Source organism: Eubalaena glacialis, chromosome 9 (assembly GCF_028564815.1).
Source record: "Eubalaena glacialis isolate mEubGla1 chromosome 9, mEubGla1.1.hap2.+ XY, whole genome shotgun sequence".
Classification (NCBI taxonomy): Eukaryota; Metazoa; Chordata; class Mammalia; order Artiodactyla; family Balaenidae; genus Eubalaena; species Eubalaena glacialis.
Genome location: NC_083724.1, coordinates 111,027,080 through 111,099,168, shown reverse-complemented (window position 1 = coordinate 111,099,168; position 72,089 = coordinate 111,027,080). Strand labels below are relative to the sequence as shown.

Sequence of the window (72,089 nt, the reverse complement as noted above, 5' to 3'; positions counted from 1 at the left end):
CTTTAGTCTGTTAATATGATGAGTTATATTAAGTTTTAATGTTAAATCAAACTTTTCTTTCTGGAATAAACCCAACTTTATTGTGATGTATTATCCTTTTTATATACGGATTAATTTTTTTTGAATCTATTTTGCTTTTGAATTTTGCAACTCCGTGATTGATCTTTTTTTTAATGTCCTTTTCAAGTTTTGGCATCAGGGCTATTCTCCTCTCATAAAATAAACTGGGGAAAAGTTTTCATTTTGCTATTCAGTGGAAGAATTTTGGTATTCACTGGAAGAATTTGTATAGAATTAACACAATTAATTACCAAATATTTGATAGAACTCATTGGTATAGCTTCTAGACCTGAGGTTTGCTTTGTGGGAAGATTTGTTTGTTTTTTTTTAACTATAGTTTTAATATTTTAAGATACATAAGATTATCCAGATTTTCTATTTCTTCTTGTGTTGGACCATATCTCCTTAATCTTTAGTTCTTCCTCCATTTTCCAGTACCTGGCATAATGCAGTTGCTCAAATAATATTTATTGAATGAGTAAAGGACTTAAAAGTGGATTTGGCATATGAATTCATGAGAAAATAGTGACCCAGACTGCATATGTGTATACATACTTATATGTGTAAACATACACACACATAGACACATATATATGTATACATGTGTTTATATCTAATTCTAATGTTTAATGAAGCATGGCTACAAGAGGCTCTGCCGTGGGGCATGATAAATCACCTATAGCTGCTCAGTGAGGAGTAGAGTAAGTAGACACACACTGGGCCAAAACTAAGAGACCCAAATGTAGTACTAATCTCTGCGAGCATACATAAACCTGGATGAGTTTATCTACAAGCAACATTAATTATCTTTTGATCTGGGTTGTCATTTAAACACAAGAGAATCTGATCTGATGGATGGTGCAAAATAAGGAGAACTTCTAAATAGTGGGGATACACCTGGTCAAGTGAAATCGACATTATGACTGCAGGTGGTCCATTTGCCTTAGAACAAAATAGAAACCAACAAAGGAAGTAGAGAAAGCAAATCTAATCCCCAAAGTAAATGCCAGTGAGGCTTCAGTTGTGTGTCAGAGTCCTACATACTTCAGTTAGGCTCCAGCTTCAATTTCCAATGCCATCAGGAACTGGAGTGAAAATCAGGAAACAGAGACAGAAGCCCAGGCCCGTAGTCTGCAAACTGATAGTAGAGGTTAATGCAAGACTGCAGCACAATTTACAAGCAGCTGCTTGTGAATAACTAAAGAAAAAACAGACCCTGGGCTTGATGAAGTAAGACCAGTACTTGAGCCCCAAAGTGGCAGCCAGTTTCCTTGTAGATCTCTCTGGTTTCATCTAACTTGGCCCAGAGTCTTCACATGATAGGCCCACGAGCTATAGTTAGGACTGCATGACTAGGGCAGAAGGGGCTCAGGATCATGATCTTGTAAAGGGTTTCAACCCTGTTCATTCAAGGAGGTCTCATTGTAAATAGATTACTTATGTGTTTTGAAGGCAAAATTAGAAATTTTATTGCCTTATTCCTTTGGAAATAATTCAGTGGAATGTGTAAACCTCTAAGTCATGCATAAGATGTAGAATCTGAAACAGTGCTTCCCCAGTGGGACTGTTATGAGTATATATATATGTGGAGGAAGAGCCAGCAAATTAATGGCCTCAAAGACAAAGTTTATGATAAACATCTTATGCCCAGAGAAAGAATGCAAACAATAATACTGAATTCAAACAAGGGAATTAGATAGCAAACCTGCCCTCTAGTCCTCTTTCCCAGTTGTAAGAAGATGCCTTTCATTTTCACATTCCTGAGTTAATGAGTAATGCATTGTATTTTATGAAAGCGCGTTGTTAAAATGCTTTGATTTGTTTGTACTCTAGGACATGACAGCAACCTGGGGAATCTGGGATGTATAAGATGTTTATTCTTGCTCTTTGATTATTCATCGTTGCCTTCACTTTCCCTTGCTCTTCACTGGGCATTTTGGTATTCATAAATACCTTTCATAGAAATTATAAATAGAATAAAGGACTCATAGAGCTAATGAAGCTATTTTTTACACAGTAATATTGCTGACATGTACTAACACTTTCTATGTGCAGGATATGTCCTAATTTCTTTACATGTATTAGCTCCTTTCCTCATGAGATGGGTACTGTTATATTTTACACTTGAGGAAAATCAGACCCAGAAAGATTTCCGAACTCGACCAGGTTTACATGTGTTAAGCAGTGTAGTTAAGATTCAAACACAGGGTTTATGAGTCCCATCTGTATACACTTAACCACCAAACTATGCTGTGTCTTAATGATGTCGCATGCTATAGGCAATCAGAAGACCAAATCCTAAGTTATTCAATAAACCTAACTTTAGTGTCATCTATGAATTAAATGCTGCTGTGCTCTACATGAATAATACATGCCAGTAGGTCAAAAAGATATATGCCCCAAACTACAGATGTGGAAATAGGTACCCAAATTCAGATTTTGTGTCTAATATTACTCCAAAACAATCAGTGCAGAACGAGGAGGAAGTTCAGATTTTTCTAGCACCTGCCTTAGACTTGAGTTGCAGCCCCGTAGATTTTTTAGAAAATTTATTTATTTATTTTTTGGCTCCATTGGGTCTTCGTTGCTGCACACTCTGTAGTTGCGGTGAGCGGGGCCAGTCTTCGTTGCGGTGCATGGGCTTCTCCGTGCGGTTCACGGGCTTCTCATTGCAGTGGCTTCTCTTGCTGCGCAGCACAGGCTCTAGAGCGCAGGCTCAGTAGTTGTGGCGCACCGGCCTCGTTGCTCCGCGGTATGTGGGATCCTCCCGGACCAGGGCTCGAACCCGCATCCCCTGCATTGGCAGGCGGATTCTCAACCATTGCACCACCAGGGAAGTGCCAGCCCCATAGATTTTAGCCACAGTGTTTCACAGAAGAATTTGTTGCTGCACCTTTTTCATGCCTGCTGGTAAGGTCCCTGTATCAGTACTCCATTTCTTGTTTTTCTTTCCGCTTATGATCTAAATCATCTTGCGTAGTCTATTTCTGTAGCTGGAGGTAGGTGGGAAGACTAACTCCCACATCTTAGTTCAACCTTGCAGCACCTCGATTTTACTTAAATATACTATTCTCAAGTTTTCAGTTCTGGGAACCATGAGGCTAGAGTTTCTGGAGAATTGATGTTTCTAAGTAGAGGTCACTGCAGTATAAACCAGACTACTATCTCTGCTGTGTTTATGTAAATTCATGCAGCCTAATCAATAGTGCCAAAGGAAATGGGTGGGAAAGCAGTCACTGTATCGGCCACTGCATAGAAGTGTTGTGACACAGTGACACTGTCTCCTGCTCACCCACCCCAGTGGATTTGTAATGTTAGGTGATTTAAGGCTTATGATGGCTCATTAGATTACATGGAGTCATTGATATATCAGTGGTGGTAACAAAACTTCCACAAATCACAACCATGAGTTCTCTGTGACTCCCATATCTATCTTTGTAATGTTTTTCATTTTGCTTTTTAATAGAGAGACCTGGTATTTTAGTCCTCAGTGGCCCTGGCAATCAATCCTATACCAATTCCGGTCTTGAAACTGATGGGCTTATCAATCTAGGACATTAACAAAACCCAGGGAACTTTAAAAGTTGTAATCCTTCCTTGGGTCTGACGGCATAGAATGCCGGAACCATCACTACTCAGGGCCCTTACTCCTTGCTTTTTTTTTTTAACCACCATGACTTGCAAAAATCACTTATAAACATTTTCCCCATAGAGCAAGCAATACAAAAGGATGCCAAACCTTTGGGAAATACAAAATGCTTTATAAATTCCAGTGCAGTTCTGTTCATTGTAAACCTTGCATGGAAGCAAATATTACTTTTACTTAATTTAGGGGCAGAATGGATGCATTCAGTGAGGAAACTGGTGCAGTGAAAAGAGCATGGATTTGGGTTTGGAGAGACCAGAGTTTACTTCCAGGTTTGCCACTCACTAGGTATGGCACCTGGACAGATTAATCTCTCAGAGCTTCAGTTTTGTAACCTACATAATAAAGGTAATCACTCACACCCATGCACACACACACATACGTACACACAGCCCCTCAGAGGTATGTGAGAACTGAATGAGATAACAGGCAAAGTGCCTAGCAGAATGTCTATCTTACAAGTTTTCCTAATGTTTTCAATGCTAAATCACTAGAGCAAACAGCGTTCAGTAGAAGACAGGCTAGCAAGTGGTGCATTCAATAAAGTTGCCACAAAAGAAGAGGGAACCCTGATGGAGTCTCATTCTTTCTCATCCTAGCTGTCCTGCTTGGAATAAAAATCCATGTGGACCCAGAATGACATTGAATGAGTAGGTGGAACTCTTCCTGAAACTGCTCCATAATGGGTCATTGCAAGTTCATTAATGATGGTGGAATTACATTGGAGAAGGTATCAAAGAAACATGGTACAGTGGAAGCAATCCTGGACACGTGCTAGGTGTGGAGGGATCTAGTTCCACCTGGTTGCTAGCTAGCCAGTCCCCCAGGCTCCGTGGGTGTCACTTTCCTCACCTGAAAAAAAATGAGGAAAATGGCCCAATGACCTTTGATAGCCTTGAACTGCTCTTTTAATCTGTGAAATGAAATTCCTTCATGAAAGAGAGATTGTTCTATAGCTCAACAAATAGGCCAGCTGCTAAAGAAGAGCTATAAACTTTTAGAGCAGGAAAGAAAACTACCTCTATCATTTCCAGGATGGGAATTTAGTTTCAGCCGTCTCTGGAGCACCGGCTGTTGGCAAAGCCATGGGCTCAATCACTGAAGAGTAAAGCACAAACGACCTTATTCCAAATGGGAAATGTCACCTGTAGATGCAGCAACATTTTTCTAACCCGTATCATTTATAAAGTTATTCCAGACCTTGAGGATTTTACAACAAAGTGAAAAAGAAAAGAAAAGAAAAGAAAAACCTCTCTTGGCTTGAACATCTTCTTTGACAAATGAGAGAGTGGAACGGAGTAATTTTAAAAGCATCTTCCATTTCTAAATTCTATATTTTTATTCTACATACATCATGGATTCTTGATAATGTCACAGTTGTATTTGGAAATGACACAGTTTTAAGGGATACTAAAATGACTTTTCTCCTCAAAAATATAAAATGACTCTTCAGTGCCTAAATTTCAAGTTCCTGAAACCTGGCATTCAGATCCTTCACAACATACAATTTATCAATTCAACATGATATGTTTTCCAGGGTCACTTTCAACATACATTACTCAATATACATGTACAATTTTAGAGGATCAATAATATTTCTTGCCACAATTGTCCATTCCTTAAGTCTTTGTAAAAACTCCTTGAATAAGGATTGAAGTTTTATTTTTCTTTTAGTTCTTGTGAATGTTTTGCATATAGCTGGTGCTAAAATATATGAAAATATAAATGAATAAATGACATCAAATCTTTTTTTTTCAAACACAAAATGAAGGAGCAAAAAAAAATAAGGAAACCCAATGAAAGTGTCAGGAAAGGAATAGAGAGTGGATCTTCTTTAACTAGAGGCTTAACTCAGATCAGAGAGATATAGGGGTGATTGCAAGCAGGCAGGGTCTTAGCTCTGCAGCACACCTGTTGAAAATACTTGGAAGAAAAAAATCAGATCTATTGGGTTGAGCATATATAGATTCAAACAAACTACTTCTGCTCAGTTATACCAGGTGAGAAGCACATGGAAGTCATTGATTGTTGAAGATGGTGCATCCTAATTTACAACCTGGTGCTGTATGATCCTGCAAAAACTACTTAACACCCCTGGGCTTAATAAAACTGATAGTAAATGAGGAAATGCAAAGAACATAGCACAGAGCTCGACCCTTCTTAAATGTTCAGAAACATGTTAGTTTTATTCCCCTCCACTAATTTTGTATTTCTCATTCTCTATGAGATTATAAAGAAAAAGTCATGTGCAGCCATTTAGATGATCAAAAAGCATAGACCATTTTATGACCTGTAATCTTACTGGAGTCCATCCATGATAAATTGACTTTGCTTGCAGCCAATTCTGGTCATTTTCATCTCTTTGCCCATTTCTACACTATTGCTTCTTTTAGACTGCAAATCAAACAATGTGTCATAATAGATGTAGCATAAACCTAAAGAATTATTGACTCATTTTTTTAAGAAAAGGAAATTAGGGAAACTTTGCTGTGTGGCAATCACTTTTGGGTGAGTTTCTGGACACTTTGACAGCTTTGCAGTTTCCAAACTCGGAATTGTGTACTAGACCTATTTATCTGTCACCTCTCCTCCTTGCAGAGATTTAGCAAAGCGCCATAACTCTCTTAACTAAAGATTTCAGGATTTCCAAATGGGCCATTATAGAAGAATTGGCTTGGCTCTATTGGTTCCCATATCTTCCTGAAAGTCTAACGTGGTGGTTCGGAGGAGAGCACCTTCACAACTCCAAAATCCTATTAAATTAACCCAAATTGCTGAAACAATTCCTCCCAGTGATCTGGTCATGTTTAGCTTACACCTTTAATGTTTTCCTATTGCTGACTACATCTAATTTAAATATTTCTTATTTTAAAAAAATTTTTATTGGAGTCTAGTTGATTTACAGTGCTGTGGTAGTTTCCTGTGTATACAAAGTGAATCAGTTATACCTATACATATATCCACTCTTTTTTAGATTCCTTTCCCTTATAGGCAATTACAGAGTATTGCGTAGAGTGCCCTGTGCTATACAGTAGGTCCTTTTTAGTTATCTATTTTATATCTCATAGTGTGTATGTGTCAATCCCAGTCTCCCAATTCATCCCTCCCCCCCTTACCCACTGATAGCCATAAGTTTGTTTTCTACATCTGTGACTCTATTTCTGTTTTGTAGATAAGTTCCTTTGTACCCTTTTTGTGGAGTCTTAATTTAAATATTTCTAACTAGCTTTCAAGCTCTTCTATTGAGTGGCTTTGTTGACCCGTTCAACCCCATCTCCCCTTACTCCCCAGCACCTGCTGCCCACAGTCTTTTAATGTTCTACCTTGTTATCTTTACATAAATGTTACCCACCCCTGAAATGCACTCCAAGCTCTCTAGTCCCAAGTCCTTCATCTCTATCAAGGTCAAGTTGGTTTTATCTTCTCCATAAAAGCTTTCCTGATAAGTCCAACCTTTGTAATTATGAATTTCGTACCTCTGCCGCTAACACCCTCCCCTACCCCCTCAGCGTGCATGCTTCTATATTGGAACTCAGAATGACTTGCTTAGATAAATTATTCCCTCTAGGCCAAGCCTTCCTTCCTCATGCCCCTATCAGCCATGTCTCTTCGTATCCATATTTTATGCCTGAAAGGGGTGCTGTGAATAGGAGCAGGGCCTAATGAGAAGGATGGAGAGAATTATTAAATTTTTTTCTTTTTGCCTGTTTCCTAAGATCGTAGGAAACTGAGTTTCATGAGATTTTCATGACTTAACTATATAGAAACTGACCTGTTTTAGGGCTCATGTAATTGCATGTGGCACCAAACCAGGAAAAAGGGTGAATATTCTCCCCACCTCTGCATGAAACTAAGCAGAATTTTGATATTGTAGCCAACAGGGTCTAGGCAGATCACAGATGCTGCACTCAAATGTGGGTAATTGATGAATGTCAATGAAAAGAGTAGCAAGAAGAGAATTTGCCATTTTGGAAAAATGTGTGATTAGGGTTTCAGGAGAGTCAAAAAAAGATGGTAGGAGATATGGGGATATATGTATATGTATAGCTGATTCACTTTGTTATAAAGCAGAAACTAAAACACCATTGCAAAGCAATTATACTCCAAAAAATATGTTAAAAAAAAAAGATGGTAAAACATCTAAAGTATACGTAGTATCCTCCCAAGTTTTTTTAAAACTAGGATTTCTCTCTCATATTAAATATTCAGTATAGAAGCCACATTGAAGTAAAGAATGACCAAACATCTTCATTCTAACTGCTTCTCCCCCAGTAGCACACAGGGTAGATGGGGAACTCTGAGTGGCTTTTTACTTAGGAGAGGGGTGGGCAGTGGGGCTGAAAATGCACTTAACAATCCACCTTCTGTGGTAGCAGAGGCCGAGGATGCGATGCCCTTATTACAGAAGATTATTTGTTCTGGTTCTGACTCTGTTTAGGACATCGACAAGCCATTTTCTATGCTGAGAATGGAGATGGGAAATCAGGCATGACTCATTTATCTATCTTAAAAAACACATTATTTCTTTTTAAATTACAAAAAGTAATCTCCTTTGCTTTTAACTAGTAAATTATGCAAACGTATAAAGAGAAATTTAATCATCGCCTTGCCTCCTTTACTTTCTCTTCCCTGCAATGGCCAAAGTTTGGAGCCTGAAAGACAGTCTTTCGCAAGGTCTTTGGGGTTCAAACCTATAACACGTTCACACGTGAGGTAGTTCACACTGTGTTCCTCTTCTATCTGAGGTGAGTGCTTGACACTTAACACGGGATTTTTTTCTTGACAAATTAGCCTTTATTCCCAAGCTGATATAAGTGACTTGATAACAAGGATGATTTAAATTATCTTTTGTTTCCTATCAGATACATCCTTACCTCCCAAACCAACCCAAACCCACACAGCAGCAAGGTGTACTGCAGACCATGTCCTGAGCTTCCTACCCTACTGTGGTTGCCATTAGAAGTACCAAAATTTCCTTGGTTATCGTTGGCTTTATAAAAAACTAACTAAAACAAAATTTGCAGTTCTTCTATTTCTAATATCTTGCCCAAATGCAACTGTCTTAAGGAGCAACTTTGTACCTCCTGTAATTAAGAGAAAAATTATATACTGAACAATATGCATAGATGAAAAATTTGGTATGAAAAAGAGAAGGATTTTAACCACAAGAATGCAAGTATTAGCATCATTAGCTTAGTGGATTTTTAATATTTTTCTTGTGACATAGCTATTCCTCTTTTAAAAACCATCTCTACTTATACGTGCGTGCATCCTCTGAATCTGCTAATAAAAATTATTCTCAGTAATAAGAAGAAAACTGCACTGTTATCTTCTAAATACTGTAGTGTAATGCAAGATAGTTTAATCACCACCACATCTAATTAAAATAGTAAATCACTTAAAAAAATCCTTGTGTATTATTGAAGACTTGATTATAACAGGCCTATGTTAGCAGTGCCCCTTAAAGCAAAGAGGTAAGTAAACCCATTACCCAGAAGAAACAAGCCCTCAATGCTAGACTTCTTAGTCAAAAGCAGGATGCTTTGTCAAGTCAATCAGATTTCTAGTGACACTGTCATCCAGTGATGCTGTTTCAGTATTGCAGCAAAGCAGGGCTCTGTCTTGATCACCTGAAGACTGGTAATCTCATCTATTTCATTAATTTAGGGTGGTTTACAGACGTCATGCATCGAATTTCACAATAAGAGAACAATTTACCCTTTTGTGTATTTGTTCAATTTTTGAGTCTTCCTTTCATGAGATAGTCTGACATTCTTTTCTGCTCCATCCTCTTTACTGGGTGAACTCACAGATGCTGATGTATATGGAGAATTTACAAAACCTTAGTGGCGGTCATCGGCTCCCACCTCTCTAGTTATTCCAGGACACCTCCTAGTCTTCTCATTCCAGCCAATTCTCTCCAAATTGCCAAGCTCTCCAATTCCAGTTGATTTTCAATATGTGGGCTCTTGATGCTTCCTGTATTGCAGTTTAAGGACCCACTCTGCACATGTCTCTTTGGATCAGGCTCAATTATGTCTCTTAATCACAATTTTACATTGTCCCTCTGGCAGGATGTTGATGGAACCGTCTTGGTGCTTGCTGAATCAACCCCTCCATACACTCCCTTTAGTCTGCCCAGCCTGAATTCTCCACTAGGGGAAATCAACTTCAAATATAAAGGAAAATTTATTGTGAAGATCAGAAAAATTGCATCTTTTGGTGTCTCAATCAGAAAATTAAAATATTACATTTTCATCGAAATTGTCTAAGTTATTTACTCATTTACATGAACCAGAAGTCTAATTTCTGAATTAGATTACTGGGTCTCAGGATGAACAGAGACCTTATGTCCATTAAAGGTAATTTTTTTCATGAAACATACATATAGTTTAAAATATCAAATAATATTCAAGATTTATGATGAAAGACAGGAGCTTCTGCCCCATACTTTCCCATTCACTCTACACCAAACAACCAGTACTGTAAGTTATTTCCACTACCAGATACCTCCATATTTCTAAATAAGTCACTTATGTTTCCATTGGTACATTTGTCAATTTTAGGAATTTTCTACCATCTTCCATCTAAGAACAATAAAGACTCACCACTCTTTTACCTCCTTCTTCTTACCACTTGTTTCCTAATCTTTCCAAAATAGGTATAGCACAGTTGTTTTAAATATCGCTCATAGTTGAACAGCACAGTATATGTGATTACATTTCTTTCCTTGTACTTTTTTTCCTTGGATTTCAAATAGCCCCATTAAAATTTTTTTGTATTAAATTCTCCAGGACAGGGTTTTTTTTTTACCTTGGATCTATTGATAATTTGGTCTGATAATTCTTGGATGGGATGGTAAAGGGCAGGAGGCTGTCTTGTGCATTGTAGGATATTTAGATGCATCACTGGTCTCATTCTACTAGATGCCAGTAACACCTCCATCTAGTTGGAACAACCAAAAATGTCTCCAGACATTGTCATATGTCTCCGGAAGGACAAAATCACCCTCACTGAGAACCACTGCTCCAGAAGAACTGGAAACCACATCTCAGGATGGTAAAGACACTTTGTTCTCAGCCAGGTCCACTATTGTGTTTTTGTTTATCTCCTCTTGGGGACATCTCTTCTGGAGCTTTCTATCCTTTCTGCAATCTGACCAGCGACTTTCTGGGTCTCCCTAGGACAGCAGTCATCCTGGGACCTCCCTCCACCCACATCTGGGAAATTTCCTTTGCTTTTCTACTATGTTGAATCATCTGTTCCTCAAATCTTTTGTCTTCTTTATTCTTTTATTCTCTTACATTTTGGAGCACCTCCTCTACCAACTTCCAGTAGGTGAATAATAGCTAAAATTTTGAAAGCTTGCATGGTGAAAATGTTTATTCTACCTTCATACTTGATTATGAAGTTTAGCTGAGTTTAGACTTCCGGTTTGAAAAACATTTTTCCTCAGTATTTGAAGGCATTGATCTATTTTCTCCTAACCTCCTATACAGTATTGAGAAATATAATGATATCCCTGATTTTGATTCCCCTCTTTATAACCTATAACTTGCCTCTGAGGGTTTGAGTTCTTCTCTTTAAAACTGGTGATTTGACATTTCACTACACTATAACTTTTTTTAAAATTAATTCATTAATTTATTTTTGGCTGCATTGGGTCTTCGTTGCTGCACGCGGCCTTCTCATTGCTGTGGCTTCTCTTGTTGCGGAGCACGGGCTCTAAGCACGCGGGCTTCAATCATCATGGCTCGTGGGCTCTAGAGCGCAGGCTCAGTAGTTGTGGTGCACGGGCTTCGTTGGTCTGTGGCATGTGGGATCTTCCTAGATCAGGGCTCGAACCCGCGTCCCCTGCATTGGCAGGTGGATTCTTAACCACTGCATCAACAGGGAAGTCCTTTTTAACATCTTTATTGGAGTATAATTGCTTTACAATGTTGTGTTAATTTCTGCTGTATAACAAAGTGAATCAGCTATATTACACTGTAACTTTTAAGGTGGGTACGTTCTATCTGGAAACTCACATGCATTTTTGAAGGCTTCTCCACTCTGCCAAATAGTACACACCTCCTCTTCCTTCCCCTGGGCAACCCCATCTACTGCCTTCCTCCTTTGTGCCTTTCATCACACTATTTTATGACCATCCATTTAGAGGCCTGTTTTGCTTTCCCGTGAGAGTTGGGTTTCTTAGGGCAGAGCTTTATCCACCTGTATATCTTCATGTCCCTAGAACAATACCTCCAACACAGCAAGTGTGCAATGAATCCTTGTTGAATAATGAAGTAAATGGATAATGAAACAAGAAGAACCTAAATGCTATCAATCCATATTTGTGATTCATTTTGTTACTTTTATGCCATTTTTTCCCCCTCTGAAATTTACAAGGATTATTAGTCTCTGTTTCTAGTTTTTGCTTGTTTGCTTTTAGAAGTGTCACTGAGTGGGGGAGTTCCTAGTGAAGAAGGTCATATTTTGGCTGTTCTGTGATCCTGAAATTGTGTTCATTGTATCACTCGTCTTTCCTTTTTTTAAAATTAATTTGTATTGGAGTATAGTTGCTTTACAATGTTTTGTTAATTTCTGCTGTACAACAAAGTGAGTCAGTTATACATGTATATATATCCACTCTTTTTTAGATTTCTCACTCTTCTTTCTGAGTGTTCTCTCAGTTGAAGATCCAAGTGAACCCAGGCAGGAGTATGACATTACATTGGCCTTGTGTCTGATAATTCAGTTCTGAAGGTGGGATGTTGAGTGGCAGAGGGTTCAGCTGGTGAGATTTTCAGCATAGAAACCTGTTAAACCACCTAAGCATCATTAATGAGATGGGATGAATTGATTTCTATTCTGAAATGCTTGGCAGTGCCTCAGTACTGAGACATCAAATGTGCTCAGTGTGCTACGTGGAAGACCATTTCTTTTTTTTTTTTTTTTAATTTTTAAATTTTATTTTATTGATCTTTTTATACAGCAGGTTCTTATTAGTTATCCATTTTATACATATTAGTGGATACATGTCAATCCCAATCTCCCAATTCACCCCACCACCACCACCCCTGCCACTTTCCCCCCTTTGTATCCATACATTTGTTCTCTACATCTGTGTCTCAATTTCTGCCCTGCAAACCGGTTCATCTGTACCATTTTTTTAGGTTCCACATATATGCGTTAATATACGATATTTGTTTTACCCTTTCTGACTTACTTCACTCTGTATGACAGTCCCTAGATCCATCCACGTCTCTACAAATGACCCAATTTCGTTCCTTTTTTTGACTGAGTAATATTCCATTGTATATATGTACCACATCTTCTTTATGCATTCATCTGTCGATGGGCACTTAGGTTGCTTCCATGTCCTGGCTATTGTAAATAGTACTGCAGTGAACATTGGGGTACATGACTCTTTTTGAGTTATGGTTTTCTCAGGGTATATGCCCAATAGTGGGATTGCTGGGCCATATGGTAGTTCTATTTTTAGCTTTCTAAGGAACCTCCATACTGTTCTCCATAGTGGCTGCATCAATTTACATTCCCACCAACAGTGCAAGAGGGTACCCTTTTCTCCACACCCTCTCCAGCATTTGTTGTTTGTAGATTTTCTGATGATGCCCATTCAAACTGGTGTGAGGTGATATCTCATTGTAGTTTTGATTTGCATTTCTCTAAGAATGAGTGATGTTGAGCAGCTTTTCATGTGCTTCTTGGCCATCTGTATGTCTTCTTTGGAGAAATGTCTATTTAGGTCTTCTGCCCATTTTTGGATTGGGTTGTTTGTTTTTTTAAAATTGAGCTGCATGAGCTGTTTATATATTTTGGATATTAATCCTTTGTCCGTTGATTCATTTGCAAATATTTTCTCCCAGTCTGAGGGTTGCCTTTTCATCTTGTTTGTAGTTTCCTTTGCTGTGCAAAAGCTTTTAAGTTTCATTAGGTCCCATCTGTTTATTTTTGTTTTTGTTTCCATTACTCTAGGAGGTGGATCGAAAAAAATCTTGCTGTGATTTATGTCAAAGAGTGCTCTTCCTATGTTTTCCTCTGAGTTTTATAGTGTCCCGTCTTACATTTAGGTCTCTAATCCATTTTGAATTTATTTTGTGTATGGTGTTAGGGAGTGTCCTAATTTCATTCTTTTACATGTAGCTGTCCAGTTTTCCCAGCACCACTTATTGAAGAGACTGTCTTTTCTCCATTGTATATCTTTGCCTCCTTTGTCATAGATTAGTTGACCATAGGTACGTGGGTTTATCTCTGGGCTTTCTATCCTGTTCCATTGATCTATATTTCTGTTTTTGTGCCAGTACCATTTGTCTTGATTACTGTAGCTTTATAGTATAGTCTGAAGTCAGGGAGTCTGATTCCTCCAGCTCTGTTTTTTTCCCTCAAGACAGCTTTGACTATTCGGGATCTATTGTGTCTCCATACAAATTTTAAGATTTTTTGTTCTAGTTCTCTAAAAAATGCCATTGGTAATTTGATAGGGATTGCATTGAATCTGTAGATTGCTTTGGGTAGTATAGTCATTTTCACAATATTGATTCTTCCAATCCAAGAACATGGTATATCTCTCCATCTGTTTGTATCATCTTTAATTTCTTTCACCAGTGTCATAGTTTTCTGCATACAGGTCTTTTGTCTCCCTAGGTAGGTTTATTCCTAGGTATTTTATTCTTTTTGTTGCAGTGGTAAATGGGACTGTTTCCTTAACTTCTCTTTCAGATTTTTCATAACTAGTGTATAGGAAAGCAAGAGATTTCTGTGCATTAATTTTGTATCCTGCAACATTACCAAATTCATTGATTAGTTCTAGTAGTTTTCTGGTGGCATCTTTAGGATTCTCTATGTATAGTGCCATGTCATCTGCAAACAGTGACAGTTTTACTTCTTCTTTTCCAATTTGTATTCCTTTTATTTCTTTTTCTTCTCTGATTGCTATGGCTAGGACTTCCAAAACCATGTTGAATAATAGTGTGAGAGGGGACATCCTTGTCTTGTTCCTGATCTTAGAGGAAATGCTTTCAGTTTTTCACCATTGAGAATGATGTTTGCTGTGGGTTTGTTGTATATGGCCTTTATTATGTTGAGGTAGGTTCCATCTATGCCCAGTTTCTGGAAAGTTTTTATCATAAATGGGTGTTGAACTTTGTCAAAAGCTTTTTCTGCACCTATTGAGATGATCATATGGTTTTTATTCTTCAATTTGTTAATATGGTGTATCACATTGATTGATTTCCGTATATTGAAGAATCCTTGCATCCCTGGGATAAATCCCACTTGATCATGGAGTATGATCCTTTTAATGTGTTGTTGCATTCTCTTTGTTAGTATTTTGTTGAGGATTTTTGCATCTATATTCATCAGTGATATTGGTCTGTAATTTTCTTTTTTTATAGTATCTTTGCCTGGTTTTGGTATCAGGGTGATGGTGGCCGCATAGAATGAGTTTGGGAGTGTTCCTTCCTCTACAATTTTTTGGAAGAGTTTGAGAAGGATGGGTGTTAGCTCTTCTCTAAATGTTTGATAGAATTCACCCGTGAAGCCATCTGGTCCTGGACTTTTGTTTGTTGGAAGATTTTAAATCACAGTTTCAATTTCATTACTTGTGATTGGTCTGTTCATATTTTCTATTTCTTCCTGGTTCAGTCTTAGAAGGCTATAGCTTTCTAAGAATTTGTCCATTTCTTCCAGGTTGTCCATTTTATTGGCATAGAGTTGCTTGTAGTAGTCTTTTAGGATGCTTTGTATTTCTGCAGTGTCTGTTGTAACTTCTTTTTCATTTCTAATTTTGTTGATTTGAGTCCTCTGCTTCTTGTTCTTGATGAGTCTGGCTAACGGTTTATCAATTTTATCTTCTCAAAGAACCAGCTTTTAGTTTTATTGATCTTTGCTATTGTTTTCTTTATTTCTATTTCATTTATTTCTGCTCTGATCAGTATGATTTCTTTCCTTCTGCTAACTCTGGGTTTTGTTTGTTCTTCTTTCTCTAGTTCCTTTAGGTGTAAGGTTAGATTGTTTGTTTGAGATTTTTCTTGTTTCTTGAGGTAGGCTTGTATTGCTATAAACTTCCCTCTTAGAACTGCTTTTGCTGCATCCCATAGATTTTGGATTGTTGTGTTTCATTGTCATTTGTCTCTAGGTATTTTTGATTTCCTCTTCGATTTCTTCAGTGATCTCTTGGTTATTTAGTAACGTATTGTTTAGCCTCCATGTGTTTGTGTTTTTTACGTTTTTCCCCCTGTAATTCATTTCTAATCACATAGCGTTGTGGTCAGAAAAGGTGCTTGATATGATTTCAATTTTCTTAAATTTACTGAGGCTAGATTTGTGATCCAAGATGTGATCTATCTTGGAGAATGTTTCGTGCACACTTGAGAAGAAAGTATAATCTGCTGTTTTTGGATGGAATGTCCTATAAATATCAATTAAATCTACGTGGTCTATTGTGTCATTTAAAGCTTGTGTTTCCTTAGTAATTTTCTGTTGGATGAGCTGTCCATTGGTGTAAGTGAGGTGTTAATGTCCCCCACTATTATTGTGTTACTGTCGATTTCCTCTTTTATAGCTGTTAGCAGTTGCCTTATGTATTGAGGTGCTCCTATGTTGGGTGCATATATATTTATAATTGCTCTATCTTCTTCTTGGATTGATCCCTTGATCATTATGTAGTGTCTGTCCTTCCTTGTCTCTTGTAACATTCTTTATTTTAAAGTCTATTTTATCTGATATGAGTATAGCTACTCCAGCTTTCTTTTGATTTCCATTTGCATGGAATATCTTTTTCCATCCCCTCACTTTCAGTCTGTATGTGTCCCTAGGTCTGAAGTGGGTCTCTTGTAGACAGCATATATATGGGTTTTGTTTTTGTATCCATTTATCTAGCCTGTGTCTTTTGTTGGAGCATTTAATCCTTTCACCTTTAAGGTAATTATCGATATGTATGTTCCATTTTCTTAATTGTTTTGGGTTTGTTTTCGTAGGTACTTTTCTTCTCTTGTGTTTCCCACTTAGAGAAGTTCCTTTAGCATTTGTTGTAGAGCTGGTTTGGTGGTGCTGAATTCTCTTAGCTTTTGCTTGTCTGTAAAGCTTTTGATTTCTCCATCAAATCTGAATGAGATCCTTGCCGGGTAGAGTAATCTTGGTTGTAGGTTCTTCCCTTTCATCACTTTAAGTATATCATGCCACTCCCTTCTGGCTTGTAGAGTTTCTGCTGAGAAATCAGCTGTTAACCTTATGGGAGTTCCCTTGTATGTTATTTGTCATTTTTCCCTTGCTGCTTTCAGTAATTTTTCTTTGTCTTTAATTTTTGCCAATTTGATTACTATGTGTCTCGGTGTGTTTCTCCTTGGGTTTATCCTGTATTGGACTCTCTGTGCTTCCTGGACTTGTGTGGCTATCTCCTTTACCATGTTAGGGAATTTTTTGACTATAATCTCTTCAGATATTTTCTTGGGTCCTTTCTCTTTCTCTTCTTCTTCTGGGACCCCTATAATGCAAATTTTGTTGCATTTAATGTTGTCCCAGAAGTCTTTTAGGCTGTCTTCATTTCTTTTCATTCTTTTTTCTTTATTCTGTTCCACAGCATTGAACTCCGCCATTCTGTCTTCCAGGTCACTTATCCGTTCTTCTGCCTCAGTTATTCTGCTATTGATTCCCTCTAGTGTATTTTTCATTTGTTACTGTATTGTTCCTCTCTGTTTGTTTGTTCTTTAATTCTTCTAGGTCTTTGTTAAACATTTCTTGCATCTTCTCGATCTTTGCCTCCATTCCTTTTCTGAGGTCCTGGATCATCTTGACTATCATTATTCTGAATTCTTTTTCTGGAAGGTTGCCTATCTCTACTTCATTTAGTTGTTTTTCTGGGGTTTTATCTTGTTCCTTCATCTGGTACATAGCCCTCTGCCCTTTCATCTTGTCTATCTTTCTGTGAATGTGGTTTTTGTTCCACAGGCTGCAGGATTATAGTTCTTCTTGCTTTTGCTGTCTGCCCTCTGGTGGATGAGGCTATCTAAGAGGCTTGTGCAAGTTTCCTGATGGGAGGGACTGGTGGTGGGTAGAGCTGGGTTTTGCTCTGGTGGGCAGAGCTCAGTAAAACTGTAATCCACTTGTCTGCTGATGGGTGGGGCTGGGTTCCCTCCCTGTTGGTTGTTTGGCCTGAGGTGACCCAACACTGGAGCCTCCGCAGGATCTTTGGTGGGGCTAATGGTAGACTCTGGGAGGGCTCATGCCAAGGAGTACTTCCCAGAACTTCTGCTGCCAGTGTCCTTGTCCCCATGCTGAGACACAGCCACCCCCTGCCTCTGCAGGAAACCCTCCAACTCTAGCAGGTAGGTTTAGGTCAGTGTCCTATGGGGTCACTGCTCCTTCCCCTGGACCCGATGCACACACTACTTTGTGTGTGCCCTCCAAGAGTGGAGTCTCTGTTTCCCTCAGTCCTGTCAAAGTCCTGCAATCAAATCCTACTAGCCTTCAAAGTCTAATTCTCTAGGAATTCCTCCTCCAGTTGCTGGACCCCCAGGCTGGGAAGCCTGACGTGGGGCTCAGAACCTTCACTCCAGTGGGTGGACTTCTACAGTATAAGTGTTCTCCAGTTTGTGAGTCACCCACCCTGTGGTTATGGGCTTTGATTTTATTGTGATTGCGCCCCTCCTACTGTCTCATTGTGGCTTCTCCTTTGTCTTTGGATGTGGGGTATCTTTTCTGGTGAGTTCCACTGTCTTCCTGTCGATGACTGTTCAGCAGTTAGCTGTGATTCCAGTGCTCTCGCAAGAGGAAGTGAGAGCACGTCCTTCTTCTCCACCATCTTGAACCAATCTCAGAAGATCATTTCTTTTCCTTTCCTCGGCAGCCTAAAGACTGCAGTAGATAATGATATCTTAATCTAAGTCCCTCTTCAGAGAGAGCATCACACACATTTCCGAGATCAAACTAATCTCCAGCTACGTTGCCGGGTGGACCTGAAGAAGCATGTTCCAGAATCAGGACCTCAGATTTCTTCTTTTTTTTAAAACAATGTCACCTTTCCTGGGTCATCATCATAAACTTTTATATCAAGAGGCTGATCCTGATAAAGTGAGGGAATGGAAAAGTTTAAATATGGGATGAGAATGATTTTTAAATGCTGGAGGATTTGCCTAAAATCATTCATGTTTTTCTATCCAGTGAGTCCTTTTATTGAGTCCTGTTGGAATGACGACAGACATTTGAATATTTTCTTCCCTCTGATCATTACTTCGAAGAACCTGGAGAAGATATGAAAAATGAAATTGATATCTGTTGCTTTATGGCCAAAACCCAGGCCCACCCACTTCACTTTATCGGGCAACCCCTTTCTAGATCAAAGTCGCCCCAGGAATAAACTCTTAGGTCATTCACCGGCGACCTGTTATGTTGTTGTCACATTGGTGCCTGACTGTTACCCACTCCAGCCTCAAAACTGGAATGGGTAACAGTTCAGATCATGGTTTTAGTCTGAGGCCCATTACAGCTGTATGTCTGGGGACCACTTATCGTTAGTTTCCTTGTCTATAAAATAATAGTTGTCACAGAACTTTGCAGTGGACAACCCAGGAGAAGTGTGTAAAGGTCTAGCAGGTGCCTGGAGTCTGAAAGGGTGCAGTACAGATACCCTCTCTTTCCTTACCTGTGAAAGGTGACCATCTGGGGCATTTTTTTTTTTTATTAAATCAAGGAAGAAGGCTTCATCAGAGGGTTCTGCCTCTTTATTGATGCCTGCCACCCCCTGGCCCATCAGCTGCTAAGTGTCAATAATTCTGCTGGTTTTCCTTCCCTGAACACAGATGGTGGAGGCAGCATCAGACAGTTTCCCAGGCATGCTAAACTGAACTAAAACATCACCCAGGGAGAGTCCCGTTCTGTTGAGAAAGCATCGTCCGGAACCTGAAGTAGTTGTAAAACACAGAAAAGATTCCAGGATCACAAGCACCCCCTAGGGAGTGGCCAGGAGAACGGTAAAAGGTATTAAAGCCTCAGCTGTATCCCCAAACACAGCTCCCTGTGGACAACAGCTTCTCAACTAGGGTAAATCGGCTAAATCGGGAGGTCACTGCTGCCTGGCTTCCCTTTTCTTTCCTTGCTGTGTTAACCCATGAATCACTGATCCTGTGGCTGCAAAGGTTGGGAAGTTTGGTGGATGGAAAATGAGAATGGGTGTGAGATATATTAATTTCCTTTCCAGGAGTCTGAATTTGGAGGAGGCCTCTGCTTTTTCCCTATCAAAATTATATTTACAGCAGCAGCGTGGGAGTGATTGAAAGCATACTCTTTGGAGTTAGAGTTCCTGGGTTGATGCCCTGACTATGTAATTTAATCAGCTATATCTCTCTTTCGGTGGATTATTTGACTTTTGACCTTGATTTTCTCAAACTGTAAAATGAGAATAATAATATTAGTTCGCTCAGAACTGTTTTAATTTTAAAATGAAATTATACACATGAAGTGCTTAGAATAATGCTTAACAAATAGTGTGCACTCAGTAAATGCTGTATTTGCTCTCCTTGTAGCAAATTGCTGGTATCCATGGCAAGAACACTGGCTTTTACATTCAGTTATCTAAGATTCTCTAAGACAGCTCTGGCATAATTTCTTCTGAGCTAGCACTCGGGTGACGCTGAAGACATCTTTTTCTATGTCTTTCATTCCTGGAGACCGCTGAGGTTTAAAGTTATATGTATCTTCTTTCCTTAGCAATCAATATCCATTACGTATAGCTCACGGTTACCGCTTTTCCTGGAGAAAGATGTTAATGGATTCTGTCAAGGCCACGAGGCAGCCACTTCCTTACAGAATGGCTTTTGAGTTTCTTAAAAGCCTGACCTTCAGTTAGAAAGTGATCAGGAAGCTTCCAATAAGCTCAGGAGTCTAATCAATATTTCTCAGTCTTTGGGGATGATCAGTTGTCATCAAGGGCCCACCAAAAAGTCATGTAAGTCACACAGGCTGTGGTTTTCCTGACATTTTCTATCCATTAGGTGTCCCTGGAAAAGGGGGAGCTCTTCAAGTTTCCACGGCAGAAGTGGCTAATCTGCTGGCCTTCTAAAAAATAAGTACACAGATAATACAAAATTTAAAAACAAAAGCAAAATCTCATAGGAGTCTTCAGGAGACTGGGTTATTTGGGACTATTGACAGGTCAGCTTCAAGAAGACTGGATTGCAGAACTGAGAGTAAATAGTACTTGTCTTTCCAATTTAAAATCTCCAATCATGGCTTTCAGGCTGCCAGCTCAGCTCCTCTTTCGTTCAGTGATATGATCCCTATTTTTCTACCTCAACCCACGACCCTGGCAGACAGGAAGTTGTGTCTGGCTAAATTCACAGAGTTACCTCCTTAATAATCAAGAACAAGACTTTAACACATTTCTTAGTAAATGTATTTAAAGTCATGATTTTGACGGCCTGGTGTTGTCTGACAAAGGGATGAAATCGTCCAGCAAGCTGCCCACTCACAGGAGATTTAGTTTCCTATGTCGCCACCTAGTGACCATTCTAGGAACTTCATTGATTGGTTGTCGGGTACAGACAGACCTGCCACATATGTGCACGTTTATAAGGTTATTAGCTTTCTTTAGAATATATTTCCCAGTTTTAGCACATGTGTGTGCTAAAAAGTGTGTTTTTTTTTAAATTCCACAATCTCGTGTCAGTACAGATGCTATGAGAAAAAGGCAAATTGGGTATATGGAGCTGGTTGATATTTGAGAATACAGTCATCCCTCTGTAATCATGAGTTCTGCATGCAGGGATTCAACCAACTGAGGATGAAAAAATAGTTGTTAAAAAATTCAGAACGTTCCAAAAAGCAAAACTTGAACTTGCCACATCCCAGCCACTATTTACATAGCATTTACATTTTATTTACAACTGTTTACAAAGCTACTATTTTCATTGTATAGGTATTATAAGTAATCTAGAAATGACTTAAAGTATACTGGGAGGATATGCTTAGGTTATATGCAAATACTTTGCCGTTTTATGTAAGAGACTTGAGCTTGGGAGGAGTTTTGTTTGGGGGGTCCTGGAGCCAATCTTCCACAGATACCGAGGCAGGACTGTAATGGATGCTATTGGGAATGCTGGTTTTGTTTTGTTTTCGTTTGGGTCACCATCACTGCATTCCTGGTAGAAATGATGTAAAAATATACTTGAGATTCCTTGGCACTGTAGCATTTAGACAATATATAACAAATACGGATTCTGATTTATTTTTTTGGAGAATTTTTTAAAGTGATTTGTGGGAAGTTAAACTGCAGAATCTATCCCTCACCTGCCCTCCACCCCCTGCAATGTACAGCCACTAATGTCTCTGCTCAGTTTGACTTCTTTTTATATTTTACTGATTTCTATGGGTTTCCCTGGTTCTGTATCACTCACTGGTCAGAGGTTTGGCAGCAGTTTTGCTCAAATTATGGGAGCCGATATACCTTTGGCCCTCTGCCCTTGATCTGTGCCTGGGCTGGGGAGCATAGTCAAAGTTCAGCTGGGTTTCACTTATGCCTTGGATTTTCCTCTGTGGCGGTCTCTCGGGTACTCACCCCCCAGCTCGGGGTGGGATGGTGTGGGGGGCTTGTCAAACCTGCCATGCTTCTCTCATGCCCATACCCGCCTCTTCCCATTTCAGGTCGGTCCACTCTCGCCCTCCCTATGACTAAACCTCAGCCTAACTAAGATGCGTCTTTGTCCTATTTATTTTCTATCGGCACTTTTGCTGATCAATCGTTTGAGTTCCTGCTCCCCAACCCAAACCAGCCCACTGAATGTCCTTAAAAAATGTAAATGCAAAGTTAGATAAAAGGTCTTGGAAGAGGCAGTGCATGTGATGGGCCCTGAAGCCCCAGCTTCATGAGCTTGCCAATAAATCTGCCTCTGTCCAGGGCAGAGGGCACGTGACCCGGCTGTAAGCATAGCCCAGCATCCCAAGACACAACATCCCAGACCCGTAGCAAGCTCTGTCTAAGTTGAGGCAAGTACTAGCATCAGGAAGGGTTATTTATTTGTGGCAGGGCAGCAAGGCACTCACGGGGCTGAGGTGGGAGGCAGAGGTGCTCGGACAGTAGGTCTAGCAGTTGTGTCCATTCCCACCAGGAACGGGCCTAGCAGGTATGTCCATTCCCACCAGGAGTAGGTCTAGAAGGTGCGTCCATTCCCACCAGGAGTTCTGTCAGTGCTTGTGGGTTCAAGGGAAAGGATTCAAACCCTGGGAGGTGACAAGAGCTAGAAATATCAAGGCTATGAAATCATAACTGGCTCCATAAGCAGGGACAGAACTGGGCCTACAAGGGGCCCACTAGTAGGGGATGGCTGTGAAAATGCTTCCTAATCTGTAGACAATATTGGAAGAAGAAGATCCCTAAGAAATAGAGCAGAGAGAGGCAGCATTTGAAAGGACTGTAGGTAAAGTCTCTAAGGCCCAGGTTGAGTAGTATGGGCAAGCATGATGAATACCAACTGAAATTAAAAAGAGGCTTGATTGTCAGAAGGCCCCTGGGGTTATTTGAAAAACAGGGAAGCAGATTAGAAGACTAGAGTGATTATCTAGGCAGGAAGCAATGAAGCAGGAGGATTTAGGGAATTCCAGGCATATTTATAATTGGAGAGAAGAAATTTGAAAAAAAAAAAAATCACTAGAAATTGGTAGTTAGCTGAATGTGGAGCCCAAGACAGAGGACATGAGTGGCGTCCTCGGAAAGGACACCATGAGGGGAGTTTTCTGAAAGAGATATGGGAACAATAAAAAAAAAAACAACAAATCAAGAAAATGATTCTTTTAAAGGGGGAATATCACCAAATGTATACTGTTCATCAACACGTATTGTTCAGACAAATATGGATATGTGGACATCCCTTCATTTTGTCTTTTTAAAAAAATCGTTTATAGTTGATTTTCAGTGTTTTGTTAGTTTCAGGTGTACAGCAAAGTGAATCAGTTATACATATACATATATCCACTCTTCTTTAGATTCTTTTCCCATATAGGTCATTACAGAGTATTGAGTAGAGTTCCCTGTGCTATACAATAGGTACTTATTAGTTATCTATTTTATATATAGTCGTGTGTATATCTCAATCCCAGTCTCCCAATTTAACCCTCCCCCTGCCCCCTGCTTCCCCCCCCCCGCTTCCCCTCCCAACCATAAGTTTGTTTTCTACATCTGTGACTATTTGTTTTGTAAATAAGTTCATTTATACCATTTTTTTTTTTAGATTCCACATATAAGCAATATCATATGATATTTGTCTTGGACATGAGGATTATTGTTTGCTTTAATGAGGCTAGTGTATATGATATGGAATTTCTCTTCTCTCAAAAATTTACATAAAATATTTCAATTAGTATATTTTGCATTAAGCATGCCTTTATTGGTATTGTTTCTTTCTTTTTTTTTTTTTTTTTTTTTACAGATAAAGATTTATTTTAATCAGGTAAGTATTCATCATCTCTTTTAAGTGTCCAACTTATCCTGTGGAGGATACACAGGAGACAGGCACTTCTGTGGAGGCCAGAGCACAGAGGCAGACTCTGTATCTCCTACTAAGACCAGGCTCATGTCACTCTGAAAAATGGAACAAATTAAATCTATAACACCTATCGATATATACTGTGAAACCTTATTTCATTACCACAGGCTGGTAAATGCCCTTGGTGCATGAATGCATTGCCCATCCAAGGTGCCAGTTTTGTTTGTTAAAGGAATAGCTTTGATTAGAAAAACAGATGCTTATTGAAAGCACACTGGGTACAAAGTGCTGAGTCACTGCTGTCCTTTGCTGATTTCACTCACTCTTCCCATCTACCAGTCAGCAGAGCCACAGAAATTCACCAAGAACCACCAACTTTCTTCTTTGATTTGCAGCCTTTATTTCATTGAATCAGAAAATTTGCAGTTAGCCCTTGAAAACTTTATTTCAGTAAGTGAAAGAATAATTGCAGATAGCTTTAGCAGTTAACAAAAAAGAAAGTAGAGAACACATGACAACACTTTGAGGAGCCCCCGTATAAGAAGGAGCTGAAATCATTCCCAGGACAATCCCGCGCATCACCATCAACCGACGGAAGGGAAGGAAACAGTGCAGAAATTGCACAGGAAGTGCTCAAACTGTATATTGTAAGGATCTCAAAAGCCCTTTGTGGGAATTGTCTTTCTTCTCTGGTGGAGTCAATTTTCTGAAATTTTTGTAATGCTCTGACATTTCTGTCAAGTTCTTAAGGAATTCTAGAAAATAAGGAATTTTGAATTAACTTCTAGGCATTTAGAATTACCAGGAGCATTTCATGTCCTCTTTGGCTGCCACCACAAGTTTAAGAAGGATTTTTGTAGTTAAAGTGACTATTCTTTTCCCTCTTTCACTGTTAGGACTGAGTGGGACAACTGTCTACCTTTTAATTAACTAGTGGAATCTGATGTTTTCTGCACCGATTTCCTTGGCATCTCTGCAGGAGAGAAGTTTATTTAAACCATAATTAGTGGTAATTATGTCAGGTTCAAATTAAGATAAGTACTTTTATGTTCCCAAAGAAATAACCTGTTATAAGAGATGTTTTACTTCTTAGACTCAGCATTGTAATTTACTATCCTCTAAGTTTTGACTCTCTTTTTTTTAAGTAATTAGATTAATATTTTGTAAGAAAATACTAGAGCAAGAAGACTATTTTTGTATTAAGCTAAGGAGCATTTGAAAAATGGTAGATTTTTTTGGTAGCATATGTCTATGCCATTCTACAGGTAAATATTACAGAAGATGTTGTTTCTCTTCACCGTTTTCTGTCTGGATAAAAAGCATTTGAAAAACTACCAGAAATATGTGTAGCAAACATCTAGGGAAGGTTAAGAAGATCTCACATCCAGAATCCTCAGCCTAGCCTTGCACAGCCATTTTGGATATCCAATTTCAAGCTCTAAATAAAAAGAGATGGTGAAAAGTAAATTGTTTTCTGCAAAATCTATAAGCATGTTATATTTCATTTATAGCTACTAATTACAGTAACCTTTCTGGATTCTGTTGTACTTCATTTATTCACATTTTCCCAGATCGCCTTAGCCATGGCTAATTAAGCAGTTATTATAAAATCGATAAGCCTATCACAAAAGAAAGAAAATCACTTTATTTTTCAATACAAGAAGCCAGTTTGCTTGCACTAAGGAGCATCTCTTTCTACTCCCCAGTATGAGACAGGTTCATCCTTGTGGAGTAGAAGGGCCATTAGAAAAGTCTTTCCTTCTCCATCCCAACAGGGAAAGTATATTGGGCAGTATTTCTAGTAAGAATGCTTTCTGGGGGAAAGCTTCACATTAACCCAGTACATTGTAGGGACTCAACAAAAGTCACTGAACAGATGAATGAAGGAATGAAAACAAAAACTCTGAAATGTAGCCGAACAATGCTCATTTTGTCTCCCTTTGGCAAAAATCACAATTTTTTGATAAATTTTCTGACATTAGACATAATCATTCAAAAGTGAAATCATCCCTCGGGCATAGTCAGTTATTGATTTGTAAGTGAAAACTTTGGCAAAGTAATCATGAACAAAACTGTTCCATTAGAAAGGATACCTTTTCTATGATTACCAGTACTGTTGTGTCCTTTAAAATACCTCATGAGAACCCATGGGTATGTATACTCTAGCCAAGAAAAGTTTGAGAAAGAAATTTTGTATTTGTTGTTATTTCCAAAATGTATTCAGACTCTGACACTGTTGAATTCTAGCTTGCTCCTTGAGTCAGGTTGAAAACTCTTGGACTAAAACATGCACTGCGGAATTATCAGTTAGAAATTTAAGCATATCAAGGGAAACAATTTCAACCCTCCTAATCTTTTGATAAGAACAGAGGATCTCTCCAATCAATGAGTAGACAAAGAACAGAAAAGGAGGCTAGCATTTGAAAAATTTAAAAAGGAGGGAACCATCTGTCACAGGAACCTACCACTTTGGCACTTGGATTGGGATCTGTGATTCCTCTTGGCTCTTTATTTGCAGGTTTCTATAATAAACACATTTTGTTGTGTCAGGAACCAAACCAGATTTCACACACAGGCACACATACACATGAGCACATATACACACAGACCACCTCTTTTTGATCCATGGAAAATCTAAGACTGTAAATCGCTAGGGAATGGAGGAGATGGGGCTGGGGTGAGGCAATGATAGTTCAGGATAAGTGAAGTTTTATCAGAAACCATGTTTCCTTGTTATCCTGGTTGTAACTCTCTCCAACAATATATTTGGTAAGAAGATTGCCAAACATTTTTCAAGTACTAGAGCTTTCATTCAAAAAAAATCTCAGTTGAAATCCCAGTAAAACTAATTTATAAAAAGGGACTGCGCTGGTGCAGCAGGGCATGGGGAGATATGCTCATTCCGTGCCACCCTGACTGTACAGCACGTTCTGAGACCCTTTTGTGTGACCGGCAGATTCTGTGGAGCCACGGACTGAACACTACCTTAATCACATCCTTCTAGCCATTAAACAATGCGTAATGAGAATTGCTGAGTTTACAAAGATGTAGTTGAGAATCTTGGTGATTTCGGCGCCCAGTTCTGAATAAGAAGTGTTCTGTGTGACCTTGAGGATACAGGTGTAGATAAAGATTCCAGTGGTTCAGGTGCTCTTAGAAACCTGGTAATATCTCTTTTTTGGCTCCGTGTCTCTCGTGCACGTGTGGGCTGATTTAGCTAATTTGTTTCTTTCTCATCAATATTTATTCAGGGAAGACATCTCCTCAGTTAGTGGAAAGCCCTCTGCTGATCAAGGCCTCTCTGGAAGTTGTCATTGGGTTTGACCCCTGAGAACCAGGGCTGGGACCAGGGCGAAGTGAGCAAGGCATTTGTCCCAGGAGCAACATTTAAGGGGTACAAACAAACTCTGTGATCACAATAAATAATACGTTAATGTGTTGTTTAAAAAAAAAAATCAGAACTAATTCCCAAGAATTCATGATGAGCACAGTCAGTATTTTAAATAATGACGGTATCTGACTGTGTACTTACAAGGGTCACTGTGCTCTTTATCACCCTAATCCCAGCCCTGCTGAGAAGTAGGAAGTCCCTGTTTCTGCCTCAAGTCAGAGAGCCATGTTATATTGTTGGAAATTTTCAAGGAACCAATGAGTGGTTAAGTGGCACCAAGATTATCAGTGAAAAGGACACAGACTAGCACAAGCAACAGAAAAGAGCCAGGGGACCAACCATACCAGCGTGATGCAGTGCGGACTCAAGAAACTGGCTGGAAGTCTCTCCAAGGACTCTGCCGTTCTTGGCTGATGAAGAGAGATACTCTTAACCTGCAGTTAGTGCTCAAACAAATATGACTATTTTCCAAGCCTACAAAATACATTTGCTAGTCGTCTCTAGAATACAGTCCTAGTAAATGTACAAATATTGAAACACACAGAGACACTATTCTTGACTAGGTTGTTTTCTTGTGATGGATGAGTCTAATAACTTATCTGTAAATCAAGCATACATACAAGAGTGGGAGTTTCTTTACATGTTATGATATGAGTAGTTCAAGGTCAGTCTATTAACTTCCAAATCTTAGAGTCTCTAATGGTCTGCATGCCTGAAATTCCACAACCAGGCACATCCCTTTGGACCTTGGAGGTCTTTGAGGATTTCCAGAACTTACTATTGTAATGCAGATGTGCCTGGCCAAAGTTACCCTTTTTTTTTTTTTTTCTTAACATCTTTATTGGAGTATAATTGCTTTACAGTGGTGTGTTAGTTTCTGCTTTATAACAAAGTGAATCAGCTATACATATACATATATCCCCATATCTCCTCCCTCTTGCGTCTCCCTCCCACCCTCCCTATCCCACCCCTCTAGGTGGTCACAAAGCACCAAGCTGATCTCCCTGTGCTATGCGGCTGCTTCCCACTAGCTATCTATTTTACGTTTGATAGTGTATATATGTCCATGCCACTCTCACTTCGTACCAGCTTACCCTTCCCCCTCCCCATATCCTCAAGTCCATTCTCTAGTAAGTCTGTGTCTTTATTCCCGTCTTACCCCTAGGTTCTTCATGAGCTTTTTTTTTTTTTTAGATTCCGTATATATGTGTTACCCTTTTTGAAGTGCTTTCTTTTAACCCCCAGTGGACATTAATACAACCAGGCAGCATGGTTCAGTGGAAACAGGACCTAGGAGACGCACTGGGTACCAGACAGAAAAGCTAACCAAATATCATTAATGTAACTGGGAAAGGACACCAAACACAGACCTTTTACAAACCACAATTTTGCTGAGAACTGGCCTTTGATGGGTAACTAATGTATCAAACAGGAGTCAGCTAAATCATTATTATTCATATAATTTTATGACAAATAATACAAAAAACCTAAACAAGAGATTCAAGGACCCAAACTGTCCTATACAATCTACATTTATAATATATTATGCTATATGGTTAATTAAATTCATTCATATATTTAACAAATATTTATTAAGCTCTTCTTCTAAGTTCCCCCATTTAACTAAAAATCCAAAAAGCCCTTAACGATTTTGTATTCAATACAAATATGCCCCAGGCTCTATTTGAACCTCTGGTGACTATCTATCATTGATCACATGCTCAGGCTAACTTCACCTGAATCCTTTCTCTGGGAGGGCAACTGTTTTGCACATTAATTTAAAGAAAATGTAATTAGGAAAGTCACTGAGACAGTGCATGAGGCATAGTAGATATTTAACACATATTAAGTGCTAAATATATACCAAACATGGTGCCAAGTGCATTTACATTCAGTTTCTTATTTAAACATGATATTAGCATCCTGTGTTTTCATATCAGAAAATCTCAGTGTAAGCTTAAAAAATTATTACACGATATTTTCCTGTCATTTGTGTGGACAATGAAGACTTGTTTATTTGGGTCACCACTGGCATAATAAAATGTATGAATGGATAAAAATGATAAACCATCATATTACCAGAGAAAGGGTAACTATGCAGACATAAGTAAGAGAAGTTCAGTAAAAGCCTTTCTACTATAATGTCATATATGTGTTCCTGGGGGTAGGGTGGAAGCTTGTTCTGTAATATTGTACAGTAAAAAGCACAGGGCTTACAGGACATGGAGAGTTGGGGCAAAGCATTCAAAATCTCTGGAGCCGTGGAGCAAGATTACCACTAACCAAAAAAAAAAAAAAAAAAATCCAGATTTAAAAATACTAACACCATTATATTTTCATTGGCATTTGCATCTAACAATGATCAGTTCGTACTTCCTTCAAGACTTAGGTCCTAGTGGGCAGTTTTATCGGTATAATCTTATCGCAAATTCTTTCTTCACTGGTTAACTTTTTTAAAAGGAATGCTTTTGTAGCTTCCTAACCAGCACTCATATTTTTTTTTTTTTCCCCTACTGAGTCAAATGCATTGGAAATCATAGCTGTTGTTAAAGGTGCTGAACAAGCCACTGCTTGCAGGGACTTTTACAGGATTGTCAGCTTTTTTATTAGGTTTTCATATATTGCTATGGGTGTTATTTTAATAAACTTTTCTTTTACTGTAAAAGATACACAAAGAAATGTACAAACAAAGTATGAGGTGGGTGAATTTTTAAAAATGAGCACCTATGGGTAACCGAACCCCACCCCGATCAAAACATAAAACTTTACCGTTCCCTCTGAAAATCTTCCCTGTGGTATGACTACCCTGACTTCTAATACCATAGAGTAGTTTTGTCAGTTTGAATTTATATAAGTTGAATCATACAGTTTGCTTTTGGGTTTGGTGTGTTTTCTAAGAGTATGTGATAGTAAGATATCACATACAATAGTATGTTGTAAATGTCAGTAGTTTGTTCATTTTTCCTTCTCTGTAGTGTTATTGGACATTCGTATTATTTTCACTTCTTGCAAATAATGCTGTTGGAACAGTATTGTTGATGTTTTCCGATATACACATGTACACATTTCTGTTTGGTGTGTTCATAATGACAGGAATTGCTGGATTACAGGGAATGTGTATGATCAGGTTTAGGGTATAGTATGAATTTTACCTATTGGTTGTACCATTTAAAGTTTCATTAGCTTTTATGAGAGTTTTTACTCTCTATATCCCCACTAATAATTGGCATTGTTGCCCTTATTCATTTTTAGTCATTTCTTGGGAAAATACAATACAGATAAAAAACACACACAAAACAGATTCATGGCTTAATGAACCATTTAAGGTAAATATCCTTGCAATCACTGCACTGATTAAGGAATAAAACTTTGCCATTTCAAGTTTCCTATCATTACTGTCACCCACTTCCTCCTCCCAAATTAGCCACTTTCCCAACTTAAAATAATGACCTCCTCCTTGCATGTGATTATACTTTTACCCCCGAATATTTATCTCTTAACACTATCATTTAGTCTTGTACATTTTAAGGTTTTTACGAGAAAAAGATTTTTCCCAGTATTTTTCTGATACTGATTTCTAATAGAATTTTATTTTGAGAACATATTTTGTAGGACCCCAATTCTTTTAAATTTATTAAGACTTGTTTTATACCCTAGAATATGGTTTATGCTTGTACATTTTTCCAGTCATGCACAAATTAGTATTTTATTTAACCAGTATATTCTGCTCTGAAATAGTGTCTTGGTATGTTTGAGTCCTGCCATCCTCTCCTTCCCCACCTGTCAACTGAAGGTTATTGGTGTGGAATCATGTTAGACTATTCTGCATTTCCCACCTCACTTAGCTTAGGGATAGTTCCACGTCAGACATACATACAACTACTTTTTAAATTGATTAACTAGTGCAAATGGTATTTTCTTACATGTAGGGGGTGAATATCAGGTAAGGTGGGCTCCGTCCTTGTCTGCTGTTCATCACCAAAGTATCCTTTATTCTCCACTCCTAGGGTTTCTCTCGGTGGGCTGCCAAGAAGGGAATTGAATGTTGATACCAGCTAACATATGAGGTAAGCCTGTGGTTAATATTAAATCATCTAGGAGATTTTTTAAAGACTGATACTCATGTTACACTCTATAACAATTAAATCTGATGGAGGAATCAAATTTAGTATTTTTTTAAAATCCCTTTTTTTAAAAAAATTGGAGTATAGTTGCTTCACAATATTGTGTTAGTTTCTGCTGTATAGCAAGGTGAATCAACCAGGCATATATAAATATCCCCTCTTCCTTGGATTTCCTTCCCATTTGGGTCACCACAGAGCATTGAGTGGAGTTCCCTGTGCTATACAGTCTGTTCTCATTAGTTATCTATTTTATACATAGTAGTATGTGTCCGTCAATCCTAAATCCCTTTTGATTCCAGTGTGCAGCAAAGTTTGGGAGTCACTGGGATAAACATTTCAATGAGAGCAAAGTGTGTAAAAGCTTGACTTATTACTACTCTTACTTGGTCTTCAGTAAGAGGCTTATTCTTTTCTCCCATCTCTATGGCCATAAAGCTTACATAATCTCAGTCATGGGCCCCTTCAACACACAGAGAATACAGACATACCTTTGAACTTGCTTCAACTTAATACATTTTTTGTAACGAATTAATACTGTGCCAACCACAACACCAGTAATAACCAGGATGAGAACAACCACCAGGATGGAGATATCTGTAACATTAAAACACATGAACTTCAGCCAGGACATCAACTTTAGGACAATGGAATATGAACATTTAACTGAGCTGTTACCATTCTGCTTCTTCCTTCCTTAAACGGCTTTAATTCTCCCTCCTCTGGTTATTTTTTTAAATAAAGTAAAAGGCCAAAACAATGCACAAATTATTATCTGTATTAATAATTAGCACTCCACCCAAGATTCCATTGTGTTTAAGGGAATCACAGTCAGCAGGAAAAGTTGGATTGTCAGTTATTGACTATAGAAAAGACCTTACTGTGTTATGGGTTCTTAGAAGAACTCATCCAAATTTAACTAGAAGGAGATACGTTCATTCTAAAAAGAAATTTTAGTAAATTCAAACTTGGGTATTTAAATATCCAAAGTACCAAGAAGACCATACAAATCCATACAGAAATACAACATATGTGTAGTAGACTTAGCATATAAGCAAAAAGCATTCTCACTGGTGAGGCTTTTGATATATGCAAGATATTATATTAATCTAGGATGCTCACTGGTAACATTTAAGGTTTCCTCCCATTCCTCAGATGCCTGCACTGCCTCGCACTGGCACTCAAGTTCACCGTCATCCACCTGGAAGAGCCATAAATCATAATTCATCAAATGACTGACGTAAGTTGTGTTTTGCAGCTCATTTAGCTTAGTGCCAGCTCTACATCACACACACACACCCAAAAATACACACACCCACACACTCATGAACTTTTTATTGATTAATTAACTAAACTGCATACCAAAATCAATGTTGGGAAAAATAAGCAAACAAAATACAAGGAGCAGCTATCTTTGAAGATGGTCTTGGAACAAGAGAATGATCCTGACAAATTCAAAACCAGGTGAGCCAGATAGTTTGACTTATTTTTCCAGAAGCCGTAAATCTTATTAAATGAACAGCCCCAGCTAGAGCTGGACATGTCATAGCCAAAGAGGAGACTCTAACTAGGCTTAGTAACAGTGAGATAATATTAACGTGGGAAAAAAGTGATGGCATAATGTTTAGTTCATCAAAGAGCATTGTGTAGTGGTTAAGAACACACACTCTTTCTGTATCGAATTCTCAGCTTTTCCTTGCACATACCATCAGTGTGACTGGTTCGCCATGTCTAAAAGTGGGCATAGGAATAGTACTTATCTTTTGATGTTGTTATGAAGCTTTTAAAATTTAATATATATGTAAAATAATTGAAAGCGTACAACTCTATATACGTGTTACTGATTAATTAGGCTTAGGAAAGATGTTACCCACACATGCAAACTGCTAGGTACTGCTAGTATTGAACAGTGTTAAATGAGTGAAAAAAATTGCTTTTATTGTTTTTCTCAAAAGCTTTAGGCTAATGTTGATATTGGTGTAATTTAACTGTAAGTGAAATTATGATAGATCCAATGTTAAATTTCAGGTTTAAACTTCATTCATACGTAAGCTCCTGGGTTTCTGGATTACCAGTCCAATGATAAGACGTATACTTGCAACACTGGCATTATCTATGTATTATACTTGGTTTGGCTTTTGGATCAATATTATTGATGATACATGAAAAAAATGGATCCCAAATGCATATTTGATTTAAAAATCACTATACATACATATATACATACATACATACACGTGCATGTGCACACCTGCACTTATACATAGGCTCAGGAATGAAGTCTTGTGTAAATAAATGACTGGTAAGACACTAATTTTAAAAGGAGTCAAACCTTACAGAATTTTCATTGCACTGAGAGGAGCAATCAGTTGAATTGTAGGCCTTTGCAGTAGTCACACATTCACCATTGCTGCACACCTAGAAATGAAGTCACCAAGATGAATTAGAATTACTTGCTCTTAGAATTTGCATCATTTGTTCTATTGTGAAAAACCACATGTAGAATCTTCTGTGGAAGAAGAAATCCTCTATAAATATTCGATGGTTATTTGAAATGTGTACTGCACATACAAATACTGTTGTATACAAACATTAATTATTATAATGTCTGTGTCCTTATTAATTCTTCAAATGTTAATCTATCAAAGATTCCACCATTGTAATTGCAGCAATTTCTTCTATTACTTCTATCAGGTTTTCTTCTGATTTGGTAAGGATCCATGATTGTTTATTTCACAGTTGCTGGTTGGGCATTTTGTCAAAATCAATTAATCTTCTTATTTATACTTATTACTTTTGTTTTAAATTATGCTCGTTTTTGGAGGTAAGTTTTATGACCAAATTACTGTTGTTTTGTTGCTTGTGGTTATTGCCTGGCTTATCTTAGCTCATTTATTTGTCAACTGTTATTTTTATTTTTACCTGTTTCTTTAGAAAAAAAGCTGACATCTGGAAATGTTTTTCCAACTCTATTGAGGTATAATTAACAATTAAAAATTGTATATATTTAAAGTGTATATCGTGATGACTTTAGGTACTCTTATACATTATGAGATGACCACAAACAACCTAATTAACACATCTGTCACCTCAAATAGTTACTTTTTTTGTGATAACACCTAAGATCTACTTCTCAGAAAATTTCAAGTACACATTATGGTATTATTAACTATAGTCACCATGCTTTACATTAGATCTCCAGAATTTACTCATTTTATAACAGAGAGTTTGTACCCTTTAACCAATGTCTCTCTGTTTTCCCTACCCCTCATCCTCAGCAACCATCATTCTCCTTCCTGCTTCTGTGACTTTAATTTTTTTAGATTCCACATATAAGTGAGATCATACAGTATTTGTCTTTCTGTGTCTGGCTTATTTTGCTTAGCATAAGTGAAATCTCCAAGTTATCCATGTTGTTAAAAACGATTTCTATTTTTTAAGGCTAAATAATATTCATATATATATATATATATATATATATACACATATATAAAGTCACATATATGTATATATATATATTTACATATATAATCACATTTTCATTATCCGTTCACCTGTCCAAGGACATTTAAATTGTTTCCATTGGCTATTGTGACTAATGTTGCAGTGAATACGAAAGTGCAGATATCACTTCAATTTAAATTTATTTTCCAGTTGGCTGGAATACTTGACTATTTTTCTTTTCAGAAAATAAATGCTGTCTAATTTTACTGTATATTGTCTTAATCATAAGGTTGTGAGGGTGTTGTTCTATTACTTTACACTCTGAATAATAGCTTGGTTATATATATGGTTTTAGGGTCACCATATTTCTGTTTCCCAAAACTGTGGATTTTGCTGCATTATCTTCCGGCATTTTTTGTTGGAGATAAATATGATGGTAACGTGATAATTTTTCCTATTGAAACATAATACTTGCCTTCTTTTGTGCTCATAGAACATTTTCTTTATTGTTGACTTCATGGTATGAAGGTAAGTCTAAATGCTCATTTATTTTTATGATTTTTTCCTGGTACTGAGTTTTTACTTTATGCATTCCTAAGCTCAGGGACATTTTTGAGTATTATTTCCTTAATTACATTTTTTTACCTCTATTCTGTTTCCTTTATCTAGAATTCCTATTAACACTGTATCAGGTTTCTTAGCACTGTTTCTCTTGCTTTTATTCAATTTCTTTTATTTTTAAAAATTTCCTTATCTTATTTTTCTGTGTTAAGAAGTTTAGCTTCCAATTTCCTTTTTTTTTTTTTCCTAGAGTTTCTATTCCATGGCTTACTGCATAAATTGCATATAAACAGGCAATCATGATTCATTTTGCACTTTGAAGGCAGTGCTTCTTGATTTCAAATTATATCATTTTTATAGATTTAATATCCTTCTAAATAGTATAAAATATAAATTTAACTTATTTCTAAAGGATTTTCCTCTTTTTAAAAATGTTTCTGTTTCATAGGAGACTATCATCTTTGATATCTCAGACTTGTCTCCTTTGTTCACCATACTGAATTCTCTTATGTCTGTTGTTTATCTTCTTTCCTTTTGCTTATAGAATGGGTTTTCTATATACATGATTAAACACTGAGAAGCATTGTTTTAAAACCCATGTAGACCTCACTTCAAGTATTTCAGGCTCAACTAAAGGAAAATACTGAGATGTATTTTATTTTGATTTTGCTGTTCTGTATGTTTAATAAAGATAACTACAGAGACAGTTTTTGAGCAATTCTTCTGTGGTAGAGAATGAAAGAATTAACTAATTTCCTCTCTTTCTTCTCTTCTCTCCTCTACTCTCATTCTCTCTGCAGTCTACTATCTTTCTCTCTTACCGTCTCTCGTCTTTTATTTTTCATCTTTTTTTCTTATCTATGTTGTAAGTTCTATAGTATAACTAAGGAAAAGGGCACCCAGGGGTAATGGGATATGTTTGTCCTCTTTTCCCATGCCAAATTAAAATTTACCCAGAAAGAATAACTACTAAGAGAAACTAGAATGTTTTTAGGCATTTAAAGTTCCTCAAGTCTAAAAAATAGTATCTCAGAATAAATATGAAAATGACAAATTCTGTCAGTAGTATCTTTGTGATACCTCTACAGACTAGCATTTGCTATGCATAGATTCCCTCAATAGGAATTGGTTCAAGAATTGGTACCATTGTGAGTGGTGCACTTCTGTACTAAGATTTCTCTAGAAGGAATTAGGCACTCTATGTGGTGGTACATGGTAGTGATGTGTTTGCACAATCGCGAAGTGTTCCTTAACAACTGCTCCCCTATCAGTTTCTTGGCTGAATCCCTGCCATTCTATGAAAGGGGTATCATATGTTTGCTTTGTACCTCTGGCTGATTTTCCTTACCTGAAGTGAGTAGAAAATTATTCGGTATTTTCTTCAAACCAATGCCGCATATACTCTATCTTACTGAACGTCCTTGAACTTTCTAGTTTGTGGTTGGTACACATACCCAAATTTTCACAGCTATTAACTCCTCGCCATTTTTATGTTTATTTAGTCCTTTTAATGGGAAACTGTATAATTAAATCTATGGACTTGAAATAGAGGTCTCTGTGAAATTATTAAATTCTGATTCTGCTTTTACCTGCTGAATTTTTACTTTCCAATTCATTTATCTATCTCATTATGTGACTGATACTATAATGCTTGTGGATGGCAGTGTCGGGGGGTGGTGCGTATCACAGGAACTGCTCAACTTCAAAATTGCTGATTTTCTCTACAGCGTTATATTTTTTCAAATATTCTTGTGTTTATAAACCTTGATGAGATGGCTACTGGTTTTAGTTTACATTCTCACGTTTTCATCTTGGAGTGATAAAGCCTTCCCAATCAGGCTTCACTCTACCTGTTCAATTTAATTTTTTGCCATTTCACTCGGAGCGCCAGCCACTCTGAAATTGTCAGCTACCTGTCTATGCCATACACTTGTACCTTTGCGTATTATGTAGGTATATTTCTTTTTAAAAAGTCTTTTCTCATCTTCTGTGTGTTGAAAAGTGTTGTTCATAAAGTCAAAGCTGAAATGTCGCTCATTTAATGGCATCAGAAGATGCCACTCTGTGTTCTACAAGTCAAGTCAGTCACTTCCTTTGGACTCGTGCACATTGATCACATCACCATGAAAACAGTTGAGTTGGATTGTAGTGATACACTTAATTTAATCTACGAAATTCTCAAGTACACTCATCTTTACATCAAGTGTGTCCTGCACAGACACTGGCACCATAGTATGTGCCCAGTAAATATGTCTGAATGAAGAAAATAAATGAAGATTCTATGGCTACTTCAAAGTCAAATGAATTTTAAAAATTCAGTCTATAATTTTATTGAGCATCTACTGTAAGACACTAATTAAGCACATTTATAATGTTTTCATAATTTGTATAACAAATATTAAGCAAAATGAGTATTTACTATAGTGTTATTGCTACTCTGCTCAATTAAAAAAATACTGCAGAGTTTTTTTCTGTGTTCCCATATATAAGCCCTCTGGAACCATTTATAGGATCCAATGAGGTTTTAAGTGACTGGACAAGCGGTTTTAATAAAACAAAGGGCGTTCATCTTACCAGTCCCTCTCCACATTTTGTTCCAGGAGCAACCAGGCCAAAATCCTTAGAATCGTGGTATAAAAAAAGAGTTTTGCATTCAGTGGCATTCTGCTTCAGAGACTTCTTAAGGTGATAGATCTTTTCTTCTCCAAGGACAGAAGAATGCTGCCCACCTGTGCAGAATATCTTTCCACATCTGATATCTCTGAAGGAAAGGAAGAGTATTCTCACACTTGGGACCAGAAATGCAATAGAACTTTAGAGACTAGGTTGGAAGTGAAGTGGCCCGATCACTTTTTTCTAAACCAGGCTTGTCAGAGCCCAGGAGAGGCTGGGTAAACTGTTGGACCCTGTTTCCCAACCCTGGAAACTGAGATGAGTAGACAAAGATGTAAAATGATTGTATTTCTTTATGATACCTATGTAATTCTCATAAAGCAATATTAGCTCAAGTTTACAGGAGAATATTTCTTATTAGTAATTTGAATTAGCATAACTTTAATCAGGATATTAAGATTTCCTTCTTACTCTTTCTTGGCTGGAGCACATCAGTTGATTCTCACAACAAAGCTATGAAGTTGCTGTTATTATAACCCCCTCTTTACAGATTAGGCAGCAATTGGAAGTGAGAGAAGTTAAGCTACTGCCCATTTTCAGGATTATATTTAGAAGCAAAGTTGAACTTGATTCTAGGTTTTTATTATTGTTGTTTTCAGTCCAAATCCTGTTTGGGGGCACACAGAAAGCCTTGCCAAATGTCAGAAACAAACCCAGAAGTGGGGGTCAGCACATGCTTTTTGAAAATCAGATCTAACATCCAATTCTCCCATTTTGTCTTCAACTTCAGCGTCTACCTTTCTTTCTTCTGATGGCTTTCCTTCTTTTTTCCTCTTCTCCCCTTTTCTACTTATTTTCGCCCTCCTTCTGTTTGCTTCTTTCTCTCTTTTTTTGTACCTTCTTTTCCTCCCTTTCTTCCTAAGAATCTTAAATCTTTCCCATCTTTCCTCCTTGTATTCCATGATTTTCAGTTACAAAATACAGAACATAAATGCCAGTTAATTCCATCAGGGATGTGTGCTCTCTCCCTTCTTGCTTCCCTTTCTTCCTAATCTCCTCAGTAAAACCAGGCTGGCAGCTGTCAGAACAAGAGCTGTTCTGATTTTGCAAAACACTCTGAGAGGGCACTTACTTTTCTTCGCAAGGAATTAATACGTGTTTCTTGTTTTTGCAGTATCCAAATTTATTTCCAATTTTATTCATCTTGTAGCAGATATCAGAACTGTCTTTTGCCTCTGGGACCCAAAAACGGTATGATAAAAGTAAAACAATGAAAGCATGAATATGACAAATCATAAAATGCCTTACTTTTCTAATATAATTGAAATTTGTGTCATGTAGCAGTGAAGCAGAATGAGACAAATAACTTTAAAACTATGCTATTGCCTTAGGAGGATATTTTAGGAAGGAATATGGATATAAAAAAGAAACAAACATACCTTAACCCACATACTGAGCTAGTCAATTAATATTAGAGGTAAAGTCAATGAATATGAAAGGTATTATTCAGAAAGGTGCCAGGTAATATCTGCCACAAATGGCATTATCTCCAGTCTTGTCCCCAGATTCCTAAAGGACAGTAACAGAAATAACGGCTATTATCTTTATCAATCATTCACTGTAATTGTCTCTCACCTTTTTCAAACAATTCAGAGCACTGGTCATCCCGAGTGGGACAATTCCCCATGAAGCAGTAGCCTTTTGCATTCTTGCAAGGAAATCCATTTATTTGGAATTGGTCCTTAGGACACCTGGAAGAGTGGCCAGTACACATCTCAGGAAAATCACACTCATCTTTTGCTGGTCTGCATATAGATGCTGCTTTTTTCAACTGTTGAAGAAAAACGAAGAGATTGAATCTTGGACACCCATAGGTTAGGAAAGGTTCAGTAAGTAGGAGGAAGTAAGGAGGTTGACCCATTTAATTTATCTAAAAAAGTTTTAAGGATGGATCATGACTTCCCTCTCCATTCCACTGAGAATTATTAGCATTCTTGGTTTTTATGTAATTTTAGGAACGACAGGTTGGTGTTTTTGAAATTTGGTATTAGAGCAGCACTGGGAAGAGTTGGAATGGACATAAAATGGAGACATGAAGCATATGTTCTGTTCATCTTTCCTTCTTCATCCCTTTAGTACATCCCTTTCTCACACCCCACCCCACAGTACATGCACAACTGGGAACGCCTGACTCTAATGAGGAATCACCACTCCCAATAAATCAGATCTTTTCAGATGAACTAAAAAAATACCCAGCCTCTCACTGCTGGAGGGCACGACATAGAAATATTCTCTCTCATTCAGCCATTCAATATGCATTTAATTGTGCTGGGTTTTGGAAAGATCTGAAGATGAATAAAACACACTTCCTTTCCTTTGTCAGTTCACAATCCAGTGGCGTGAAAGAAGTGTCAGTAAACCCTTGGACAGAGGCATTTGGATTTTTGCTCATCTTTCCTAGGAATACATCTCCAGCTGCTGGTCACTATCACTTTCCAACTCCAGGATAACCCTTTTCCCTTTCAGTTCACTGTCGTTGGGATGCCATTTTCCCCCTCAGCTGAGGTGAAATAGGTTGGTAATGATCGACAAAAAAAGCAAGAATAATGTTAGTCGTATAACTCCACTCCTAAAAGTCCAAGCACTGCTTACCTGCTTCTCCACTCCCCAGACCATAACACTGCTTGGTATTTAGAAGTCTGAGCATCTCAGAAGAGGCTGTATTGGGTACGAGCAATCTTAGCTCCAATCTGGGATTAGTGGTGGAAGGTCATTCAGTGGCCAGACGACTCTTTGGTTCTACGTATACTTAATAAACTGAAAACAGAGAAACCCAGTCCTAGCAAAGGATCTTACCTGACAAGATTCACAGCATTCTCCTTCTGCACAACTAAATCCTGGCTTCAACATACATTTGTGTGCATCACAGCAAGGATTAGTGCACTCCTGGCAATAATCAAAAATGAAAAAATTAGAAGCGGTTTGTAGTTTGGCTCCTGTTTGAAGAGTTAATTTGTGGTGCTTCTATGCAATTTAGCCATAATTGTTTTTCAGAGTTAAATCCAAATGCATGGTCCTTGGCTATGATATGTATACAAAGACTACTGCTTGCAACTGGTGTTTGGGACTTTTACTTTGTTTCCTTCCCTTGTGCTGTTCAGTACTCCACAGCTAATGATTCTCACTGGTAGCATACAAAGCCCAAAGTTTGTGACCTTCCATTCTCCTGATGACTTCTGTTCTCTGGAAGAGTCCTGCTGCTTCTCATGCTAAATGTTGGGTGTGAGATAATACAACTTCTGATTTTATTTTTTTCTCAAGATGCTAAATATTTCAGGCTGAACTTTTAACAAAATGCATCATTAGATAATAATAACAGGATGGACACTTAGACCCTATCTGCTGAAACAAAGTTAAAACTGCAAAATATTGTCTGCATCTTGTCATGTAAGGTACTTCAAGTGTTGGAATGAAACTGTAAAACCATTCCAAAAAATGCACATAGGCAAAAGCATCACTTTCCAAAGTTAGGATTCTCTTTCCATTTAATCTGAGACATTTGAAAAATAGAAGCTGTAACCTCTGGACCTTCGCTGCCTCCGCTCTGATCTTGGAGTCTCTTCATGGCCAGAATGAATTTTGAATTGTGCAGTGTCTAGAGCATAGCTACTTAAAATGTGCTCCTTGGACCAGCAGCCTTAGACAACCTTGCAGGTTGGTAGGAATAGGATCTCAGTTCCACTCCAGACCTACTGAATCAGAATCCACATTTTAACAACATGCCCAGGTGATTTATGAGCACTTGATAATGTGAGAAGTCGTTATCTAGGACACATACCTATATGATGAGCTCTTGAAAGAAAAAGCTCCTATGTTAGAGAAAAGCAGAATAAGAATTAATTTAAAATATGCCTCCAAGGCTTATTCTAAACGTACCAGAGACTGCAATAAATATGTGTAAGTTTAGAAGGTTTCTGCTCAATTAAGTTTTCTAATAATGTGAACTGGTCAACAGGGATATAGACTAGCCTCATAAGACCCTGAGTAAAACTCAATTGACCGACTGTGAGGGATTTTGTAGAACAGATTCCTACTGTGCATGAGAGATCAGACTTAACGACACCTATGAGCCCTTCTCACAAGAAGAGCCAATTAATGTATAAACCAGGCTAATGTGATGCTTTGAATCTCCAGCAAGATCATTACATGACTTGGTAAGAAACCTTGCATTGAGGCTGCACCAACAATTTGTTTCCATTTTTTTTTTAAAGCACAGTTTTTAAAGCTTTACAAGAATTACCATGGTTGATTAATGGCTACATCCCTGTCTAGGTTCTAGCTGAGGTTACACTTTGTAAATGTAAAGGCAACATCATTTGCAAATACCTGAACAGGGCCACAATCACACTCTTCTCCATCATCCAACCTCTTGTTTCCACAATATGGATAATCACTTAACTTATCAGAAAATGGAATATTGTACATGCACGTTGGCTTGTAATCCTTGAGATATTGCTGGTACTGGGTTTCGCTGCATTTACTGAATTTTAGTGCAGGAATGCTAGAGATAGGACGAGTTAAAAATAAAGATTAATCATATCAATGCATAGTGGTAGAACAGCTATGAAAGTTCTATGAAGAATTTAGAACAAAAAAACATGTAAATGATGGACTCAAGGTCCATTTACCTTTTTTACTTATCTTACTGTTACAGCAGAGTAGTAGCTGGGCTCTTTATTATAGGAAATGTCTTATTGAAACACAGCCAACACATACTATTTTAGTGAAAATACTCAGACTGTATATCCTTCAGAATATCCTTCCTGAAGCCCACGGTTTAGACCAATTGTGCCTGCTGCTCCCATATCACTTTTTATTTGTCCCACTTGAAATAATCTATATATTTGCCTACCATCCATGCAAGAATACAAGCTTCTCAATACAGGGACTGACTCGTGTTCAAAGTTTTTAAAAATAAACACTAGTTAACACAGTGCCTGGCACAAAGTAGTTCTCTATAAACATTTTCTGAAACAAACTATTAATATTTAGTACGCTCTTACACATCTTAGGAATGTGATATATTTCTTTTTAAGCTGAAACTTGCCTCCCTTCCATCTTCCTTTTTTTTTGACTCCCTTGTCATTATTATTGGTACAATGATTGGATACAGATGGACTTTTAAAGTCTTGGAGACGTTTGAGTGGGATGTTGTGGTCCCCCCAAAATATTACTAATTATGTAGATAATGATGTAAAATTAGATATCAGTTAGTGAGTTCTTACCCAGAAGATATTAGGAAAATTCCAGATAATAACAATATGTCCCTACAATATTGAGTTTTACTCAAAGCCACTCCCCCAATATTGAAATATATTCTCTATGTTGTTTAAGCCTCACCTTCCATCACTATCCATCACGCATTTTCCCAAAGTACAGGTACATGGGTAATCATCATGCCGCATCCCAAGGTTATGCCCCAACTGATGTGCCATTCTGCTTGCAATTGCATTTAGGTCAGGTAAAAGATCCTGATGCCAAAAATGATGTGCATTAGAAATTTCTATAAGATAGTACACTACAGTACATAAAGCTTTGAACTAGTGGTTGAGAGCTGGTTTCTAGCTTCTGGTTAACTAGTATTTTATCTAAGAGGTCGTGGTCTTAGTTATCTTCCGTTCTTGCACCTTAGTTTCTTCAGTTATATAATGAGGTTGGACAAGTAACCTTTTGGATGTCTCTAACACTAACACTTTGAAATTTTTTTTTTTTTTTGGTGCAGTAATAGTCATTGTTGGTTTTATATAGACTCATTTTTACAAATAGCTCAAATTTATTAATTAAAGTCCTACACAATAAAATAAACATTATTGATTGTCTTCTATTACTAGATATTCAAAAGGAGTAAAAATAAAAATATGTGAGTTTCAGGTTCCAATTTATAGTCTCACATTAGGCAATAATGTTATACAATCATGAAGAGGCAGTTACTACTATGAAGAAAGTCAGAAGATCAGTAATGTAAAATCCAACACAGAGTTGATAGTTATCTCTGTTCTTAGTTCTATTTCATGTTTTAATCTCTATATTAATGAAAAAATTAAATTTCCAAAGAGGGGTGGGATATCAGGTTACTGTAAAAGTAAAACACCCCTAATTTGGTGATTTCATCTTACTCATATGACATTTAAAATGTGTCCTGGATGGGTTATAATGTCATAATTGGAGTGGACAGCCTATATTAGATTAATTTGACTCTATTATGCAAAATTTTGTTTCTAAAATACCATGGGCAAAGGCATAATCATAAAAAGAACCATAGGAATAATAAATCATGTAGTCATTTTAATAAGTACTGGCTTTTAAGTTCAAGGTTTTACAAGACTCGCTTAAGCATAACAACAATTAGGCAGAGACACTACAGGAAATCAACCCAAACCTTGATATCTTAAAGAATATCTTAGATAGTGTATTTGGGCAGCATTTACTAGAAGTGTAGTGACTTGGGACGAGATCAGATAAACAAGGGAAGTCAGCAGTATGTAGGTCTTAGGCTTTCTGAAAGTGAATGGTAAAGCCATCTAGATATGATATTTTCCACATAAGAACAATTATCCTTACTTGCTAAACCAGCCATCAAGTTTTATGTACATCACATGTCCTTATAAAAACTATATTTAATATGCAAAAGAGCTTTCCTAATCTTTGTAGGTTAATTCATGTATGACATTTGTATAAACTCTGGAAAACACTGGTTTATCTTCATTATTTATCTATAGTTTTTAATAAAACATTTCCCATTTAATAACGGAAACATGACAGTTTCATCGTGACATTTTGGTGGGAATGTATGACAGGATGCATACATGGTCCCTTTCAATAGGACACAGAAGATTACAGAAATCTAAGGTAAGCATTTTGATTAAGTAATATAACATAAATAAAACACAGCCCACCTTAACGACACTGGAGGAATAATAGGGCAGGCATATACCCCCTGGATAGGAAGCTCCTTGTGCATGTGCGTAGAGCCACTTTCCACTATAAACAAGATATAAATAAACTCATCGTTCAGTTAACACAAACACTGAAGTGCAGTGAACCCCCCCAGTGCTAGTGCCTTGGCGCTGGAGTTCTGGAATTGAGGATGACCTTGGTTGATATGAAGCTCATTTTAAACCTGTGGTATTTTAGAGGCATTGAGAAAGTCAATGTAATCTTGAGTTGAAATCATAAAAGAGTACTTTCCCCCCCAAAATAATAATAAGGTCAGAGTCCATTTGACTTGACTTTAGTTTGCCCTACACTCAACTTTGGATAAAACCACTTAAAAGACCAAAAAAGTTTAAAGTGTTCAGAGGGGAAAATGCAACATAGTGAATGGACTCAACACCATGATTAATTTGCCGTGGTTGAAAATTAAAACAAAAAATTAACCATAGAAACTCATAGAGGATTTGATAACTATAATCAAACATTTAAAACTCTTGTCATGTGAAAACATGTCTATTCCTGGATTATCTAAAAAGACAGATGTAGATTTGTATATTAAAGGGAGCCAACTTTGATATGCTTTCAAGAAGAACATTTAGAGTTGGACCACTTTAAAAAGAACTATCATAGGCTGAAGGACCATACGTAGAGTATAATAGAGATGGTTCAAATACAAGAAAGCTAGTCAGGCTAGAGGACCCCTTTCCATGTTTAACTTTTTTGATCAAGAAGATATGCTATATTTCTTTCTTCACTGCTGATATGTTTCTGTCCCTACATTTTAAAGTCTTAGTATTTGACTATGCATATTGGAAGAACTTAGAATTCTGGTCTTCCCAGACTCTGGAGATCTTGGGAGAATATCAGCTATGGAAATGAAGCACCAGAGAAAGCACAATCTGGATTCTGACTTTGCTCATGGTCACTGAAAACCAAAAGTCACACCATGATAATATCATATACGGTATCCAATCACTTCTAGATCTATGTGAATATAGAGGGAAGACATATAAGAAACCAACATGAGAAGTTCTAAATATGATGCCCAGTTAGTCATTTACTAGCACTCCCCCATATCTCTATTTGTAGACATACTATTGGTGTGTGAAACTACTGTTCAGAGTAAGAGACATACATGGAAGTAAAAGATTGTCTACTTATATCAAGTTAATTTTCCTAGGCTAATTTATTAAGTATTTTAAGACATACATCCGAGGAATAGGCAAAAGAGCTAATCTTGCCTGCTGTGAAGGTCATGATAATATTTTACTTTACCTCCATAATTTTGGGGCACAGTAGTACATGAATATCTGAACCTAACCACTATTCCCCTGGAGATATGTGTTATGGACCATCCTGGATATGAAAATCAGAAATGATATTTGGAGGTCTGATTCACTCATCAGTCTGCCAAAGGGCTGAACCTGACCTCTGACTATGGGCATTGGAAGCTTCACAGTTCTGAGTTCAGACTGAAAGTTAACATTTAGATAACGATAGAAAGCATATTTGCAGGCTATGTTTGTAGCCCTTATGAGAAATACTGGTAATATAGGTAGATGAAATAGTTAAAGTGGATACTACTCTTATATAGTAGCTTTAAGGACATCAAAAGAGATGCTAAAAGACTCCACTGCTTCAAAGTTGTTCTTCCCTAATTTAACATTCCTTATGATGACAGGACTATGTGAAACACAGAGGTGAAGTCAGATCAGTTCCACCATAACTTATCATTTTCCTATAGGCTGAGTAGTGTACTAGGTATTTTGAATGACAAAATGGTAAAATTAGCCCCCCTTTTAAGGAATTAATGACCTAGTATTACAGAAAAATCCAACCCTTTACTTAGGAACATTAAAGCTGTGGCAGGTTTAATTTATCAGATTAATTATTTGTTATCTTAAATATAGATGCTCTTGAAGAGCTGGTCTGTATGCACACACTCTGTTGAGGGAAAATGTCCAGGAAATGAAGTGCTTTCTCAGAAAGGTGGGTTTAAGTGCAGTGTTGAAACGGCATAGCATGGAAGGCTGAAGAGAGTTAAAATTGGCTGCTGATAAGTAAAGTAAATGGATTCTAAGGGTGCTTTGCTTACCTAATGACATTTTCAACTCTGCCCAGCAACATGAATATTTCAAGGTTTTCCTTTCTGATATTAATCATCATTAGGAAGAAAGGTTATTTACAAGTTCATCTGGAAATTTTCTGTATAGCTACACATAACATTTTTATCCCTGTGACTTTTATCCAAAAATCAGCTGCTTTAAAAAGTATTTTGGTTTATTTGTTTTGTTTTATTTTTTAATAATCCACCTAAGATATGCAGGAAAATAGAGCAGCGACATACCTGAGTAACATAACGTGATCAAAATTCTTCCTTTTTTTAAGGATTATTTCTTGCCAAGCCGAAAAACGTAATAAGGTAGTTTCTATTTTAGAATCTATATCTATTTTGTCTCTATTTGTCCATATTTCAAAGCCAACTAATGTCACTTGAATGTCCAAGGTTTTATAAATCTGTTCAAAGGAGAAATAATTTTTCACAATGTCAAGTTGCAGAAGGATCCTTTATCATGACTATATTCCTTTATATTAAAAAAAGAAATTTTAATGTGTGAAGTACATAAGCAAAAGTTCAGACCTCATTTTACAAACAGTTGTATTGAAACAGAATATAGAGTTGAATCGTCCAGAATATTGGGTGAATTGCCATGACCAACAAAGAAACTTGACTAAAAACACCTGATTCTCCTTGAACTATTATAATCCTTAGAGACACTGGGCTCAGGATATGTCTAAAATAAATAATTTACTAAAGCTCTGAGATTATACGTGACGTGAAAATATGAATTTATGAACAGTGGCACATAATGGAATGAATGTTCTTTATTCATCTCTCTACTTAGGTCATGAGTTTGTTCTGTAGCAGATTAGAAAGTTGATACTGTTTTCAAAAACCAATAGCTTAGCTTTCATGTTTGTTCCCCATGTTTGATTTTTGGAACTACTTTGTTGTGTAAGAAATCTTATTGGGGATTGCTCAAAGCCTCAAAACAGACAGAAATAGTTGTAGCCCAAGGCTTCTTACCCCTATTCCCATCTGCTTTTGTAAACACCTAGTTGATAGGTACTTTGATGCCAGGACAAAAGAGTTTAAGAGTTTAAGGAAATATTATGATGATTTTGAGATGAAGAACTATGTATTATATCAATTTTATATTTCATAACAGCCAGTACAGAGTTGGTTGAAAGGAAGAATGAATGATAAACTATGAACACTAAGTTAGGAACAGAAATAGAGAGGTCAACTCAACAATATTAATAGAGAATGTAACTGATTATTAAGAAGTTTAATATTCACATCATTGCTATAACAATAACCTTGTATTAATTTTTCACTTTTCTTAACCTGCATAATATGAATATATTGAATTTCATGTGCCAACATGATAACCGTGACCCATAGTCATTTCATAACCGTGAGAACTATGGTTCTCATAAACTCTTATAAAGTTAGACCTTTAGTTAAATCATGATCTCAAACCTAACTAGATGTCCATTCCTTTTGGCTCTGATCGTATTGTGGAATAAACCTTATGAATTAGGTCCCACCAAGCAAGATAATTCTTTTAACCTTTGGATTCTCTACATTCATGGGTGGGCTTTAGGTCCATAAAACTGGATTCAAGTTCAAATGGGAACAATATTTGTTATTCTATGGATGTATTCTCTTCTAGTGAGAAAATATCCTATAAAATAAAGCCATATTTTATCTACAGCATGCTTGGATGGGTTTGGATATACATATTTGGAAGGTTGTTGAGAGAGTTGGTTCACTCTTCTTAACAGAGAAAGAACTTTGGAATTTCTGAGACAAAAGAGGTGAAGACATGAAAGTAAAGTGAGAAAGGATGCAGTGAAATAATGAGTGTGGAGGATAAAGGGCCAGTAAGAAGAGATATGACGGGAAGAGTCAAGGACTTTTAGACTATGCTACTTTAAATTGTTTGTGGTATGAGCCCCCAGTCTGAACTGAAAATCTTTAGTAAAAGTTCAGCAATGTGTAGCAGTTTTGGAGATGGGACCCCAAGGAGAGAGATAGAGTCTTATATTTGGATCAGTGTTAGAGGAGTAATAAAGACAATTGCAAGATATAAGAAACAGGAGAAGCAGCACTTGAGATCACCCCCAGAGCAAAGCCAGTACTGGGTGTGGGAGCTCCCCACTATGCCCAGGAAAGGGATTAATTTATATCCAAGGCTAATGGTAGCTCTCAGCCTCTCCAATCCTGTTTGGGAAATTGAGAGTACCCTGAAGCAACTCCTCCGCATCCTGCCCATGCTAGGGGGCTGAGACAGCCCCGCCCAGTGTGGAGAGTGTTTTCCAGCCCCATCTGACCCGAAGGGCTGGTGAGAACACCTGAAAGATGTGCATCCCAGTGATGCTCAAGCTGAGAGAAGGGCAGACAGAGCCAGTAGTTTGCAAGCAAAGCCAGTAATCCTGTTCAGCTGGGAAAGTTGGGGTCAGCTTGAGTTAAGGAAACAAACAAGGAGCTTTACCAGTTTCAGGGCTGCTTCTCCTGCTGTGCCCAAGCAGGGAATTTAATTTGCAGCCCCACTCATTGCTGAATATAGACTTCAGCCTGTCTGACCAGGGACCCTCACTGTGAGACGCTACATAGCCCATTCAACTGCGGAACTTGAACAGAGTTCAGCCCGTGGCTTCCCCCATCTGCGGAGCAAAACTGGTGGCCTCATCTAACACGGGAATTCAGTGCACTCAGGTCTGATTCAGACTCCAAACATTCTAGTAAAAAACTAGAAAAAGATCAAATGTCCTTCAGCTGGTGAATGCAAAAACCACTGATCTAAAGGAGCGATTTCTTACAATGTCTTTCTTTGGGGCCTCTTTATCCTGGTAATGGAGCTGGTCGGAAGGAGTCAGCTTTAAAAAGATGTGTATAAATCACAGTATTTCTTCTTTAACAGGATTCTAGTTCATTTCATGTTAGACGAATTAATCATTTTAGTGAATTTTACAGAAATATTTCCCCTGATTTCTCTGTCTAAACGTGGGCAATAAATTATAGCTTGAAAGACTTTTTGCTATGCCAAGGTCATGGAAGAGTGATTTAAAATAGTGGATTTGATTTACTCATGATGGGTATTCAAATCTTTGTACATTGCTTTATAAATTTTGTGATAGTGACCAATATTTGAAACTTATGTAAATATTAAGTGTCATTTACTTAGAAAACCAAAAACTTAGAGCTGTGATGCATTTGTTGCTGTGATTTTTTTTCAATGGAATTTTTCTAGACTACTTGGTGAACTGTTATGTTTTGGGCTGTCTTAATATCAGTATTACTACAAAAATCCAGCAGAGATCTGTCCTAAAAGTTTCTTTCCATTTGTGTTTTTGGCTTGATTCAGACTGTATCAAATCTTACCATGTTGACAAAATTGACCATTCCCCAAACTCGATTCCTCAGTTTGTTAGGGTGATTATTCCTGCGATACTGGAAATATAGACATCAAATCAATACTCATTAATCATAGGAGTTGAATAAAAATTCAACATCATGAGATATTTCAAAGAAAAAAATTCATTGGCTTTCCTTCCAGAGAGCTAAAAAATCTGGGCAACTTAGGCAGAAATACATGTTTTATATAAAATAACTAGATACAGCAGTTTCAAAAGTCATGCTTCACCTTGGCACTACTTTAAGGTTTTCTTTATAACTCTGTTCCCTCTTCACATTAAATATATTACATTACGTTGATTTATTAAACCCACTGATAAGTGTTCTTTAGAGTCCATGTTCATAACAAAACTTATTAAAGCTCCACAGCAACCATTATACTGCAAAAAACAACTTTGTCAGCACTCCTGTATCCATGGTGGCTACAAACTAAGGAGCATATAATCAAGGATCATCCTGGAGCCAGGGATATGATGGAGAGGGGCAAGAAATTGTGGTTTCCCCCTCCTTTCTCTCCAGGAAAAGGCTAAGAATACAAAGCAGTTTCCTGCTCCAGCTTTTTTTGTATGTTGTCCTCTTCTTACAAATGGATTCCCTATTTGTACTTGTTCTCAACATTATCAGTGTAGACCTAATAAAATACACTTAATAATAACATAAGGTATCCCGTAGAGATAAATGCAAATGGTCAAGCTTCTTTTATAATAATAATAAAAAAAAATGCCTTTTCTGAATGCTGCAATTATCCTATAGTTAACATTCCATTGCTCGCCTGTTATCTTAAATATCTGAATACCCCAAAGATATTACATTAGAATCCCTTTAATTTTCATTTCCTACCCACTCCTCAACCTACTACTCATTGACTTAAATGCCACTATTCTACTGAAACTATTCCTGATAGGCCCATGAATGTCCTCTTAATTATCAAATCCATTGCATTACTAGAATAAACCTTCATTGCTATGCACACTTTTTCTTTTGATATGTGCTGGATTGGGTTTGCAAATATTTTTAGGGTATTTGCAGTCATATTTGTAAGTGAAATTGACTTATAATTTTACTTTCTTGTCTGGATTTGTTATCAGTGTCATCATAGGTTGTTATGGTAATGACCCTTAAGGAATCACTCTTCCGGGTATCTGCACCGATGTGTGGTTCCCTCAACCATTGATCCTAGACTTGGCCATATGACTTTAGTTAATAAGGCATTAATAATTGTCCTATAAGCAGAAGCTTGAAAAGCTCTTGTACATTGAAGCCTGGTCTCTCATGATGTTTTGATGCCCAGCTATAATACCAGAAGCACGGGCTTGCCTACTGGGGACACATGGACCAAACCCAACACTATATACCACACAAGTGGCTAAGGCCAAGTTACACCATCCAGCCAGCCCAGTGGAACCACCAGATTACTGCAACTGTATAAATGACCCACACTAAGTTTTGGGTAGTTTGTTACACAGTATTAGATAACTAATACGAATGTTATAATGTGTGAAGAATTTTTCCTATTCTTGAAAACAGTATATAAAAGATGGGGTTTTCTGTTACAATAAATTTCAGTAAAATTTGTCTTTAAACTCATCTGAGCCTAGTTATTTGTCAATAGATTGTGGACTACTTATTTAACTTTAAAACTTTGTTATATTCTTTTTGGAGTTTCCTAGTTCTTCTCAAGTCAGCTTCTTAACATTGTACTACATTCTTCTGCTCATAAATTTATTGGCACAAGGTTGTACATATATTTTTTAATGACATATAACCTTTCCTATATTTATAGTTATGTTTTTCTTTCATTTCTAATTTTATTTGTACTTCTATTTTTGTCTTAATAAGTATGGTCAGAAGTTCCTCTATTTCATTTATCTTTCCAAGGGACTAGCATTTGACTTTGTTTCTTTTTGTCTTGTGCTTTTTATCAATTTTACTCATTATTAAAATTATTTTTCCTTCTCTTTTTTGATTTCATTCTGTGTTTATGTTCTGACTTTTCCAGTTAGACTCTTAATTCATTAAATTTCTTTCTTTTTTAATATAAATATTTGTCTACAAATGTCCTTCTAATTACTGTTATGCCACCTGCATCTAGAAAAATTTATCTCAACTAATGTTTTCTTTTTGCTATTATAAATATTTAATACTTTCAGATTTGACTTTTTTAGTCAATTAATATTTGGCAATGTATTTTTCTTTTAGTTTCCAAATCAATTTTCTTTTTGTAGTCCAGTTTAACAATTTTTTTGTTATACCTTCCAATTTGGTTGTGGTTAAAAAAAAGCGGTGATCTTCTCCATATATATCTTTCCTATCTGTTTTACTTCCTTTGTGGCAAAATGTCAGTTTAATTCTTGAAAATGTTTTGTTTGAGCTTGAAATGAATACATATTGTCTTTTTTTCTGGTTGCAGTGTACATCCATCAATTGATTAGATCAAACCTATATTTATGTGGTTCAAATCTTTTCTATTTTTGTTGAATTTTTTCCCTGCTTAGCCTAAAATTTTCTAATAGAGAAGTAAAAAAACACCCTTCTTACCCTGTAACCATGTTTTTGTTGTTGTTGTTGTTGTATATCTTTTTATACTCTGCTGTAAGTTGTATAATCTGAAATATCGTTGGATGATTTGCAGTTCTTGGAGAGCTCATTCTTCTTTTCATTATGTTGGTTGACTCTTCCTCGTGTGATTAGTTTTACCTTGGATTATGATTATAGGGCATTTTTGACTTGGAGTCTAGCAGTTTACCGAATTTATAATCAGTTTTTTTGTTGAAAGCTTGGCGTGGCATTTCTGTATCTAAAGAAAAGTATGTCATGCCCCACATCAGTGCAGGACACAGGCTTAGGATTTTGTTTTCCCATGCATAATATTTTCCCTGCCAATTACTACAGGCAGACAAACAAAATGTTTCCTTTCTCTTTGCAGTTTCACTAGAGAGCTTTTCCAGTTCCCTTTCAGAGATGGGACAGCGCTTTGTGGCTCTGGGCCTTATGCAATATATTCTATATACTGTCTGTTGTGTCGCCATGCCTTTGAATTTTAGTTACTGTTTTGATGTAGATTCTCTGCCTCATTTTTAGCACTTGGAGATTTTCTGTGTTTTTTTAGCTCAACTATAGATTGTGGACATATTTTCAATTTTTTGAAGTTGTTCATCATTTCCATATGTTCATAATGTGGAGGGAGGTTCTATTTCGGCTTAGTCTGCTATACTGCCAAAGGACATTATCATCTCTTATATATGTCTGTTTGGGGAAGCTAAAAACAGAACATTGAACCTGGAATGGAATTCTGATTAAAATACTACTTTCTCTTTGTTAAAAATCACAACTATAGTTTTATAAGAATGAATGGGGAGCAAATGTTTATCTGAAAACTTACCATGTTATCATCAGCAACAATGAACAGTTCAATATACTTTTCTTTTTCCATACTCTGGAAATTTATGGAAAATTGAATGAAGTACGGTTAATGTCTCTTATCTTAACATTTTAAGCTAAAATTTTCAAGGTAAGAAATGTTAGTATTATTGGAAGTTGACATGCAGGAGTATATCTAATAATTCTAGAAATGTAGGTAAATAAAACCCACTATATTATTAAAATGTGTGCTTCTATGCATCAGATTCTAGTAAACCTGAAACAACATTCCATATTTTATTATCCTTTTTTTTTGTTTAGTCTTTCAGGTAAAACAAGGATTATAAATAAAGGATCATGAATCCAGTTTTTAACATTTAGGTTTTTTTTTAATTTACAAAGTAAATGCTTACTAAGTAAGCTCATGTAAAAAGGACCATCTACAGTTGAGAGCAAGACGTATAACTGGCCAACAGGAGTGACTGTATTCCTTCTACTCCTCTTCTATCTCCCAATCTCCCTCTGTGGGAGTGTCAATTCCAAGGAAACATATAAAAGTTGTTAATTATAGATCTTTTATTTTATAAAACACAATACCAAGAAATTCTAAGTTTTCAGCTTTCAGTGTCATGCACTGAGGTACATGCATATGCTCTTGAATATAAACCAGAGGCATATGGTTCAAATATTTGACTGTCATTCTTTTCTGAACTAAGTAATCATTTATTTATTGATTTATTCAATCAAAAAAACCCATCTATTAGGCATCTAGTAAGTTTCAGATACAGTCTACACCATGGATGTGTGAAGAAGATAAACACTCACAGATCTTAAAGGCTAACATGTAGAGGGGATTTAAGTTGATATGAACAAGTATAGAAAAGCCTAAAATATGGAGGACTATCATTGTGCCTTCATTCTACTAGAAATTCCACCTTAACAATTAGAATACTTGGCCTGATGAAAGGGGGGATAACCTGGCTTATCATCAACAACTCCTCCCAAAACAGTGGCAGGAAAGACAAGGAAAGAAAAGACAATATCTAAGAGAGATTTCAAGATGTAAATTTCATTCTTTCCAACCACTTATAGCCCTAATACTATTAATCTATATGTAGGGTTGTAGATATCCCCCTTCTTAGAAATTGATGAGACAAACTGGGATTTGCTGTAGGGAATGAACACTTTCTGTATAGATAATGAAAACAAAAGTTTGACATTTCAGATTTCAAACAGTGAAGAGTCAGATTCAGGCAGCCTATACACTTCATTAATTGGGCTCATAATCTCTCTCTTGAGATCAGTAAGAAAGTAAGAGGCATTTGACTTGGGATAAAGATAATTTAAAAATAAGGCACTCACTTCCATTTTGGAGTCTTCCATGGATTTAGTATTGTCATTTGGAACAGCTGTCCTGGTAAAATTGAGCTCTGTACAAGAATAATTGGCAGGTTGCTGCATCTGGGGTTTATATTTGAACACCAAATGTTCTCCTTCATCTGAATATTTCACTGGTTCAATGAGGTACCTTTGGTCACTCACCCTGAAGAACCCCCTGTGGAAATTGGGAATACAATGTCTCTTTAAGATCTCTTTCATTTTACTACTACATTACTTACACAATATTTCTCTGTTCCACTTTATGGAGTTTGCCTTTTTAAGAAAGGGAAACTGCAGAGTCAAGGCCTCATGTAAGCATGTAGCCAGGTATTCTGAGAGACAAAGAGGTGAGATGGCATGTAACCTTTGACTCAGTAACTTTTCTAAGAGTCAACTCATCTGGATTTTCAGAAGTTTAACAGCCCAATCTCTCCTTTGAAGCATAGGTAGAGTAACAATTCCCACCTGGGGTTGAGGACCTCTGGCAAGTCTGAGTTCTTGCAAAAATTTTGTGAATTTTCATGTCCATCATTCATTAATTACAGAGTAAATATATGAAGGTACAGACACTATTATGTGGTAATTGTGTCATTAAAGGGTTTCTCATTCTTGAAAATACTGGGACCTACTCAAGTAAAATCCTCAAAAATGAAGACACAGGTTTCTTGCTCTTCTACTCTTTGCCTCCCCACATCTTCTTCCTTTGTCCTTGAGCCCAAGATCTAGAGACAACTTATATAGGCTTTACTTCTGACATTTTTTACTTTCCAGAGTCTGGAAACACTGCCTAATTTAGTAAAAAGCTGTGAAGCGTTGTGGTGTGATGCAGTGGGAATTCACAGGCCTAGAAATTAGGAGGCCTGGTTTTTGGATGGAGTTCAACCACCAGCAAAATGAATGTTCAGGAGCAAGTCTCTGATGTCAGTATCCTGATCTGTAACATGAGAGGACAGGCTGGATGAGTTCCAGTCACCTTCCAACTCTGAATCCCTTGATCATATACTGAAAAACTTGTCTTGCTTAGGGCTGTGTTTTACATCTTTTTGTCAAAAATGAACATAAACAATGGGCTGGAGTGGATCCTCATGCTGAAAATGTACAGTAGCTTTTTTCCATTAATTTTTCTATTTAAAGGTCTTAAAAAGAAAAGAGAAGTGAATGTCTTTAAAAATTCATAGGAAAACTCATAAAGGTAGAAAGATACGGTGCATACCTCAGACCATTACATGTGCTGATACTGGCAGCAGAATCAAATTCATGTATGATGGATCCTTGGTAAAAACAGTGATCCTAAAATAGATGAAGAGGCTATTGATATAAGTACATGTATTGATATTATATAAATATTAATATCTACATATTTTATGTTCACAATACATCATTATTTCATTTTCACAAACTACACTTATGTTCATTTATGCATTCATTCATGCATTCATTCATTGCATTCTTTCATTGGAAAATTCGAAGCTACTTTAGAAGCCTTTTATTTTAATTGCATGATTACTTTGTGTGAAGCAGTGTATGAATTCTTCTCTCACAAATTTAAGAGTCTATTAGTTGATGCTAACCTCAGAAATGTGACCCTTTTCCTTTGAAATATTACTCTTTTAATCCATCTTAAAATCCTATCAAACTACCCTCCTGTGCTATTATTATAAATTTTCCCCAGTTGCCTATGAAGTAAAGTCAAAATTTTTGATGATTGCAGAAATTAGGTCTCACTCTCCAACCAGGTCCCCTCGTGCCTTTGTCTCCTGCCCCTCTGCTTTGATCAAGTTGGTATCTTTATTACTCCCTACTGGGTGTTCCATCCATGGTGATTCCGCCAAATAATTTCTCTTTCCATCAGTTCCTTATGTTCAACTCCTGCCTATGTGTGACACTTTCCAGGGTCCTGGACCTCAGACTCTCACAGACGAACAACCACTCACTGTATAAAAGAATGTTACCCAATTTTCTTACTGTTCTATTTTACAAAGATTGCATGATGACTGCGATTTCATAGTTGACAGCTGCCTTAAACAGAGGCAATATGGTTTAAAAGTATACATTTAGTAGAAGAGAATAAAGTCATCCTTGGCTAGAAGGCTGCAGTGGGCATGTTCTTTAAAGGGGAAGAAATATAAAAATAGAACTCGTATCCACTGGAATAATATTCATGATTAATGAACAAAGATTCATTTGGAGAATGAAGGAGAGGACTCAATGTTGGTGCATCAGAAGGACAGGGCAAGAGGATTTGACTCCCATAAGGGTCAGTTAGATGGAGGTTTTAAACTTGTTTCATGTCTTTAAGTTTTATCCTTTAGCTTAATTACTATTCCATCATGGTACCTTATACTTCTCTGGTGTCTTGCTTTACCCTTCCTCCAGACTTAACCCCATTTTGGGTACATAGAAGCCAGTGTGGTAAAGGAAAATACATTAGCAGTCATTGATTTGCTTGTTAGGCAGTGATCAGTCTCCTTTAGAGGTCAGAGTGTCATAGTTTATGTTCTAGAATCATTCAGTGATGGTAGTCAATGCAGGAGTAATTTCTGATGTAACACTTTCTGAAGCTGCTTGTAAAGCTAGAATGGGGTTTAAAAATCATACGAGGAAACAATAGTTTCAGAGAAGAGACATAGGAAGGTCCCATAAGATACCGTGATCTGAGGATGCTTGGTGATCTGCTCTCCTTTTGTGGAGTAGTATGTCTCACTGTAATCTGAGGCTAGGAACTTCCTGGAAAAGAGGGCAGAGAGGTAGTGAGATTCACTTATTCTAAAAAGTTAGCAGATAAAACCTATTATGTGAGAGTGAAGGCTCTAGGATGCTTTCACTTCTCAGCAAGATCCTCTTAAGCTAAAAGCAAATAAGCAAAATCAATCCCAGTCACATGAAAAGCCTTTCTACCTAGATTTCATGGTTTGGTAAAGATGGTAAAAGATTCTGGCAGTTTTAGCAAGGCATCATTTTGAGAAGAACCTAGAGAAAATATTATCTAAGTAAAAATCTTCTTGCCTTAAGCGTCAAAATTAATGCGAAAAAATTGTGATGTATATGTATCATATATATAAATATATATACACTATATATATTTTATTTAAATATACAGCTGTTGGGTTAATATGTATTAAGATATATGTATCATATGTACATAGATATGGATTTAATATGATTGCAAAGTTTTTACATTTTACATAAAATTATACAACATTAACTGTAAGTATTGTAACCTCTAAAACAAAAGCTTTAAACTAAAGCAGAGAGATATTGCTATAAAAACAATCAATAAACAGAAAGCCAGTAGATAAGAGTAAAAAAGAAATCAAATAATTCAAAGATCCAAAGAAGGGCAGGAAGAGAAAACCAGAGGAACAAAATCAGAGGCAAACAGAAATTAAATATTAAATACAACCATATCATTCATAACATTAAATGTTAATGGATTAAACTTTCCAATTAGAAATCAGATTGTCAGAATTCACTAAAAAGGCAGAACCCAACTACTTGCCATCTTACAAGAGACACATTTTAAATGTTAAGACACAGGTAGGTTGGCATGAAAAATAGTATATTATGGAAAGAGTAAATATGTGAATGCGGAGCTAAGCTGTATTAATATCAGGTAGAATACAGTTCCCAAAAAGATGGGCATTCCATAATGACATAATGATAAAAGAGTAAATTCACCATAAAGAAAAAATAATAGTACATATGTATAACCTACTAGCTAAGCTTCCAAAACATGAAGAAAATATTTTAAAAATTGAAAAGATAAACAATTCCAAATCATAATTGAATGTTTGACATTCCTTCCTCAGCAGTTGACAGAACAAATAAACAAGTAATATAAGTAAAAATAGAAGATCTAAATAATCCTATCAACCACTTTGTCCTAATTGTTGTTTATAGAGCACTTCACCCAGTAACTGCAAAATACATATTCTTTTCAAGGTATGTTTAACAAATTAGAACATAGGTTTGGCCATAAAACAAATTGCAATACATTTTTTAAAAAATGATATCATACAAAACTTGAGAAAGGGTATGCAAAAACTACCAAATATTGGAAATTAAATAACCCACTCTTAAATAATCCATGAATCAAAGAAGAAATCTTAAAAGAAATTAGACAATATTTTGAAAGGAATGGTAATAAAAATAAAAGACGTCAAGGTGTTTGAAATGCATCTAAATTAATGCTTGAGGGAAATGTCATGGTTTTAAATATTTTAAATACTATGACAAAAAGATGAAATGTTTTCATAAAAAAGTAAACACTAAATAAGTAGAACAAATTAAATAATAAAGATAATAGATGGATTCAGTGAAATAAACAGACAATAGCAATAATAAACAAATTCAAATGTTGGTTATTTGAAAAGATCAACAAATTGATAAATCTCTTTAGATTTGTCAAGAAAAAAAAAGAGGGAGAACTCAGATTACCAATATTAGAAATTATAAAAAGGTTATCATTAAAGGTACCACAGATATTAAAAGAATAATCAGAGAATATTATGAAACACTTTATACCAAAAATTTGACAACTTACATGAAATATACATTTTCCTTGTAAATTACAATTTAAAACTGACATAAAATGAAATAGAAAATCTGAATAACCCTCTCAATAAAATTGAATTTGTAATCATAAAACCTCCTCCCCACACATACACACAAAAAAACCCTCAAGGCACAGGTGGTTTCATTCGTGAATTCTATTCAACAATCTAAAAATAACATTCTTCAGAAAATATAGGAAGAAAGAACACTTCCCAATTCATTTTTGAGAACACTTCCCAATTCACCTCTTAATATTAAATATGTGACAAAGACATCACACACAAAAAACTAAAAATGCGAAATAATATCTATCGTTAACATGGTGTCAAAATCCTTAAGAAAATCTTTGTGAACTGTATACAGCAAAGAGGGTTTTATCAAGGGATGCAAGTATGATTTAACATTCAAATATCAATCAGTGTAAATTACCATATGGACATTTCAATGGTTGCAGATATGCTTTCAGTAAACTTCTCAGGGAGCTATCTTAATCTCATAAAGTACACAAATGACAAGTCTACTGGCAATATAATATTAATCATTCAATATTTATCACTTTTCCCTTAAGATCAGGGATACTGTAAGATTGCCAACTCTTCTATTTCTACTCAAATAGTACTGGAGTTCCTAGCCATTACAATAAAGCATAGAAATAAAAGGAATAATGACTAGAAAGAAAGATATACAACTGCCAATATTTGCTGATGAAAATCTCTAGGTAATCTATGAAACAATAGATAAATCCATAGATTAAGACCTCTCAATAGAAAAATGAAATAATAAAAAACAATTCTGCTTACAAGAGCATTGCAAGCATTAAATATGTAGAAATACATCTAACCAAAGACATATGAGATCTGTACACTATAAACTACAAAAAATTGTGGATAGAAATTAAAGAAGATCTAAATTAATATAGAGGTTCAACACGAAGACTCAATATTATTGATATCAATTCTTTCAAATTCATGTATAAATTCAGTAAAATCACAACCAAAATTCTAGCAGGTTCTTTAAAAAATAAAAATTAACAAGTGAGTTCTAAATTTTATAGAGAAATGCTAAGGATCTAGAATTTTTTTTAATTCTGCAAAAGAAGAGCAAAATTGGAGAAGTTACCCACACTGGCTTTTAGACTTACTTTAAAGCTGCAGTAATCAAGACAATGTGGTCATAACTTGGGGATTGAAAAGCAGGTGAACAGGATAAAATAGAGAGCTCAGAAATAGTCATTTGCTTTTGGTCAAAGGTGCAAAAGCTATCCAGTCCAAAGAAAGGCAATTCAACAAAAGAGGCTGGCTATGTATATGCAAAACCAAGAACCTTGACCCACCTTCAAATTACACACACACACACACACACTCACAAACACAAACACAAATTCAAGATGATAATAGACCAAAACTAAAAGCTAAAACCATGAAAACGTTAGAAAATTTAGTAAATTGAAATTTCTTCCAAATTATAAATTTTACTTTTTAAAAGAATATTAAGAAAATGAATATAAAAAGTAACAGGATGGAGAAAACAGTTAACAAGAAATATATCTGACAAAGGGCTAATCTCCAAATTATATGAAGATCTTCAACTCAGTAAAGGACAATTAACCCAATTAAGAATGGGTAAATATTTAAACAGACACTTTACAAAAGATATACAAATGGTCAATAATCACATAAAAAAGTTTTCAACAGGGAACTGAAAACTTATCCAAAATGAAATCTCACCACAAACCCACCAGTATAACTAAAATTAAAAAGGGATGAGAACACAAAATGACGAAGAGGATTTGGAGCAACTAGAATTCTCATACATTGTTCGCAGTATTTTGGAAAATGATCTGACAATTTTTTATAAAACTAAACATATACATACCCTATGATCCAGAAACTTCACTCCTTGGCGTTCACCAAGGAGAAATGAAAACATACATTTATAAAAAGACTATAAAAGAATGCTCATTCAAGCTTTACTCATGATAGCAAAACACTGGAAACAGCCAAGGTCTCCATCAATAGAATGGATAAAAAAATGGATAAAAAATGGTAATGTGTATATATGTGTGTGTGTGTGTGTATACACACACACACACACACATATATATACACATACACATCATGGAGTAGTACTCAGAAAGTAAAAGAACCACACTTCTGATACATGAACTACATGAATGAATCTCTGTTTATGGAATGCTAAAATAAAGAAGCCTTACACAAAGGGTACGTGCAGTGTAAATCTATTTATAAAAACTTCCAGAATGGACAGAATAATCTATGATGAGTAAAACCTCTGTGAACAGGTTTTGAGAGAAGTTGACTAGGAAGGAGCAGGAGGAAATTTTCTGAGTGACAGTTCTTTTATAATTCATTTGTATAGAAATTTGGGTAACACAGGTATGTGCATTCGTCAAAATTCAATGCATGTACACTTAAGGTTTGTGCATTTCATTGCATGAAAATTTTACATCGAAAGAAAAACTGTCAGCACATATTAAACTCTAATGATATGCTTGCTGAAGTACTTAGGGGGAAGTATACTAATGTCTGCAATATAATTTGGTATGCATAAAAATAAGATGGAGGATGGATGGATGATAGAGGAATGGATAGACAAAGAAATATGATATAAAATAATTATAGTGAAATGTTAATGAGCATATTTGTATTTGTGTGTCTTGATGGGATTATGGGTATATGTATATATTAATGGGTATATGAATGGTCACTATAAGATTCTTTCAACTCTGCTCTCTGTGTAAATTTGTTTTCTAATAAACTGTTGGTAAAAATGAAAGAGATACCACAAATAAGTAGAATACAGTCATTTCTGTGGTTATTTTGAAATAGCATATATAAAAGTTTTAGTTAAGTACTTGGCTGTATAGTATATTCTAAATTAATGGGGGTTTTTTGCCTCACATACACATACAAATGTAACTTTTCACCTATTAATGGATTTGTTATAGTGAAAACAAAGTTGACCCAGTCAGTGTTTCCACTGGATGAATAAACAATCAGATTTGACATGGTTGACCTATGAAGGTTCACCTCTAATACTCAACATCAGGTTATACAATAATTATTCATTATGACTAAAACCAAGCAAATGAAACTCATAGGGGAAATATGGAAAAAAAGTGGTGATGGAGAAAAAGAAAAAGAAAAAGAAAAATCAAAATTAATAAGATCAAGTTTTTGTTTGCTACCATATTATATGAAAACATCTGAATAAATAATATTCACAGATTTGGGAGGCTCAGTGGTATGCCCTAAACTCATTTACTTCATAGAGCTGGGGGAATGAGGGTAATGTTGCCCACTGGAGATATCACATCAGATTTAAATGCTTTGCATGTCTACAATTCTATAGTATACCACTCCAGGCTGATTAACAGAATTAAACAATGGCTAGTCTATTACGATTGGCTACTTGAGGCATAGCAGCATTGGGTAATTTTGAAAGAAGGAAGGTCTGGGTTAGAGCATCAGCCTCATCACCTGCATTGTGACCTTGGACAAGTTATTATTTCAGTGAATCTATGATTCTTCCTCTGTGAAATGGAAATAAAACAATATCTGCTTCATATGGATATTGTAGGGATTAAAAGAGAAATTTGAGGAAAGGCAAACAGAAATTGCTCAATAAATGTTAGCTTTCTTCCATCCTAAGAATGTTAGAATATGCAGATTTTGAACAAATTATCAATATGTTATTAGGTTTATATTTCTGTACATTTGTCCAGTGGGGAACTCAGAGTAGAAGGAGAGGTTTTTTTGTTTATTTATTTGTTTTGTACTTTTGTTGGTTTTTAGCTAATAGACCAGAGTCTCAATTCTTCAATGGAGTTATCCTTAGATTTTACTCAACGTTTGACAATTCTTTATAATTTCAATGTCTGGGGCTGAGAGGCAGAGCTATTGTGTATGGGAACGGCCCAAAGGAACACAGTGGAAATTCAACAACAACAGCAAAGGCTGTGAAGAGAGCTAAAGAAGAAAGTTAAAGGTGTTAGAATTATTTAGCTTACAGACAATTAACTTGATAAATTAAATTCTTCCCAGCCCTTAGCTTCCTCTCCAACAGAACCTGGTTTGATATCTATTTTCAATAACTTAGAAGTCACTTTAAAAACTACGGTTTTCCAACTTCTTTTGTTCAACTGATTTACAAAGAAGTAATGTACGAACTCTCGGAGTGAGCATACTCCAAGTACCCCAAATAGGGAGAAATTTAGGAACTGGAGAACAGGGTATGTAATTGTTATTAAGGTGCTGAAGTGAAATGGGCTTATTTTAGAGGAGTAGGAATTCAGATTAGTATAGATAACAAGGACTTGAAGAATTCCCCGGAAGTTTTTATGAAAACTAGGATACTATAGACTAATACATCTATAAGGTATTGAATCTTAAGAGGACTTACCTTGATTTTAAAAGGTGAATTATCAAGATTTTTCTATTTAGGCTTAGTTCATACAACAATTCTTCTTCATAAGCTTCCTGAAAAACAGTATCCATCATGTGATTTAAATGTGTGCTCATTTATTAGTGTGTGTTGGTGGTGGGTAGAGGGGTGGGTGGAGGGGAAACTTACAGATCTTTCACAGTCTACCCAGTAGTCCTTTCAGGCAAAATAATAAATACTGATAAAGCTGAATTTATATGGAGGATTTTCTTTTCAAGTTATTTTTTAATTAAAACTTTGGATGGGCTTTTCTTCTAGTTGTAAAATGAAATGAAATGAAAAAAATGCATATTTTCCCCTTATTCAGAGATACACAAGTTACTATATGTCCTTGTAGTTCTACCCGCCCTGGATCTTCTGTTTATGTATTTTTAACAGTTTGTGTATACTGTCTTATAGTCTACATTTTCACATAAAAATAAATCATAACCATGAGCATTTCCTATTCCAATACATGTTGTCTTACAGTATGTATTTTTTGACAAAGTGAATTTATTTAATTTACATCTATATTAGAAATTTCATTGGGGTATTCACTACAGTTAGAATTTCATTGTCAATGACATGGAAAAAATGTAAAGCTTTTGGTAAATACTGCCAGGTAACCTTGAAGAAAGGAAGTTCAAAATTAGAATTTCACCAGAAATTTATAGTAATTCTTGTTTCCTTGCCTTAGGTATTGTCATTAATAAAAGTCTTTTGAATAATGAAATGATAACTTATTGTGATAAATTGTTCTCTTTGATGACCATTGGAATTTATATTTTCCTTTTATTTAGTTTATTTATATATTTGCATATGAGTTTCTATTTTATGTCCTTTCACCATTTTCATTTGTGGTATTTTATTTCTTTATGATTCATAAGGGTTCTTTATAATTTAAGTATTCACAGTTACTAGTCATATATCTTGCACATTTCTTTAGTTTATTGTTTATTCATTTATTCAACAGTGGTACACAAGATACAGGTCACTGCCCTCAAGGAAGCCACAGCTTGGCAAAGAAAAAATCAAGCAAATGTAATTGGGTATTATAAGCATCATAATACGAGAAATGCAGCGACTGTGTGAGAGGTATTGAAAAGAGGGGTCAGAGGCAAGGAACAGCACATGCAAAGGCTCTGAGGTAGGAAGAAGCTTGACACATTTGAAGGACAGAGAGAGGTTTAATATTGCCAGAAAATCAAGTGTAAGTTGAATAGAAATGGGAAACGAAAAGTTAGGAAAGGGTCAAATCATGTACAGCCCACTAAGTCACTTAAGAGGATTTGGACTTTATCCTAAGAGCAAAGAGAAGCAAAAGGTTTAGGCAGAAAAATGCAGAAGTTGGTCTGGTATTTTAGATGGCTTGCTTACTATGGATAATGGATCAGCGGAAATCACGACTGTAGGCAGAAAAAGAATTTACAGGTTATTGATGGTGTACAGGTGATTTGAGCAGGGGAGCGGCTGCAGGAATAGTGACGAGTAGATGATTCTAAAGACTATTTACATACTGGAATCTTCAAGGCTTAGTGATTGCTTGATAGAGGAGTCAAAAGAGAAGAGTCAAGGATTGCCCCAGGTTTCTGGTTTGTTTAACTTTGTCACCACTGAAAGGTGGGTCTTTTGAAGAGGGGCAGCTTTGAGGGAGGAAGAGGGGAGGTTTGTGTTTGTTGAATGTGAGGAACGCATTAGTTAGGACTTTTTTGATCACAAGTTTAATATAAAATTAGAACTGTATTGTAAAGATGCAGAATTCATAGATGGGCAGGCAAGAAACTAGGTGCTCAATCAAATAAGAAGGGTTGAATCCCATCTTACAACATAACTATATGTATAGGGGTGTGTGTGTGTGTGTGTAACAAGATGTTATAATGGGACTTTTTTGAAATTTCAGTGCTTGAATATGGATTTTATATTAGCTAATATTATGAAAATGTTGTTAATATTGTTAAATGTGATAATATTGCTTTTCATCTTGTCATTCTGTTGTCAATAAACAGAATTTTCACTTTTTTATTTTAGAATTATATTTATTTTTGCTTAATTTTGAATTCATTTTAATTTTAGAAGCATTTTAGATTTAGAGAAACATTGGATAGACAATATAGAAAATTCCCATGGACCCCACAACTCAGGTTTCCCTGTTGTTAACACCTTATATTACTGTGGTATATTTGTCACAACTAATGAACCAAGATTGATATTATCAATTAAAGGCTACATTTATCCAGATTTCCATAGTTTTTGTCTAATGTCCTTTTACCGTTTTAGGATTCCATCCAGGACACATTATATTTAGTTGTCATTTCTCCTTAGGCTCCTCTAGATTGTGATAGTTTTTCAGACTTCCGTTATTTTTGATGACCTTGACAGTTTTGAAGCATACTGGTCAAATACTGGTCAGGTTTTTTGTAGGCTTTCCCTCAATTTAGGTTTTTCTGATGTTTTTCTCATGTTTAGACTGGAGTTATGGAGACTTGATAGAAAACAACAAAATCAAGTGCCATTTTTCATCACATCATATAAAGAGTACGTGCTGTCAACATGACTTATTACTGATGTTAACATGGACCGCTTTGCTGAGGTAGCATTTGTCAGCTTTCTCCACTGTAAAGTTATACTTTTTCCTCCTTACATATTATTCTATCTACTCTTTGGAAGGAAATCACTATGCACAGCCCACGCTCAAAGGGTAGGGCTCTATGCTCCACCTCCTGGGGGGGCGAGGTTCTACATCAGTTTTTTGATTCTTCCTTATGGGAGATTTGTCTATTCTCCCTCATTAATTTACTTGTTCAATCTTTTATTTATATCAGTGTGGGCTCATGGATATTAACTGATACTTTGTGTTATGGTCCAAAACCATGTTATTGACTTTGTTGCTCAAATTGTCCTTTTGGCCACTGAGAGATCTTTCAGCTGGCCTCTGTGTTCTCTTGACATATTCCCATCAATGTGGGTTTGGGTTTGTTTTTTCATTTGTTTGAGAGCTTCCTTACTTTCTAGAACTACAAGATGCTTCCAACTCATTTTGTATATTTCCTGCCCTGTCCAGGCTCATCTTGTAGACGCATATTGGAAATTTTCATATTAGTCTGGATTAAGTCTTAAGACAATAGATGTCAGAAGAACCCATCAGCTTTGGACAATGGGTGATAGAAATTTGGTTTTGACCTCTTAGCTGAGTACCAACGTCCAACCAGTAAAAGGTTTGAGAATGTGAGAAAAGAATTGAAGATCAAGAGACAAACTATTTGCGAGGAGATCATTAGAGAAAAAATGGTTAGACATTATTTCCAAATGGCAGTAGATGGAGAGTTGCTTGTTTATCATCGCAAGCCATGGGAAAAAGGCCTCAATGGGACCATTTGGAAACTTGAAATGTGTCTTACTTGTGACTGAGAAACCTAAAAACTGAAAGCCTGGAAGGCTGTCTCCTCTCATGGTAGGGGGAAGACAGGTCATTCCATTGGGAAAGGTCTGCTTTCTCAAGGAGTGCTGGGGCAAAGCTACAGGATGCTCCGTGGGCCAAATTAAAATCCTAAAGCTCAAAATGGAAATGCCTGATAATAATTGTCTAAAAACAGTCATTGAATGTCTTTTATAATTGTGGGCATTGAAAAGAACCTAATTTTGAAGCTTCCTCCCCATTAGGTGTATTGTATATTTTCTACATAAATATTTATTATTTTTGGAATGAATTTTAAATGTATTTAAATTTTAACACCTGAATAAACACTCTTCTGAGCCACAGGCTAACTAGGCCTTTGTGTTCCTGTGAAAGTTGTCCAAGTTTGCCGTAGAATTTGTGAGGTAAATAAATCTGCATATTAGATCACTGGGAAAGCAAAATGCTCAGAGATTACATTCCACTGGCACCAGCTCAGAACAAATGAGGTTGCCTTAGATCAGCCTGGAAAGCTGTTAGTGGAACTCCTCACATAAACTGGAAGAATTTAAATGTCTCCCCCCCAAAAAACCTGAGCTTTATTCTTTGTTGTTTCCTAATCTGTCAAGGGATTACTTTCTCCCCCAACCTCTATTTCCCACCCACCAAGCACAGGCAGTAAGCTGAATAAGAGTCCTCAGAAAAATCAAGACACCTCCCTTGTTTGCTTCTGTTTGGAGACAGGTTGCTTTCTTTATGCCTGTGAAAGTAATGCATCTTTTTATTAAATCAAAGCCTGTACCTGTATGTCATCCTCATGGGTGTGCCAAATATCTCGCTCCTGTATCAGAGGAAGCCTTTTAGGATAAACCAGTTCTTGACCCTCTACTCCAAGGATGACCTTTTCTAAAAGGAAACATAATGGCGGAAATATATTTGGTATTAACATTCACCCACAGTAACTGGATAACAGAATTATTCTCATAGAGTTCACTTGCTCCCAACTAGCAGTCATGGACAAGAGCATCCCCACCTTATGAATATGGAAATTGAGACTGATATTTCTAAATTAGGAAAATACAAGCAAAATTGGAAAGTAGGGTCCTTCAGCTTCTTCTGTCTTTTCACCTTGTTCTGCAGGTGTCACCTTTGTCATCTTATTCTTCTCATGCCTGTCTCTGGATTCTGCCACCTGTCCAAGCCAGCCACTGGAATGGACTGTTTCAATGTAAATTAGTGATTTCAACTCCATGGGACATTTGCATTTGAAGTCTTAACTCTCATAGCTAATATAAGGCTTTCCCCTGTGAAAGGGATTTTAGATACTGAGATAATCTTCTATGCTTTACCTATCAAATTGGTAGTCATCTGTCAGGTGAGCCCTGTCAACCCCACTACAGAGAGGTATAGAGAAAAGAGTATAGGATTTTGGAATCTGCTCTTATTTGAACCGAGGTTTTACTAGTTTATTAGCAGTATGACCATAGGTAGCATATCTAATCTTCCTGATCTGTAGATATTAGTCTCAATTTCTTTACCTGTGAAGTGGAGATAATAACATAGAATTTTAAGCATGCTAATATACAAAGTGGCTGATGGCTAACAGTGTCTGCTGCCTTGCAGATATTCAGTAAAATCCACTCCTTCCTCCTTCTCACGGTCCATCAGAGTATTGAAGAGTGATACTGCATTTCATAGACTTGTAGAATCTCAAGATTAGCCATAATCTAGTCCAAATCCTATGCTATGTTCTCAGCAAAATCATCAATGGATATTAATGTTTTTATCATTTACAATTTAAACTTAATGACGAGAGAGACATTACCTCATAGCATAATAAGAAAACCCTCATAAAAAGATTATGACATACCTTTAATCTGAGAAATGAGTAAAATCGTGACGAATAAACTCCCGGGAAACATTCTGAATGATTCTGGCAAAAGTGGGGCACATGTGCTTGAGAAGAGACATGCACAGTTTTTGGTCCTTGCTTCCACAGTGAGGATGAAGACCCTAGCAGATAGACAGGCAGTTTTGATCCAGCACAAGGAAGTGTTCCTTGATCATGTTACATAATTTGTGAGGTGCTTGAGGCTAAAACCGAGAAAGTGGACGTCATGTACTAATTAAAGGCAACCACTGAGATGGTGGTGGTGGAGGAGGTGGGCTGGGCAGAGATCCTTACTTTATGCCTAATATAAATATGATTCCAGATGTATTAAAAATTCAAAAGTGAAAAAAATCACCTATGACTTGGAAAAAATTATTGAAGAAACTTTATATAAACTTTGGTTGAAGAAGGTCTTTCTATGCTGAAAGCCACTTGTAAGAACTGTTAAGGAAAATTTGATAAAAAAACTAGACAGAAATATTGAGAACTTTTTTTCCTAGCTAAATAAAGGCCTGGGCCAGGAACATGAGGATAATGGTCTTTAGAGTACTGAATGAAACACAATCGAAATGAATATTTCACCCCCCATCCTGATAAAAGAACCCAGAGAGTCACTGGGGCAAGAGGGGGAAATGAAGGGAAATAACTTCCTTTTTTTTCTTCCAAGTTTTATTGAGACGTAATTGACTACAGCACTGTATAAAATTAAGGTGTACATTATAATGTTTTGACATCGTATGTTATGAAATGATTCATCTCATACAGATACCAAAAAAAATATTTTTCCTTGTGATGAGAGCTCTTACGATCTGCTGCCTTAACAGCTTTCAGATATACCAGATAACCCTGTTCACTACAGTCATCATGTTGTACATTCCATCCCTAGTACTTATTTATATTATAACTGGGAGTTTGCACCTTTTGACCACTTTCATCCAAACTTATTTATGAAAACTTATTTATGCCATAAATCACAAATTAATTACAATTAAAAGACAAATAAAAACTCCAGAAATGTATGCAACATATATAATAAAATGTAAGGGCACATATCCTTATAATATAGAGCTCTTTCAAATCAATACAAAAAGCAAACATTAATGGGCAAATGTGCAGAAGACCTGTACAAACCTATCTATATGCATGTGTTCTCTCGTTATATTAGAAGAGAGATCCCTTTGCAATACAATCCCTTATCTGGGATTTTATCCCCTCCCCTATCTCACATTACTGATTATCCCTATAATATTCCCATGAATGGACCCAATCTACCATAGTGGGAAGCTTTCTTTTGATATTTAAATAATCTAAAATCTCTCCCTTTCACAAAATCCTACCCTCAATCCTATATTCCACAGACCGCCACCATCACCCTCTTTCATTCTCTTTTCAGTTAAACTTCTCACAAAGTTGATCTATATTTCTTGTGCCAATTTCCTCACCTCCAACTCATCCTAACACATCCCACTTGCACTGCCTTTATTATTCTACTGATATAGCTAACTAATATCTCTGATGATTTCACAATTTCTATAGCCAGTGGATACTTTGGTTCCTCATCTACTTGCCCTCTCAGCATTGTTGACCATACCCTCCCCCTTGAAATATTCTATTGAAGTACCTTGACACATAATCTTCTTAATTTCTTTCTAGCTCTCTGGCAACTTGAGTGCTGTATCTTTTACCCAACCTTTAAATTATGGAGTTCCTCAAGGTATTATGCTATATCTTCTTTTCCCTTAACTGTACACTTGTTCCAAATCCATCTCATCTTCAGTTATGGTTTAATTCTCTACAATATGCCTCACACTTTATATTTCCAGTCATCTGAGCGATAGACCTTTACAGCCAACTCTCTACTCAACACCTTCATTGGAAGTGCTCAAAGCCCCTACAAACTCAATAGATACAAAACTTAAAGTGCGGCTCCCCCAACCTGTTCTCTTAGTTAATGATGTCATCATCCATTCCTCATTGCAAGTCTGAAACCCAGTAGTCATCATGGTTATCCCTCATAATCAGTCCATTACTGACTATGTTTATTTTACCTTCTAAAAAATCCCATCCACTTTTCTCCAACTTTTCTGTCTCCATCCTAGTCCAGGATATCATAGACTGCTTTAGCTATATTCCAACAAGCGTGATCTTTTCAAAATGCAAATCTGATCATGTCATTTTTTTTTATTGATGCTAGGAGTAAGACTCACTTGGCTTTAAAGGCTCAGAAGGTAAATTGCCTGCCACCTTTTAACTCTGTGGCTTTGGGCAAAACATGAAAC

General features: G+C 36.5%; 1 protein-coding gene across 1 annotated transcript; it reads right to left on the bottom strand.

The window, feature by feature from the left end:
* Positions 1-24,167: 24,167 nt before the first annotated feature.
* ADAM7 (ADAM metallopeptidase domain 7) lies at positions 24,168-69,841 on the bottom strand. The gene is made up of 22 exons (XM_061199252.1): positions 69,790-69,841; positions 68,722-68,825; positions 64,505-64,581; positions 58,177-58,255; positions 56,742-56,818; positions 55,511-55,703; positions 54,171-54,224; positions 50,756-50,824; positions 47,654-47,823; positions 45,270-45,354; positions 43,714-43,844; positions 42,700-42,874; positions 41,170-41,259; positions 39,949-40,144; positions 39,446-39,548; positions 38,275-38,461; positions 34,033-34,113; positions 32,818-32,896; positions 32,187-32,292; positions 31,498-31,597; positions 26,649-26,705; positions 24,168-24,278 (listed from the first exon to the last, which is right to left on the bottom strand). Exons 1-22 carry the CDS (start codon positions 69,839-69,841, stop codon positions 24,168-24,170), a joined length of 2,376 nt encoding a protein of 791 aa, XP_061055235.1.
* Between the last annotated feature and the right edge of the window lie 2,248 nt (positions 69,842-72,089).

Excerpts from the sequence above, each read along its gene's own strand:
- ADAM7 (XM_061199252.1), bottom strand. The coding sequence starts at position 69,841 with ATGTTTCCCGGGAGTTTATTCGTCACGATTTTACTCATTTCTCAGATT. Across the intron at positions 54,225-55,510 it reads TGGAAGACTCCAAAATGGAA|AGTATGGAAAAAGAAAAGTA; the intron begins GTGAGTGCCTTA and ends ATAAATTTCCAG. Across the intron at positions 39,549-39,948 it reads CTCTGAATTGTTTGAAAAAG|AGGCAAAAGACAGTTCTGAT; the intron begins GTGAGAGACAAT and ends TTTGGGTCCCAG.